The 72,089-nt window shown below is 39.4% G+C and overlaps 2 protein-coding genes and 3 pseudogenes across 2 annotated transcripts; 3 read left to right on the top strand and 2 right to left on the bottom strand.

Moving 5' to 3' along the window:
• Positions 1–3,642: 3,642 nt before the first annotated feature.
• LOC122754740 lies at positions 3,643–5,604 on the bottom strand (annotated as a pseudogene).
• A 7,407-nt stretch (positions 5,605–13,011) lies between these two features.
• On the bottom strand, positions 13,012–13,959 carry LOC122726431 (olfactory receptor 10T2-like). Its single transcript, XM_043964134.1, has one exon. It carries the CDS (start codon positions 13,954–13,956, stop codon positions 13,012–13,014), a length of 945 nt encoding a protein of 314 aa, XP_043820069.1. The 5' UTR covers positions 13,957–13,959.
• A 3,319-nt stretch (positions 13,960–17,278) lies between these two features.
• LOC122754739 lies at positions 17,279–17,903 on the top strand (annotated as a pseudogene).
• Positions 17,904–49,534: 31,631 nt separating this feature from the next.
• Positions 49,535–50,497, top strand: LOC122754738 (olfactory receptor 10K1-like). The gene has a single exon (XM_044003207.1). The coding sequence runs from the start codon at positions 49,535–49,537 to the stop codon at positions 50,495–50,497; it is 963 nt and encodes a 320-aa protein (XP_043859142.1).
• Positions 50,498–63,513: 13,016 nt separating this feature from the next.
• Positions 63,514–64,610, top strand: LOC122754737 (annotated as a pseudogene).
• Positions 64,611–72,089: the final 7,479 nt, after the last annotated feature.

Raw genomic sequence — 72,089 nt, 5'->3', positions numbered from 1 at the left:
AGTAAAGCAAAACAAGTTCCCACATTGACCCTGTCCAAAAATGTGTTGTCTTGTGCATTTTTAGTCCATTACTTCTCTGTGAAGAGGTGGATAGCATTCTGTATCACTCGTTCCCTGCAATATTGGTCATTGTGTTGATAAGAGTTCTTTGTCTATGATGCTCTTGTTATTGTAGAAATTGTTCTACTGATTCTATTCATTTCACCCTACGTCACTTCCTATGAATATTCCCAGGTTCCTGTTAAACCATTCCTTTCATCATTTATTACAGCATAATAGTATTAAATTATGTTCACATATGGAACTTTATTCTATCATTCCCCAATTGCTGTGAATCCCTTTAATTTCTAGTTTTTTGCCACTATAAAAAGAGATGCTATAAATATTTTTGTACATATAGGTCCTTTCCCCTCTTCTTTTGATTTCTTTGAGGTATAGACATGGCAGTAGTATCATTGAGTAAAAGGGCATGTACATTTTGGAAACAGTTTCAACTTGCTTTTCAGAATAATAGCTGGACCAATTCATAAGTGTACTGACAGTACATTTGAATGTGACTGTTTTCAGGTTTTGAGAGGTTAAAAGTCAAAAAGTGGTTAAATTAAGTAACTGTTTGGAGTCTTTTGAAAATTAAACAGGCACTTGGTTTTATAACTGACAGAATGATGAATTTCATGCATCTCATCTCATAAGGGAACAGAAAGTTACCTAACACCAGGATTTTCTGGTATGAGCAAATGCAATCTTCCATTACCACAAGTGTTTTATAAATAATTGAGAATGGGAAAACTGAATGCTTCTCTATTATTTGTGGTAATTATACATCTTGGTCAAGTATAGAGTAGTAAACTCTTCAATTTTTCTGGATAGCTATGGCATTTCAATGTCTTAACCAATTAATAAAAATTAGCTTTTACAAAGGGACATTTACTTTGAAGAAAAAGCAAAAACAGAACTTACAAACATATCCCTTCCATCACCTGGGGACACATTTTTCCCCTGTAACACTTTGGTTCCTGGGGAGAGTAAGCTCAGACTTAGCACACTTTCTATGTACCATTAACCCCACCAAGTTTGCTTCCAAATGCAGCATAGCTGGTGGATAGATGAATCAACTTTTCTGTCACTGCTGGGATAGGTCAGGCAAGTTGCTCAGGAATTTGCTCTTTACTGTCTGGCTTCTGGCAAATCTTGGCATGAACTCCAGCTCTGAGACTTCTTTTTCTTTGCTTTTCTGATCTTTCAAAGCTCCCAAGTTCATAGACATTTCAGACAGTCCTTAACTTAAAAGCATGAAAGAAGAGATACAACAGAGACAAAAACAACCACGGTGTATGCTCTTGTGGCTGCAGGATAGCTCCAAGTGAGAAAGCTTCTAAGGCCCCTTCCACATCTATCCTAGTGGGCTACAGAAACTCAACTTATTTCCTCAACAGTAATGAGATAAGAAAGACCTAGAACAAGCAACCTATGTGTGCTGATTAGTATCTTTTGAATGCACCCCAATTCTGGCTTCAGAGCCAACCAAAAATGCCCCTTTCCACCACTGTAGTTAGCAGATTGCAACCAGTTAACAGATTGTCTGTGCATACTCCAACGTCTACTTCTGACTGCACCAGCTGAGTAGGTTAAGCATGCTCAACCATCTCCTATTATATAGGAAATGAACAGAATTAATATGAAGAGAATAATTACACATAAAGACAGAGATGTTAAATATAAGGAAATTTGAAAATGAGGCTATCAGAAAATGCTTCATGTAGAAGGTAGTTCTTGAGCTGTGTGTTTTTTAAAATTTCCAATTAATTAATTTTAAGCTGTATCCTAAAGGAAATGAGAGATTCTTTGAACAAGGGAGGCATTCTAATAATGGGGAACAGTTAGTGTAAAGATGCAGAGATGGGAAATGGAATTTAGTGTATGAGGAAGAGAAAGAAGTCTGGTTTGGTTGTGTTGTAGAGTAAAGGAGCCTCAATGAGACTGGAACGACTGTTTGGGGTGAGGTTGTAAAGAGTTTTAAAATTGAAGTAGGGGAATTTATATTTTATTCCAGGGGCAATAGGAAGCCACTGGAGTTTATTGAGTAGGGGAGTGACCTGGTCAGATCTGTACCTAAGGAAAATTACTTTCTTGTTAGGGTAGAGAAGGAACTGAAGTGAGAAGAGACTTGAGGTAGGGAAACCAAATTGGAAGGCCATTGCAATTAACTGGTAAGAAGTGACGAGGGGGTTCAGCCAGGTGGCTCAGTGGATAAAGCACTGGCCCTGGATACAGGAGTACTTGAGTTCAAAGTCAATTTCAGACACTTACCAGCTATATGACCCTGGGCAAGTCACTTAACCCTCATTGCCCTGCAAAAATAAACAAACAAATAAACAGACAGACAGCGAAATAGAAAGTATATACATAGATGAATAAATACATGATGAATAAATAAATAAACACACAAACGAATGAATTAATGAATGAATAAATAAAAGAAGTGATGAGGGCTTGAAATAAGATGGTAAGTGAAAAAGTAGAGAGATGTAATTGAGTGTGGGAAATATTGTAGAGTCAGAAATAGCACAATTTGGCAAATGATTGACTATGTGGAGTTCTCTGAGGAATCTAGGAAGGTACCATAATTACAGATGTGAGAGACCTGAAGAATGGTGGTGATTTTGAGGGAAATAAGGAAGTTTGGAAGAGAAATAGGTTTGGGGGAAGAGATTTTTTTTTTGGAATATATGAAGTTTGAGATTCTCTGGGACATATAATTTGAAATGTCTACCAGATAATTGGTGATGTGGGCTTTAAGTTAAGGGGAGTAAGCAGGGCTGGATTTATAGACCTGTGTATCAGTGGCATAAAGATATCAACCAAACCCATGAGAGTTAATGAGATCACTAAGAGAGAGACTGTAGAGACAGAAGAGTAGGGGGTCTATGACAGAATCTTTCAGAAGGGCCACTATCAGGAGGCATGATCTGCAAATGAACAAGCAAAGGAAACTGAAATAGAGCTATTAGACATGTAGAAGAAGAAATAGGGGAGTTAAAAACACACAGAGGAGAGAAATCAATCAAGAGGGAAGGGTGGTCAATAAGGCCAAACAAAACAAGTAGATTGAGAAGCACGTGAACTGATAAAAGTCATTAAATTTGTCAATTAATATATCATTGGTAATTTGGGAGGGGAAAACAGTTTCAGTCAGGTGATAAGGTGGGAATTCAGATTATAAAGAGGTTATAAATGAGTAAAAGGAGAGGAAGTGGAAATGATGAATTTACAGCTTTTTCCTATCTATAGAAAAAGACTTGGAAAAGAAGCACAGAGAGAAAAATAGATGGAATAAATTATAGGTCTAATGAAAGATTTTTTTGAATCCTTTATCTTTATTCTCATGACCTAAAAATCATGTTTCTTTACTACAAGGAAAACATCTTTCACTAGAGAGAGGCAATTGCATGACTTCCATAGAAATTAATTCTGTTTTCTGCTCCTAAGATGGATAACACTCAGACAAAATTCCAGAAAGCTACAATGGATCATGTATTTTGACAGATCAGGAGATCACCAAATATTTCTAAATTACTTAAGACTAATCAGTAATCAGAAGCAAAAAAATGTGCTGGAAAGCCAGGTTCTTGCATTTAAAGATTAGATTCTAATCCAGTGTTTGATTAGCTGCTGTGCAATAGCTCTGCTTGGTGGCACAAAGAATGACTTCTGGATTCGTTTAGTGAGAACATCTATAAGCTGTTCTTTAGTAAACTAGCGAGCATCATCTATTTCATTTTTGTCATCTTGTCAACTGACAAAAGATATACTGAACACTGCCAACTTTGACTCCCACTTTCTTCTTCTACTTCTCTTCAAACAGCATCTTCTATTGTCTCCCCAGGTTTGACAAATCTAGCAAGGCATGTAAACATATGGGGGAATCTTTTCTGCCTGCCTAAAAGGCACTTGTTCCCATCAGGATGAAGAATTTGCATGATTACTACTGGATTAACTCTTGGGTAGGATGTATTATGAACTCCTTGAAGGCTGGGATGGTCTTCTTTTAAACATACTCTTTTATAGCCACCTTCTTCAATTTTATTTGCACTTCCACATGTTGGACAAAACTTATATCGGCTATGCCAGGCAAGAATAGATCTTGCTTGAGCTACTACCTCAGTTTCTTTTTTCTTTAAACTGTAGAAGAGCAGGCATTGGAGGATGAAGGAAGTAACAGTCTTCATGTCTTTGTTTAAACCCTTCAATAGAGATGGCATCATTACCAAGGGCAAACCAAGTAACCAACCCATCCTCATTTTCCTCTTTTGTGTCTTCCTCATTCATATTGTTAATTAATTCTTTTTTAATTCCAAGTTCTACCCCAAGAAAAACTAGGATGATATCATCAGGATTGGTTAAATAATCATTTATATGTATGTAGTTCAAGTGACAAAGCCTTACTTCTGGCTGTTGGCCAGTCAATGTAACCAATGGACTTAAATCTGAGAAAAGGATATAGACTGTGTCTGGATGGGATTGTTTAATTGATAGCAACATCAAATTTGTTCTTTTCTTGCTCTTCCTGTCTAGGATTGTCCTGCTAAAATAATTTTCATATTCCTCCATTTTGTTGAGCAGGAAAAATGGTTTCTGTATACCCATGGATTTAGACAATAAGGTAGCTACTGTGATGTTTAAAATCTAAATGAGTGGTCACCTTAAATGAGAAGTTTTAGCACCAGTCTTTGGGCATTAAGCATTTATTAAGGCATACTAGGTATTAGAAAAAAGAGAACATATAGAGTTAAGAAAAGGCCTATCTAGCCTAGAAGTCCAGCCTGGTCTAATTCTTCCTCAAGTTCTCTGCCATGAGCCTGCCTCAACCATGAACTCTCCTCAAACTGAGTGTGGAAGATTTTTATAGGTCTGGATCAGAGACAGTCCTTACACACTGCATCAAGTTGATTGGTTAGCATCATCCAAATCCATTGGTTCACTGGACTTGAAGGTGGTCTCAAGTTGGGTTCAAAGTCCTTAGCTTCTGAGAATAATACCTTCTTAAGGGCTAACCAGGTGTGGTTACAATCTAATTAACTTGAAGTAGGCTAATCAGCAGTCAATGACTCTCACTTAATTCAATCAGTTTAGATTAATCTCCAGGTGAGCCTTTGAATATCTGCCAAATCCCATTATTTTCTCACACTACATGCTTATAGCCCCAGCACTTAGCAATATCCAGTGAAGTCTGGTTTGATCTATTGACAATGGACCTGTCACACCCCTTTTCCAACAGAAACTGACAACAACCATGTGAATACCCCATTTCTTTACCGCATACATTAGAGTGGTCCAACCATTTTCAGAAGGTTTCATTATAAGAAATGGAAATCTGACTGAGGATTATTGGTAACTATTTATCTCCTTCAGCAGCTGAAGAGGCAAAATTTGGTAAAATCAGTCTTGTCCTGAGATTTCTTTTTAAAAGCACAGTCATTTTTCAGGCAGCTAGGTGTGTTTGCAGTGGATAAAACACTGGTCCTGGATTCAGGAAGGCCTTGAGTCAAATTCAGCCTCAGACCCTTGCACATTTATAGCTGTGTACCCCTCGCCGGCACCCATGTCACTCTAGCCCTCAATGCCTTGCAAAAAACCCAAACAAAATAAATAAAAATAAACACAAACCGCCATTCTCTCAGCAACTGCTTATTGACTGACCGGGGCACGTTTATCCAGAGGGTTGTTTCCTTTTTTTTTCCCCTTGGTGTCATCTTCAGATCCGGAAGGACTCCTGTTGTTTGTTTGTTTGTTGTGGTTTTATCCCCTGTTGCAAAGCCTCAGCAGTAACTGCCCCCAGGCCAAGCCCTCCCTCCACCTTTGGGGGGTGCCTCAGGCCTCTGGCCCTAATGAAAGATTTTTAAGGGATTGTATATTTGAGGACAATAAAAAAGGACCAGGATAATAGATAGGGAGAAATTGAAGGAGAGAGAGAGAGAGAGAGAGAGAGAGAGAGAGAGAGACTGAGGCTGTAATCTGATGGAGAATGTAGAAAGGGATGAGATCAAGGCACATATCCTTGCCTTGGCAAGAAGAAAAGTCATTTTATTTTCAGAGTCAGTAGGAAATGAGAAGAGAGTAGGGGGTGATATCAAGGCATTTTGAGATGGAGCGAGGAAGAGAGAGTACATGTTGAATGGCCTCAATTTTCTCAGTAAAATAAGAGGTGAAGTCTTTAGCTGAAAGCAAAGGATTAGCTGGAGGTGTGGAAATTATGAAGAGATGAGAGAAAGTTTGGAAAAGCTTTTGTGGGGAATGATATAGAGAAAGAATTATGGAAGAATAAAAGGATTGCCTCACTGCAGCGAGGCCCCAGTTGAAGTTGGGTTACTTGAATTTATAATCTACTCCAGCACCATTCTACAGCACATGAACAGGAGCAGAAGAAGGTTGTGGGAGCAATCCAGGGGTGAGTGTTGTAAAACAAGGAGGCATGGAATTGGAAGGTACAAGACAGTGTTGAATTGGGTAATTATAAGGGCAAGATTGAAAAAGGGAGGGAAGTGAAGTCAGAGTACACATGAAGGTGAAAGGGATGAAGGTGAATAATGTTTAGGAGAGGCAAAGCATAGGGAAAAATGGAAATGATAAAAGATTATGACCAGATAAAAGAATGAAAGTGTATAGTTAGGAAAATGAAACACGTGTGGATAATACTGTGTTCTGATCACTAATCCATATTTGGTTCCATGTATCACTAAAGGCTTAAAAAAACAATCTGTATTAAAACCATGTTCTAATCCTCCCTCCCCCTGCCCCACCATCCCATCCAGATGCAGATCCCAAGGTGGTTAAAAGAAGTTCAGAAAGATTAAAAACAAAGAAAAACTACTAGTAAGAGGACTAAAAGCAATTGTGAGGAGGTTTATTGGGGTCTCCAGAACTGTCCACCAAAGTCCTAAACATTTTACATTCTTCTTGCACAAAGGCCACAGCTAGGGTCCAAATCAATCCACCTGGGGCAAGGGAAAGGGCAGCAAGGTAACCAAAACTGCCCTAGATCTGTATCACAACTTCCTTGCTTGCAGGAATCTTGGCTGATACTGTTAACACTTGCCTTCCCAATATCCTGGCACACTAAATGCTAAGATGGAGTATGAGTATTATCATATCTATGTGTGGTTGAGGGCCCTTTTTAGGTAAATATTGAACTAGATATCCTCTGAATTCTCTTCCAACTTTGAGATTTTGTGTTTCCTTGACTTATAGAACATCACTGAGCTTATTAGTAACAGAGATGGGATTAGAAGTCAGATATGCTGATTCACATTACACGTATCTTTCTACTATGATTTACTGTCTCTTCTTGGGTAAATACAGTACTTAGATAAATAACTGCAACTCACTCTGGAACATTGTGGCACCATATGGTTATTTAACTGAATTTTTGCTTCAAAAATTCTCTACTGAAGTTAATTATGCTAGCTTATATGAATGTGGTCTGGGGAGGGGGTCATCTATGGCATGTAAGAAGAAGGAGACAAAGAAGAAAGATGTAACTACCCCTCTGCCTTTCTTTGGTGCTTGGAAATCTTGTCTGGCTCTTCTTTTTTACTGGAGGACTCATGAGGGAGGTATCTAGGTTGGAATGACAGAAGGCTTTAGGGAGTCTGTAGATGAAGAAGATGATGAGCCATTGCTTGAGGTCATGTCTACAACCAATTTGATGGAATCCGACTAAAACAGGTAAAATTCGTCAAAAAAGTTTTCATTTAACACATTTATTTCACAGCAATTTGTTTAGTATCTACTCTGCATGAAGCATTGTGTTTTGGTTCTGAGAAAGATAAATGAATTATATCCAGTCTTAGCTCTTTTTTTTTTTTTTTTTTTTTTTTTATCGAGGCAATTGGGGTTAAGTGACTTGCCCAGGGTCACACAGCTAGTAAGTGTTAAGTGTCTGAGGCCGAATTTGAACTCAGGTACTCCTGACTCCAGAGCCGGTGCTCTATCCACTGCGCCACCTAGCTGCCCCTAGTCTTAGCTCTTTTTAATGATCAGATAAAAATTATTATTATATCCCTATAAGCACTTTATACAATAGAATGCCAGTCACTCAACTAGGAAACTGATGAAGAAGATAGTATTTTGTTATCAGGTAACGAAAGACTTGAAAAACTCTAAATTGAATACAAGTAATATGAAAATTTTATAACAATATATAATTGACTGAGAAATAATGAATGTTTATAATTATCTAGTATTTTGAATGAACTAATATGGATCAGTCTTAGCTCTTAAGGAGCTTATGATCCAGTAGAGGAGATGAGATACCTACTCAAATAACTGTTATACAAAACTGAAAATTATAAATCCACAAGAGAAAGGCAACCTGGAATAATGATAGCGAGCCGGTCTCAATACCAGGAAGACCTAAATTCAAGTCCCACTTCTTGACAGACTGGATGTATGACTATGGGTAAGCTACTTAACCCCTTAATGTTCTAGGGAGGCATCTCTCTAAGATTAGAAATTTCAGAGAAGGGTGGAGAAACTGGCCTTGGTAGAGGGAGTTTCTTCTCCAATTAATTCCCCATACTACTGAAATCACACATTTAGTCTCTGTGCATCAGAGACATGAACCTAATGCTATGAAAATTCTAAGGTGGGAGAGATTATGTCTAGTAAGAAGAATCACAGAAGACTTCTTAGAGGGGGTAGCATTTGAACTTGGCACGGAATAATCAGTAAGCTTTGAATAAGTTGAGATGAGCATGGGTAGAAAGAATTCTATTTTTAGGAAACAGGATGAACAAACCCCTAGGAAAGAAGGATGTGCAAGTCATATAAATGGAGAAATGTAGTTTGAAATAAGGTTACACTAAATATTCTCTTTTTTCACAAATCCTAACCTCTGACAATTATTTCCAATTTTTCATATGTATATATATATATATATATATATATAGAGAGAGAGAGAGAGAGAGAGAGTGTGTATGTGTATGTGCATGTGTATGTGTGTATGTATGTGTGTGGATAGATAGATAAATAGGTAAATAGATAGGTAGGTAGATTGTGGTAATTGAGTGAAAGACTGACTCTATCTTGTGACTCAATTCTGAATCTAGATCAATTGCCTTTTTTATTCAAATATGCATCTAGTTCAATTTTTAGTGGGTGAGAAAACTTTATTCAATTATGGGAATTGTGAGAAAACTTTATTGTATTGCTTGAACTTAACCCTGTGTGACTGGGAAACTGGATCACCTTTACTTGTTTTCTAGAGACCCTTAATTAAGGACCTAGTTTATGCTGACCAGAAACCCATTCAGATCTGAAGATCAATGCAAGGAGTTTTCTCCCAATTATACACCTAAAGAATACCACATGTATTATCTGAAAACAGGCCTGTCCTGGCCAGTCAGTTACTATTGCCTTGTTCTTTTGATTGAATACAGATACCTGAAGGGGAGTGGGACACCTCTTTTTTCTGATATGAAGAAATTGTACCTGCTGCTCTCTCTCTCTCTTCAACTTGGAAACCCCCAATTCTCCAATTAGGAATCATATTATTTAATCTTGTATCCTGGTTTACTATCCTATTAATTATTTTAATTTACTACTCACAAATCTGTCTCCTAATTCAGGCTCTAGTGCCAAGCTGAGGAAATTCTAGTCCTGATTTGTGTTATGCAACTGCCATGTGCTGCTTAATAAATTGATATGTTCAGAAGCTCAAACTTTTGTTTCCTCATTTATTTCAGATTTTATCCATCACAATATCTTGTTTGTAAAAGGTTGTTTGCATGTTGTCTTTCCCATTAGACACTGGGATCCTTGATGTCAGGGAGTGTCTTTTACCTTCCTTTGTATCTCCAGTGCTTAGCACAATGTTTAGCACATAGTAGGCACTTAAATTCTTGCTGACTGAATAACCTGTAAGTATTAACATTACATTTAAGTGAGCAGACAGATATTAAACAATTTAGTCAACCAGTCATTTCGCATTATGTAGATGTATTTTGCTTTCCTTCCAAGTAAAAAAAAATGACTTGAAATATTCGCTTTTGCCTAGGTAGCAATATATCTTAAAACCCAAAGGTTTTTAATTCAGCCAAGTGAGTTATTTTTGAAACAGCCCGTTAGTAAAAAGTCGTTCAATGGGATTCTACCTTTCTGATCTCAAATAGGCTGGTATCTGCTGTTAGAGCTAAATCCTAAAGTCAGGTAAGTATTAATTGAAAGGAAATACAGGGGACAATAGGCAACTGTATTGACAGTGATGGTGCTAGTGAAGGAGGAAAGGATACAATGCTTGTTGTATTAGACTGAGTACAAAGATGAAGCCCAGGTTGATGCGGCTCTGCACATAGAATTCCTTCAGTGGCGCCTTTTGAAGTTGGCCTAGGCTGTGCCAAATCTATGGAAACGGGAAGAATTTAAGACCAAACAAGAGACAGAGGGTGTTATGAGATGTAAAAAGGAAAATTGTGATCTATATAAATTAAAAATGTTTTTTACACAAACAAAAATCAATGTAGCCAAGAATAGAAAGCAGAAAACTGAAAAAAAATTCAGCACGTAGTTTCTTGATAAAGGCCTCAGTTCTCAAAATATCTAGAGAACTGAGTTAAATTTGTGAGAATTACACATCATTTCCCAATTGATAAATAGTCAAATGACATTGAACAGCATTTTTCTGAAGGAAAAAAGTCAAAGCTATGAAAGTCTTTCAAAATCTATAAGTCAATAAAATGCTCTAATCACCATTGATTAGACAAATGTAAACTAAAACCACTCTGAGGTAGTACCTCATACCTACCACTTTGGCTAATATGACAGAAAAGAATGTCAAATGTTGGAGGGTATGTGGAAAAATTGGTACATAATGCACTATTGGTAAAATTGTGATCTGATTCAACCATTCTGGAGAACAATTTGGAACTATGCCCAAATAGTTATAAAACTGCACATACTCATTGACCTGGAAATATCACTCACTAGTAGGTCTGTGTCCCAAAGAGAGAAAAAATGAAAAGGAAAATGACTTATATGTACAAAAATATTTATAGCAGCTCTTTTTGTGGTGACAAAGAGTTGGAAATTGAAGGAATGCCCATTCATTAGGGAATGGCTAAACAAGTTGTGGTATATGGTTGTGATGGTAGATACTTTCAGAAAAAATAAAACCTGGAAAGACTTATATGAAGTGGTGCAAAGCAAAGGGAGCAGAACCAGGAGAACTGTATATACAGCAACAGCAATATTGTACAATGACCAACGATGTGTGACTTAGCTATTCTAAGTAATACAATGATACAAGACTATTTCAAAAGACATGATGAAAAGTGCTATCTATTTCCAGAGAAAGATCTGATAGAGTCTGAATGCAGATTGAAGTATACTTTTTTTTTTCAGGGCATTGGGGGTTAAGTGACTTGCCCATAGTCACACAGCTAGTAAGTGTCAAGTGTCTGAGGTTGGATTTGAACTCAGGTACTCCTGAATCCAGGGCTGGTACTTTATCCACTGTGCCACCTAGCTGCACCCTGGAGTATACTTTTAAAAACTTTCTTTCTTTTCTCTTTCTTTCTTTCTTTCTTTCCTTCTTTCTTTCTTTCTTTCTTTCTTTCTTTCTTTCTTTCTTTCTTTCTTTCTTTCTTTCTTTCTTTCTTTCTTTTTCTTATGTTTTCTTTCACATGACTAATATAGAAATATGTTTTATATGGCTGCAGATATATAACCTATATAAAATGCCTTGCCTTCTCAAGGGGAGGGGAAGGGGGAAGGAGGGAGAGAATTTGGAACTAAAAATTAAAAAAAATGAATGTTAAAATTGTTTTTACATGTAATTGAGAAAAATATAAAAATGTTCACATAAAAAAGAATTTGACCAGGCTACTAATGTTCAAGAAATTGGCCAGGGTATTGATGTTCAGTCTTGCTTCTTTAGTTCTCCTCTCCCACTAATTTGATAAGCACTTTCTTCTTTTCTTTCTTCCTTTTTCCTTTTCTTTTTCTTTTTTTTTTTGCAGGGCAATGAGGGTTAAGTGACTTGCCCAGGGTCACACAGCTAGTAAGTGTCAAGTGTCTGAGGTCAGATTTGAACTCAGGTCCTCCTGAATCCAGGGCCAGTGCTTTATCCACTGTGCCACCTAGCTGCCCCTTCTTTTCTTTACTCAGAAATGAATTGTAGCTTTTATGTCATATGGAATTCCAAACTAATTATGTGGAAATACTTGAATTATTTTGTATGTTAACATCCAAATATTCATAAATATTTCCACCAGATAACAACTCAAATTTATTTAGTATTTTAGGAGTTATATTTTCTACACACATTCTTCTGTTTGAGTCTGTTAGCCATCCTGTGGGACAAGGAATACAAGTATTGAAACAGAAGCACAGAAATGTTAAGTGACACATCCATGGTACCACAATAAGAATGTGACTTAGCAGTCCCCTGACTGCTGGCCTATTGCTCTTTCTAGATCATCTCTTGCAGCAGGGATGCCCTGGAAGTCAATAGGTCATTTGATCTATAACCTTGTAAAGAGTATAGACTCATAGAATCTTAGAGTTGTAAACAGCTTTAGAGATCATCTAGTCCAATCTTTTGCCTTATTAAAAATCTCTTCTTTAATATCCCTGAAATATTTAGCACTTGCTTTGGACAGTTAGGTAGTGCAAGGGCAGCTAGGTGGTACAGTGGATAGAGTGCTGGGCCTGGAGTCAGAAAGACTGATTTGAACTCAGGAAGACGAGTCTTTCTGACTCCAGGCCCAGCACTCTATCCACTGTACCACCTAGCTGCCCTTGCACTACCTAACTGTCCAAAGCAAGTGCTAAATATTTCAGGGATATTAAAGAAGAGATTGGACTAGATGATCTCTAAAGCTTCTGTTTCAATACTTGTATTCCTTGTCCCACAGGATGGCTAACAGACTCAAACAGAAGAATGTGTGTAGAAAATATAACTCCTAAAATACTAAATAAATTTGAGTTGTTATCTGGACTCTAAGTCCCCTCTATTTATATGCTTTTGGGAAATGAATATCTGCTTATGACCTTCGTTAGGGCTGTCTTTACTTCTTTGTTCCTCAGAGTATAGACGAGGGGGTTGAGCATTGGGGTTATCACAGTGTAGGTCACTGCCACCAGTCGGTCCTTGTCTGAGGAATAGAGGGATGTAGGGCGAAGGTAGATGAAAGAAGCGCAGCCATAATGGACGATGACCACAGTGAGGTGGGAGATGCAAGTGGCAAAGGCCTTTCGTTGCCCCTCAGCTGAGGAGATCTTAAGGATGGTGGAGACAATGAAAACATAGGAGATGAATATCAGCACAAAGGGGACCAATAACACCAAAATACTGAGAAAGAAGATGACCATCTCTTTCATGTTTGTGTCAGTGCAACCCAGCTTGATGACAGGAGAGATGTCACAGAAGAAGTGGTTGACCCGGTTTGAGGCACAGAAGGGCAGGCTGAACACGAGGATGTTGACTACCACAGAGATCATAAAGCCACAGAGGGCAGAAGCCAATACCAGCTGGATGCAAGTGGCTCGGCTGACAATGAGCATGTAGTTGAGAGGGTTGCAAATGGCCACATACCGATCATAACCCATCACAGCGATCAGAAAGCAATTGGTACAAGCCAAGCCTACAAAAAAGTAGAGCTGGGCTGCACAACCAGAGAAAGAAATGGTCTTGTCAGTAGAGAGCAAGTTTGTCAGCATCTTAGGGATGATGACTAAGGTGTAGCAGGTCTCAGAGCATGAAAGGATGAAGAGAAAGAAGTACATAGGGGTATGGAGGGTCCGGTCCAGCCGGATAACAGTCATGATAGTGACATTGGCCATTAAGGTGGTCAGGTAGACCAGCAGGAAGATGATGAAGAGCAGAATCTGCAGGTCTCCCAGACTTGAGAAGCCCACAAGGATGAATTCTGTGATCGCACTATGGTTCTGCCTCTTCATTGGTTACAGAAGAGAAGCTGGAACAACCTAGAAGTAGATAGAATTCAAATGAGTCAGTCAAGGCTTTTGTAAAAGGGACATGCCTCAAATAAATCAGATTCATATATTTGTCCCCAATCCAAACCCTTTGTGTATTTGCTCCTTCCTCTATTATCTGATTTAATAAAGTTGACCAAGAGTATAAGAAAGTGTAAATTGCTTTCTTATCCTTATTATTGACAACTACCAGAGCAAATTGTAGCAAGACTTATACAAAACTATGATTAATCTAAAACAAATTTATTTTTGTCTCTTGAAGATTTTTTCTTCTTATTTGTAAATATGTGACTTTTTTTGCATATAGGCCTAGGGAAGCTAGGTGGTGCAGTGGATAGAGTGTTAGGCCTGAAGTCAGGAAGACTCATCTTCTTGAATTCAAATTTGGTCTCAGACATTTACTAGCTGTGTGATGCAGAGAAAGTCACTTAACCTTGTTTGTCTTAGAGAAATGGCAAACCACTCTGGTATCTCTGCCAAGAAAATCCCAAATGAGGTCACAAAGAATTGGACATGACTGAAACAACTGAACAACTTTGAATATAGGTCGCTCTTAAATTTTGAAACAGAAAATAAGCATATGTGGTAAAATAGTATTAAGTACATGTTGTATTCATATTTTATATGACTAATATTAGAGAGGTAGGGAGAGTATATGCTGTATTTGGATAAATATTAGGTTCATAGTTTCAATTCAGATTAAAAAAAATTCCACATGCAGAAGATAGAAAGAACAGTTAGTGGAGTAAGAATACAAAGGAGTAGCAGACTTGTAAGAAGCTCAGAATGAATTGAGGTTATAATTAAATCTAAGAACAACAAAAATGTTTTTATAGCCATATTAGGGGCAAGAAAAGGACCAAATAAGCAAGGAAAGATATTGTTAGGAGTGGATTAAACAATGATAATGGACATAAGAAAGAAGGCCAAACTATTCAACTTTTACTTTGCTTGCAGGCAGGCTTTCTGCCATGGAAATAATCCCTGAAAAAACATTGGTAAAAAGTTGAAACTCAAGATACGTGAGGACATAACAAGAGAACACCTAGTCATTGTCAATGAGTTAAAGGCATCAGGCCTTGATGAACTAGGGTACTGAACCAGGATATTGAAGAAAAAAATTCAAGATGTGACTATGATGTCAATATCATGGATAATGGGAATGGTATTGCAGTATCAGAATAGAACAAATCTAAAAGGGGAAAAAAGTTGTTTCTTTAAACTATAGACTTGGAACTTTATTTCATTTCATAGCAAATAAGATTCATCACTACAAGAATAGTTTGCTGACACTTAGAAAGGGAAGTGGTGACCACTATAAACCAGCCTAGGGTTATCAAGAACAAATTATACCATTCTAACCTAATTTCCTTTTTTGACAAGGTTACTATATTGGTGGAGCAGGGGAATGATGGGCAGAGTTAAGCTGAATTCAGGAAGGCACTTGACAATATATTTATTGATATTATTGTGGACAACTTTGAAGTGGTATGTACTGAATTATGTCCATGATTAGGCAGAACTGGATTGAGCTGAAAGAGTGGTAATTAATAGATTGAGGTCAAATCCTGAGGAGTCACAAAGAAAATGCTCCCATGGTCTAGCCTTATTTCTTCTATTCATCCTCCTTATCAGTGATTTGAATGGGGGCAGAGGTAGAATGCTTATCAAATATATAGATGATATAAGCTAAAAGAAATAGACATGGCTAAATACTTTGGAGAACAGAAATGGGATCCTAAGAGATCTTGAGAGCTACAATTAAGTACTCAATTTGATAAGATAAAATTTAATAATTTTAAATATATAAGATATATCTAATGAAAAAACTATTTCAGTTGTTGTTCAGTCTTATCCAACTCTTTGTGATCTCATGTGGGTTTTCTTTTTGGCAAAGATACTGGAGAGAGCTGCTATATTTTTCTCCAGCTCATTTTACACATGAGGAAACTGAGGCAAACAGAGTTAAGTGACTTGCCCAGAGTCACACAGTTAGTATCTGAGTCCAGATTTGAACTCAGCTCTTCTTGATTGCAGATTAGGCAGTCTATATACCATGCTACCTAGCCCCCATGTGGGAGTCAGAGTCAGACAAAAGTCCATGTGAAAAATAGCTTAGAGGTTTTGTGGTTCATAAGATCAAAATGACTTGAAATTTTGACATGACAGCTTAAGAGAACTTGCTGAACAGAAGGCTCTAGCTGCAGAAAAGCTGTGTATAGAATGAAGACTAACAGAGTCCCTTGTACTCTGCCCAGGTCAGACAGATTCTGGAGCACTTTTTTCACTCGTAGGCATTATATTGTAGGAAAGTTTTTGGCAAGCAGTAGAAGTGATAAGAAGTCTAAAGGCATCTTGGCTTGACATCCAAATGGGCTGCATTATTCCAAGAGCATTCGCCAAAGAAACTGGCAGGAGGACAATTTATAAACATAAAATGGAACACATTCGTCAACATTTCTGGAGCAATCTGTACGGGGATCAAAGAGTGAGGAACCATTGCATTTGTACTTCAACACCTTAGTCCTGAAAGTCCTATGTGAAAAAAAGCAAAAATGATACTTAGGCATATGGACTTGAAATCAAATCCCATATGAAGGATAGAAACAGATGATACTTCAGAATATGAAATTGGGAAGGGTGGCTGAAAAAACAACAATGACAAATACACATTGAGCAAATAAAGGCTGGATTTGACACAATGTTTAAAGCATGGAAGGATTGCTTTTCACACTATCTCATGGAGGGGATGCCAAAAGAACGGAGAAATTATGGAAGATATTTGTAACCAAAAAAGGAGACCAAGAAAACATCAGTAACTACCAACTTCCCTGCCTACCTTTTCATCTTTATCAAGTTTTTATGGAAATGATATATTTACATATTCAGGGAACACTTGATGAAAATATGAGAAGGGGAACAGGTAGGTTTTTGCAAATCATTTTACATGGCAGACCACATAGTTAGATATACAAACGATTGAAAATGAAAACAAAAACAGATCCCACTGTGTTTGTTAGCTGATTTTTTAAAAGCACTCAAGGAGGCAGTGACTGCTGGGGTGAGGTTGTGGGCACCTGGGGCAGAGCACTGGAGGCAGTGTTGGTGGCAACAGCAGCAGCAGCAGCAGGCCAGGTAGCAGCCTGACCCCACTACCCAGGCTCTAGTCCTCCACATGGGGGTAACACTGATCAGTTATTTGGCTCTCTAGGAGCTGATGCTGAGCTCGGAATAGTACAGTGAGCCCTCTGTGCAGGCAATGCCTGTTGTGGGTAAAGCAGACATCATGGCTACTTATGTGGAGTCTCTGCCAGGAATGTTTGTCAGGCCTGATTCCACTGACATGACTATGTCCCTGTCCACCCATTGGGTCCAACCCGATGACACTGGGTAATAACTCCAACTTCTACCACAATGGGAAAGTCTACCTGAGCATTCTGGTACTTGTGGCCCTGCCTGGAGCCCAGCCCAGAGTATCCCCTCCATGCTTATCTCCACTGAGTAAAAACCCCTGCTCTGAGGAGCCTGGCTTTAAGCAGGAGACACACTCGGGAGAGAGCAGAAACTACAGTGAGTGTATCTGGCACAATACCATCAGAAGGGTGGCGTAGGACATGCTGCAGGGGAAATATTCCTCTCCTGAGCCCCTTAGGAGTGTGACAGAGAAGTCTTTTGTGGAGTATTATGAGTTCTAAGAGCTAATGTGCAGAGACCCACTATATTTCTAGGGTCAGACAATGCAGGACCCTTTTGGGGAGAAGTGAGGCAACTTTGATTACAATCTTTGCTGACACCTTGGGGAAATTCCTCTGAAAGTGTAGGAGAAACACTGGCAGGACAGTGCTAAAATAGACCCTGATAGCAGTTTATCTGAAATAGAGACAAACACCCAGGGGAACTCAAGGGACTAAGCCTGTCCATCCCACCCCTGGGATGGGGACCACTACATCTCCAGCAGGATCCTGCCTATGGACACTCAGACCCCAGGGTGGGAGAGGGCTGTTTGCAGCCTTCTTGGCATCCTAGTAGGGACCATTTTCATCCCATGCAGGGCCAGTCCCAAGGTACTGATACAGGAGAGCCTGGAGCATGGTTCTCTGGCATAAACTGAAAGACATTTCCACTGGGGCAGTTTATTGGGGATAGAGGCAAAGGCTGCAACTCCCACATGGGGTTGTACAGAAGAATCAATGGGGCTACCAGAAGGGAGAGCAGGGTCAAGGGAGTGTGGGTGGAGGAAAGACAGGGTGGTGTCACATGACCTGTGCAGGTGGTTGTCTGGGTGTCTCTCAGTCTTGAAGCTGGGCTTTCTGCTTAGCCCAGCCTAGCCTACTGCAACCTCCTGGACATCATTTCCTGTATGCCACCATAATTTTGTTTCCCCTAATTTATAGTCACTGCTCTAGACAGACCAAGGAAAAAGAACAGTGGTGGAATCTGGGCTACTGTTCAGAAAGCTTTAACTAGCACCTAAGCACCTTTCCCTCCTGCCTCTTTCTCACTCCCCTCTGCTGCCATTAGATAGAAATTTGATTGAGAACAATAATAGGTCTTTGCAAATCCGGCACAGATGCAATGGGAAATTAAAATACTGTTTGTTCCCACAAATTACTGATTCTCATGGAAAAACACATCCTCTGTCCATTTGGAGTTAGGAGCAGTGTAAGGGAATGGTTCCTTCTGAATTCTCATCCAAACAGGGATATTCTTCCTTTGGCATTTTTTTGAGGAGTGGATCGTCCAGCTACTTTTCTTGTTCTTTATACTCCAGTCTATGGCTCCCTCATAAGTTAACAGTACTTTGGGACCTAGAGGGAGCAGTGGTGGCCAGTAGAAGAGGAGAAACAGAACTAAGACTGAAGGGTTCTGTTCGAGGATGAGCACTCTGCCAAAAGTTGACTCTTGGTAGGACAACAATTGTGGGGAACTCATCCACTGGCTCAGTTGGATATTTACAGGGCTAGGTTTATTTAGCTTCAAGGATCCTTCTGGCTGGTTAACACAGAAAGATTGCTTTGGGCATTGTAGTACTGGGCTCCTACCCTCCTCCCTATGTTGGCTCTACCCCAAGCTCTCATAGACAGCAAAGTGGCACAGGTGATAGAATACCAGATCTGGAGTCAGAAAAACTCATTTTCCTGAGTTCCAATCTAGCCTCAGACACTTAATAGCTGTGAGACCCTGGACAAGTCATCTCACCTTGTTTACCTCAGTTTCCTCATCTTTAAAATGATTTGGAGAAGGAAATGATGAACTACTCCAGTATCTTTGCCAAGAAAACCCCAAATGTGGTCACAAAGTCAGACAAAACTAAAAAATGACTGAACAACAAGTCGCTTCCTGCTGTATTATGTTACTTACTAGGGGCATTGTCCACATAACTGCCTAGCTAACCCTAAGGCTTTGGTTAGCATCCTGACTGCCTGTGAGGGAGAATGACTAGATTCTGTGGAAAAGGGAGGTCAGAGTTTAAAGGGCCTCTCCTTTGTGAGTCAGATAGCATATACTTTAGTTCTGATGTTCCAGAATAACCTAGAACTCTATTTAACTTACACACTTACCATTGTGTGGATGGAGCTTATTAGGCAGCAGGGGGGAAATTCTTTGGAAGGGGAAACAAACAGGGTAAAATGGGTTTGTGGAGAAGGAAGAGAACAACAGATAATCATCGGTCAAGATTGGTTACTTCACTCAAAACAAGTTTCAGGGCTGCTAGTCTATGCAGATGTATAGGCCTGGGATAAGTACTAGACTCAACCCTCAAATCTCCTCAGTTGGAGCAGACACAGGGTTGTGAATGAGCACTCTTAATCTGTGGATGCGGTGTTGTTCTGCCATTTATGTGGTTCTACTTCTAAGCAACAATCTGCCTGATCCTGCCATAAGCAGAGTTGTTGTTGTTGTTGTTGTTGTTGCTGCTGCTGCTGCTGTTCACCCAATGACATCAGCAGTGTGGAGACCTGACTTGCAAGTGAATAGGGTTTAAGTAAGGCAGGGTCCTGAAGAGTCATCAGCTTCATCTCTCCTCTAGTCATCTGAGTCCAGTGGCAATATAGGTCAGAATGACTGGCTATGGCCCTGGATGCAATGGGAGACCTTGGCCTTTTTAAGCTAACGTCTTTCCCAAGTCTCAGACAGGAATTTTGTCTTGCCATTGGACTCTGATGACTCTGGAGGAGAGAGTGAGGCTGATGACTTTGCACAGCTTCCTGTTTCACTTAAATCCAACTCATAAGCAGAGCAGCTCTGGCCCAAATTTTATGCTTTAATCTTGAGTTCAGAAAATATATTCATGCAAATCACTTAAAGAGTCATCTTCCTATCTGACTATACGTAAATGATTGTTCATGCAATAAAGTTAGTTTTGGCAAAAAAAGAGCATTTGACTTTGTAGGATAACAAAACAAAACTTTAAAGCTCTCCTCCAGCAAGAAGCCTTTCATTTATATAAGATCATACAATATTCCTTAACAAATACAACCACAGAGACAATGATGGTCAATGATGCTCTATTTGTTAACATGATTCAAGCCATTAAAAATATGCGCTCACCAAAGGTGTTCTCCACAGGCCTAAGGAATGCTTTGTTTATGTCCAAATTGAAGAGGATTTCCCCATGGATTATGAGGTCTTCCTGAGCTATTATTTGTATGTAATATTATGCTGAATGCATTAAACCCAGAATGCAACAGTGAGATCCATGACCATTTGAAAGAGATTGACCTATAAATCAGGGAAAATTAGATCAATGAAAATGCAAAATATTTAGATGATGATGTGCAGTAGGATAGCCAGTCCATTGAGTAAGTGTAACATTACATTTGGGATAGGCATGTAAGATGAAGGGGATGAAGATGATGATGATGGCAATATGACATTTATATGGTGCTAGGTATTCCAAAACATTTCTCATGCTGTTTTTCTTTTTATTCTCACAGCAACCATGTAGGTAACACATGTTTTATCCCTATATTACAAACAAGGAAACTGAAACTCAGAGAGGTTAGATGATTTGCTCTTGGTCACAAAGCTAGTAAGCGTTAGAGGCAAGATTTGAAACTAGGTGTTTCCAAGTCCAAATCTAACACTCTCAGTATAAATAAACAATGGGTTTGGCATAAAAGTGAATGGGAGAGGGGGCAGCTAGGTGGCACAGTGGATAAAGCACTGGCCCTGGATTCAGGAGGACCTGAGTTCAAATCTTGCCTCAGACAGTTGACACTTACTAACTGTGTGACCCTGGGCAAGTCACCTAACCCTTATCGCCCTAAAAAAATAAAGTGAATGGGGGGAAGAAGCAGTATGAATTGCATTTCGGAAATTGCACAAGGCTCTTAACTACCCAAAGCTGCTCACCAGTACAAAGGTCCCTTTTTAAATAAAAAAATGTTCTCCCAGTGATGCTTTACAGTGGCAAATCTTAGAATACTACAGAATTGGGGGCAGCTAGGTGGTGCAGTGGATAAAACACCAGCCCTGGATTCAGGAGGACCTGAGTTCATATCCAGCCTCAGACACTTAAAAAAAACAGCTTCAGACACTTGATACTTACTAGCTGTGTGACCCTGGGCAAGCCACTTAACCCTCACTGACCTGCAAAAAAAAAAGAATATTATGGAATTGATGTTGTGAGTAACCCAAAAGGCAATGGAAAGACACAGGGTGGTCACCAGTGGGCTAAAGTATATTTTCAGAGATAACCTATGCTTAAGAAGACATGTAAAGAGTATCACTGAAGAAATGTATAATGGAAAGGGAGGTGGTCTGGTCATGGATTGAAAGATAGGTAGGGGTCAGCTAGGTCACACAATAGATAAATCACCAGCCCTGGATTCAGGAGGACCTGAGTTCAAATCCAGCCTCAGACACTTGACACTTACTAGCCGTGTGACCCGGGGCAAGTCACTTAACCCAAAATAAGAAAGATAGGTAGCCATTTGCCTCTTTGGCAACTTCAAAATGTAAAACAAACAAAGAACCAACAACAAAAAACCTAGAGAAAATCTTCCAGCATGTTGGGTTAATTATCTGTACAGCCAATTATGAAAGAACATGTTCAAGAACTAAACAGGTTAAGAAGGCATGGATAGATTTGGCTCCTCACTAATCCCACATCCACGTGATCACAGATCCATTGAAATATTTGAAACTAGAGCAGTGATTAGGATGACCAAGGAACTTACAACATTATCTTATTTCAGTAAGTTAAAGGAACTAGGAACATTAACATGGAAAGAGAAGACACAGAGGAGATATAACAGACATATTCATGTATTTGAAGTGCTGGTATGTAGGTGGTATTATCCCCATTTTTGCTGATTATGAAACTGAGATAAGCAGAGGTTAAGTGAAGTTAAATTGCCCAGGGTCATACATTTGAGGCTGGATTTGAACTCAGGACTTCCTGACTCCAGGTCTAGTATTTACCTACTGCACCATGTAGATACCTATTATAGAGGGGGTTCCTGCTGAGATATGGGGTAGACTAAATGGTTCTTGGGATCCCTTCTATTCATAAGAAGGTAATAGAATATTATTACTGAAAGGGTATTTAGAGATCATGTATTCCAAACTTCTCTTACCTCACACACTTATTAATTATGTGAGCCTGGGCAGGCCACTTAGCCTCTGCCTGTCTCAGTTTCCTCCTCCTCTGTTAAACAAGCTGGTGGGACTCAGTGGCATTTAAGGACCTGTATAGCTCTAAGTCTATGATCCTGTGATCAGTTAAATTTCAACCAAAGTATTGCAGTTCAAGTTATAGGTATTTTGGAAGCCCCCGGGATGCTCAGCATAGAACCAAACAATTTTTGTTCCATTAATTTTTCTCTAAGTCCTCTGTTCCCATGAAAACATGAGTAAGAACCAAATCCAAGCTGAAGGCACTGCCAAAATCAGATCATTTGCTTGGCACCCCAGCCATCCCAGCTCCCTGCACACTTCAGACCATCCCTGCACTGCCCTCAGCCCTGCTGCATCAAGGGAAGCCTGCTGTTTTGTTTGCCGACCTACAAATGAAATGCCAATGTGGTGCCGATGTGCTCCACATGCACCTTTCAACACTGAGGGAGGTTTGAGATTTATAGACTCATATTGACTTGGAGCTGGAAGGGACCTTAGAGATTATCTGGCCCAAGTGCTCACTTCATTTAATACTATCCCTGGTAGGTGGTCATCAAACCTTTACTTGAACACTCTCTAGGACATCAAAGGTTCTTATACGTGCTTGTTGATGGATCCAAGCAGCAGGAAGTTCCCAATTTTGTCAGCAAATATAAAACCACAATCATCTTCCCTTCTTCTCCCTTAGGTGTTCTCTTCTCACAGAATCTTAGAGTCAAAAGGGACTTCAGAAGTTGCCCTGTCTGAGCTGTACTGAACAGGAGTTACCTGTATAACATCATCAAACTTGAAGACAGAAATAGACACACACACACACACACACACACACACACACACACGACACAGATAGAGACAGAAAGTCAGAGAAAGATTGAGACAGAAAGAGAGAAACTGGAGAGGGAAAGAGACTTAGGTAGGGAAGAGAGAGGGAAAAAATGAGATGGGGGTGGGGGGAGAGAGAGAGAGAGAGAGAGAGAGAGAGAGAGAGAGAGAGAGAGAGAGAGAGAGAGAGAGAGAGAGAGGGAGAGAGAGAGAGAAGGGAGTGGGAAGGCAGAGATGGGTCAAGAGGGAGAGAGACAGAGAGAATCAATGATTCTTGTGGCTTTCATTGTTCTCCGTGTGCTCCTGTGCCCCATGCCCATAATGCACTCACCCCTCACCTGTTAGAACTCCTAGCTTCCTGCAAGGCTTAGTTCAAGGGTCATCTCCCAATAAGGCCTTTTTTTCCCCCTCCAGTTAATAGCGCCCTCCTACTCATCCCTGAATTACTTTGCAATTACTATTTTTATGATGACTAATTTGTATATATGTTATTCCTTCCTGAAGAATGCAAGCCCCTGAAAGGCAGGGATTATTTTGGTTTTGTCTTTTTCTCCCCAGTACATAGCATAGAGAGACCAAAACATAGTAGGTGCCTAAAAATAATGACTGAATAAGGAAATATGACACGATCTCCAGTATCCTCACCCACCTGTCTGCCTTCCTCTGTGCTTCTTTAATTTGTCCATGTCCTTAAATGTGACACTTAGAAGTGAGCGCAGTTCTTCAAATCAGGTCTGGCCAGAGTGGAGGACAGTGGGTCTCTCACCTTCCCTACTGTCTATGCTATTGATGCAATCCAAGATTACATTAATATTTTTGGTTCCGTTCCTCCCTAAAGGCTTTTCATCTCTACACATGTACTTTTCCTCTTAATAGAATGTGCTTTCCTTGGTTGTCCACCAATACATGTGTCTCTCTTATTTGATACTGAGCTTAAAACTCATTCCCTGACAGATCTTCTCAATTGCCCTCAAACTGACTCAGAATCCCCCTTTCACTCTGCTTCCATCTTGGTCTATATGTTATTTTCATCTGCACTTAGAACCACAGAATGGTAGAGATAGAAGGTCCTTATCAATTATTCAAGCTTCCTCATTTTTACATATGAGGATATGGGAGGATAGTGACTTATCCAAGTCATACAGAGAGTCAGTGGCCTAACCAAGACTAGAAGCCAAGTTTCCAGGTTCCCTTGAGCAATGTTCCTACTATCATGCTATTTCTCCTGTTATATAGAAAAGCTGAATTTTATAAGTTTCTTTTAGCCCAAATAATTCAGAAGAGTCACTGTTAAATAAAATAGAAAGGATGTTTCCCTTTAAGAATATATATTATAGAAAAAAATCTACATGGAATAAACAAAAAACCCAACAACAACCTGAATGAGCCAGTTTTGACTATCTTAACTGATCTGGTTATAAAGGCAAAAGTTTCTCTCATTTCTATAACATTTTAGGATTAATTACCCTCATTTTACACAGATGGCTACTGAGGATCAGAGAGGTTAAATCACTTACCCATGTTGAAAGGGCTAGTCAGCTTTGGAGGTAGAGTCCAGACCCATTACATCATTGCTTTCCACTTTGCTTGACCCCCTTTGCTCTTGACTCAAGCAAGAGTCTGCTCTTACCATGCAAACCTACTCCCTTGTCAGCTTTTCTCCCTCTTTTTGGCTTTTCTCCTACTCCTCCTATTGAGGACACTCTCCCTTTTCATGGCCTGTCTCTGTCACTTTCTTCCTTTCCAACCTAGATATGTACTCTTCTCTTCCAAAGGGCCTTACCTGCATGAAATTCTCATTCCTTGACTCCCAGGTCAGCTCCCATTAGACCCTTCTCGACACTTCATAGCTCCAACACACTGTTATCTGGGGGTCTATGCCATCAGATTATCTGTGTATGTCTATTTGTCTGGATTTTGGGGGGTGTGTCTCATTTCAAACCCCATCAAATAGGGAGCTTCCTGAAGGCAGGGATCTTGTCTCATCCTTCCTCTGGATTTCTCTGCAGTGTCCCAAACAAAGGTTTGCTCATGGAGAAAGGGGACTGGATTTGGAGAGAAGGAATTTATGACAGACTTGCCAACAGGGTGATACATTCCTTGATAGGTCATACTGATTGAGAAAAAAATGAAAATTGTCCCCCCCCCAAAAAAAAGAAAAAAAAAAGAAAGAAAATTGTCCTTGAAAACTATCTCAGATAATACTTACACTTGCTTTCAGGATCCAAGTACAGGTGTAATTTCCTTTTGTATCATTAAACCCAAGGCATCCTGAGGAAGAGAAAGAATGGAAATGGGTTTTGGGGGACTAGGAAACAGCATCTACCTTCCAGCTCTGACTTGGGAAACATCCAGGGTCCCTGGGTCTGAGGATGTATTAGAAACTTCCCTGGAGAGGATGAAGCTGCTGGATGGCTTTGAGGTTGGCAGCTGTGTAGTGGCCCTGAAACAAACATCTATGGTGTGGAGCCCAGAGCTGATATGGCTATAATGCCCCATAGGGATAAGGTCTTGAGGGAAACTTTGAACTTTGGAACTTGGGATGTAAAAAAGTCAGGCAGAAACTTGAATTATCAAGTAAGTGTGTCTAGGTTTGGGGAAAGACCTTAATTTAGAAAAACCAAGGTTGCCCACTGCATCCTGGGTCATTGCCAGTCATCCTGACCTTGGTTTAAGGGAAAGGGGAGGCAGTGTGAATTCATGAATGGATAGAGTGCTGAATTTGACTTGGGTTCAAAATTGACCTTTGACAATTTAATCTATAAAACTAGAGTTTATAGTAGCACCTGCCTCCCAGGGTTGTTGTGGGGATCAAATGAGATGATATTTGTAAAACACTTTCCAAACCTGAAAGTTCTATATAAGTGTTAGCTCTCATTATTAATAATTGCTATCCTATAGTGACCAAGTAATTGAGTGCCTCTTAATCTGAGGTAACTCTCCAAGGTTACTGGCTAAATTACAAATGGTTACAATGGAAGGACTATAGAAAGCTACATAAATGTGTTATCAATTAGGTATTTCATTGGACCAGTGTGGACAGGCAACACCTGAGCTATTAATCATGATTTTCTGTGTAGCTCAAATTATCTTTTAGTGGATCCCCTTTTCTGGAACTGTATGGATTCCCTGTCTTGAATGAGCAACTTTGTGGTTCACATAAACCAGGTAATTGCCTAATATCCACTTTACTGGTGATGTGTAGATACAGACATGGTAATATACAAATAATCAGGTTTTAAAAATGTATCTACTCCTTCCTCTCTTGGGTGACTTTTTTTTTTGGAGGTGGAGATGAATTATCTGGTTTGGCTTTAAAATAACATCATCCCCCCCAAAAAAGTTCCACCAAACTATTAAATTTCTTCCTCTCATATTCTATTCATTTTAGTCATGAAAAGGAGGGACACATTTCACTGCTGCTTAGACCCCCTACTCTTCAAGGTCCTCTATATCCTACTGAAACCTCCATTTTGAAAACATTTCTCAAGCTTTCTTGCCCCACATTTCTCCTTTTGCCACATCCCCCATTTTTCCTCCTCCGTACAACTTGTCCTACATTTTTCTTCCTTTTCCATCTCCCCATTTGCCTTATATCCTCCCCACTCTTTGGTATACCCTTAGATTATCCTCTTGCTTTTAATTCAAGGAAACAAATTTATTAAGTAGGTTATGAATTATTGTGCTGGACACTGGAAGATATGAAGATTAATAAGGGGGAAGCTAGGTGGCACAGTGGATAGAGCACTGGTCCTGGAGTTAGGAGGACCTGAGTTCAAATCTGACCTCAGACACTTACTAGTTGTGTGACCCTGGGCAAGTCACAACCCTGATTGACTTAAAAAAAAAGATCAATAAGGCATTGTAGCTGACCTCATAGAGCTTATAATCAAGAAGTGGACAAAATAGAACCACCAAAAACTCAAATATAAAATAAAATATGAAGGCAACATGTCATACTGTAATGGATATTGAATGAATATGTAATGAACTCTGGACAGTTGGAGGGCCTGGATTCAAAACCTACTTTGAGTATTGACAACCCATGTGACCTTGGACCTCAGTTTCCACATCTATAAAATGGAAGGGTTAGATTAAATGGTATCTGAGGTCTCTTTTTACTCTAGATCTATCATCCTATGATCACATATCTCAAGTGTACAGGAGAAACAAAAAGAAGAGAATCAAAAATCTCCAGGAGACTGGAAAGGGAGGAGGAGTTCCCTCCTTGGTGCTTTTGCTTGGGAGGCAGGGGAGTAGTGGGAAGAGCACTACATCTAGCATCAGACCTTGGTTCAAATCTTGACTTTGACACAAACTGTGACATTGGGAGATTTATTTAGCTTATCTGGGCCTCAGTTTTCTCATCTGTGAAATGAGGGAATTGAACTGGATGAATTCCATGTTTTTCCACAATTGAATTTAAAATTAAATTAAAAATAATTTAAAATTAAACTCCAAATTTTAAACCTCCTATCCAAGAACAACTAGCATTTAAATACCACCTCAATAGTTAAAAAAGTGCTTTATATATACTATCTCATCTGGTCCTCAGAAGTGTGATTAACACCCCCATTTTATTGATGAAGAAACTGAGGCTGAGAAAATTTAAGTGGTTTGCTCAAGGTGGGTCAATCAATAATCATTTATTAAAAGCTTTTTACGTGCCAGGTACTGTGTTAAATGCTAGGGATACAACATAGACAGAAAGATACTTTCTGCCCTCAAGGAGCTTAAAATCTAACAGAGATGATAACACAACAGTAAGCTGATAATATGTTTGTGGGGAGTTCACATAGTAAATATATAAGGTAGAATTTGAACCCAGTTCTTCCTGATTCTGAGGCCAGTATTCTCTCAACTAGCTTCCTATAATGGGGATCTACAACAATAGGGGAAGGACTAGCAGAGTGGGAGGACTCCAGAGGATATTGAGTCACTGGACTGGTGAGAAGGAAGAAAAGGAAGAGTTGCCATTTTCTGGAATCGGACTGAGAAACAGCAGCAGAAGGAAGATGCTCAATTGCATTCCCACATTCCCACATTCCCACATTCCCAACCTGGATCTAGCCATGCCAGTACCACCAGTAATTGGAAATCATCAGCTCTTGCAAGTGATGCCTCTCAAAATGCTCTCATCACCCTGTTAATCTTTCAGAGCTCAGAAAATCATCTTGCAGAAAGGCAAGGACTTGTTTGGAACTGCCCAAAATCTTTACACACACATACATACATATATATAAGCTGCCCAAAATCTTTACACACACACGCATACATACATACATATATATATATATATATATATATGTATATATGTTCCATTTCATATCCAAAGTCATTTAAGAAACTTTTCTTTATCAAGAAGCAAGGAGACAGGAAATAGTCACACTTGCACATGAGCTGAATTGGAGAGTGAGACTATATTACATCATCAATCAGTGAACAGTCAGTCACCAAGTATTTTTTTTTCTTTTTTCTTTTTCCTTTTTTTTGTGGGGCAATGAGGGTTAAAGTGACTTGCCCAGGGTCACACAGCTAGTAAGTGTCAAGTGTTTGAGGTCGGATTTGAACTCAGGTCTTCCTGAATCCAGGGCTCTTGCTTTATCCACTGTGCCACCTAGCTGCCCCTTAGTCAGCAAGTATTGATTAAGCTCCCACTATGTGCCAGGGCACATAGGGGTGCAATGAATAGAGCCTGGAATCAGGAAGTCTTCATCGTCTTGAGTTCAAATCCATCTTAAGATACTTATTAGCTCTAGGCAAGTCATTTAATGCTATTTGCCTCAGTTTCTCATAGGGAACTGGCAAACCACTCCAATATCTCTGCCAAGAAAACCTCAAGTGGGGTTACAAAGAGTTGGACATTACAGAAATGACCGAATAATAAAAATGTGACATCCACTATGCTAAGCATTGGGGATACAAAGAAAGGTTAAAGACAGTTGTTGCTCTCAAGAAGTTCACAGCATAATGGAGGAAATGATACAAAAACAACCATGTGCAAACAAGATACATACAGAATAAATCAGAGATCATCAACAAATAAAAGGTACTGGCATCAAAGGGGATGGATTAAGGGACTTTTTGTAGAGGGTGTGATTTCAGTTGGCACTGAAGAAAGTCAGGGAAGCCAGAAGGAAGAGATGAGTTAGAAGAGAATGCCAGGCATGGGGGACAGACAGTGAAAATGTCGGGAGTTGGGAGATGGCTTGTTCTGTGTGAGGAACAACAAGGAGGTCCATATCACTGGCTTTTAGGGTGCCTGGATGTGAGAAGGTATAAGAAGACTGGAAAAGTAGAAGGCTAGGCTATCAAGGGTTTTGAATGCAGAACAGATTTTATATTTGCTCCTAGAGGGAATAAGGAATCAGTGGTGTTTATGAATAGGTGCATTATATGGCCAGACCTGCTTTTTAGGAATATCAATTTGACAGCTGACTGGAGGATGGGCTGGAGTGGGAAGAGACTTGTAGCAGGGTAATTGACTAATCACAGGCTATTGCAATAATGAGAAGTGATAAAGGTCTACCCTGGGATGGTGGTAGTTACAGAGGAGAGAAAGGAGAATATGAGAAAGGTGCTGCAAAGGTAAAAATGGACAATACTTGCCAATAGATGGGGTATGGGGTTAGGAGTAGGGAATGACAGAGGATATAGGGTAGAGAAAGCTTCTTAAACTGTGGGTCATGTAACTGAATGTAGGGGGTGCAAAAGTTTTGGAAACGGTAAAATGTTATGTATATCTATTTTATATACCTGTATACCTGGGGTCACATAAAATTTTCTCAGGTGAAAAGGGGTTGTGAGTGGAAAAAGTTTAAGAAGCCCTGGGGTAGAGGATGACTTCTTGGTTGTGAACCTGGTAGACTGGGAGGATGGTGGTGCCTTGGACAATAATGGGGAATTTCAGAGTGGGGTATTCCAGAAGCAGGCTCCTTAAGCATTGACATAGTTTGGCACCAAATAGAAGAGACTGAACATACTTAAATAACTGGACTCCTATCAGACAACCCTTCATTACAGCAGGATGAAATGTAAACTCCTTCTCGTGGTGTTTAAAGACATCTACAGTATGTTTCCCCCTAAGACCTCACATTAATCTTCCTCACATACCAGATGCTGAAGCCAAATTCACTTGCTAACTTGTCCCTGAACATACAATTCCAGCCCTCACATCCTGCTCCTGGACAAGCTGTCCCAATAGGGCTGGAAGGCTCACCCTTGTGGTGTCACCTAGATTTGGAACAGGGGAGGTCCTCAGGAGTCAAGTGTTCCGTTTATCTTAGTTTACAGATGAGTAAAAGGATACCCCGGGAGGTCCTGTGTTTGCCCAAGGTCACAAGACAATAAATCTAATTGCTGATTTGGGGACTCCAGAGCTCTCTTCAAGGCTGAGCTCTAGTGCCACCTTTTTCCACTAGTCTTTCCCCAGCCCAAAAAACTTGTTAGTACCCTCCCTTACCCACTTGGATTTTGTGTTGACTTATCTGTGTAGTTGTCTATAGATTTAAAGCTAAAAGGGACGTTAAAGGGTTAGTGAGAATTAGGGATAGTGAGAAATTAGGGTTAGGGATCGATGTTTTCACCTGGTATAATGAGGAAAAAGACCAAAGGTACTGGTAAATGTTTAACAATTAGCTCTCTTTGTGGGGGAGGGAGGAAAGGGATTTATACATGACACATTTTTATTTATTGACATTTTATTAAATTATTAAAATATTTAGAATTATTGACATTTTCTTTATCATTTTTGGAAGTCTAGATAATCAACAACAAAAAAAATCAAGCCCCAATTTGTAAAGATTGTCAAATTCCAAGGTGTAAATAAATATTCACTGAAAATTTAACCATTGGGTCTCCAGAGCCCATAGGAATTTGCAACTGATCACTGGCAAAGTCTATTGCAATTTTGCTGTTATATCTACAATGCCTGGCATTAGTGCTTGTCACATAGTGTGAACTTCATAAATACATGTTGAACAAATGGATGAAAAAAATGGAATAATATTAATATTTTTTAACTCACAAGTTGTTTTAAAATCATTGTATGAAACTTAAAGCCTATAGTTATGCATAGTACATTTCATTAGGTCACACATCTAGGGTACTTGATTTTTTGGGGGTGCATTTTTATGGAATATTCAATCATAAAGTACATTATTTTTATTCAATAAAATTAAAGAAATTAAAAATTAATTAAAGTGGATTAAAAAATAACAAGTGGGGGCAGCTAGGTGGTGCAGGAGATAAAGCACTGGTCCTGGATTCAGGAGCACCTGAGTTCAAATCCAGCCTCAGACACATGACACTTACTAGCTGTGTGACCCATGACAAGTCACTTACCCCCCATTGCCCCGCAAAAACAACAACAACAACAACAACAACAACAACAACAACAACAACAACAAAACAAGAGGGGGCAGCTAGGTGGTGCAGTGAATAAAGCACTGGCCCTGGATTCAGGAGAACCTGAGTTCAAATCTGGCCTCAGACACTTGATACTTACTAGCTGTGTGACCCTGGGCAAGTCACTTAACCCTTATTGCCCCACCAAAAAAAAAAATAACAAGTGAACTTAAAAATAAACTTTAAAATTACAAAATAACAAAATGTTTTTTGAGATATTAAGGTGCACCCAAGCACACCTGGCATACCCTGGTCATACACCTAAATGAGCTCAATATAAATGAATTATTACTGACCAAAGAAACTCTGCCTAGTGGTATCACGGTAGACTGCCTGGCCTGCTGGGCAGAAGGTATTTCCTTTTGGATGTCTGAGGTTCCCAGGGGAACTGAAGAGGAAGACAGTTTGGACAATTGTTATTTTATTTGCTAGGTTGAGGAAGACCGTAGGGAGCTAATTTCTTTTTTCCAAGAGCAGAGCACCAAGCAAAGAATCTTAACTGGAGGACCCAACAAGGGGGCATAGGAGAGAGAGATTGAGAGAGATTTGAGAGATGGTAGAGGGAGATAGGGAGGGAGGAAGGGAAAGAGAGAGAGATAGAGGGAGACAGAAAGAGACAGAGAGGGAGAAAGTGGGGGGAGAGAGAGGAAGAAAGGGGGAGGGAGAGAGAGAAAGAGAAAGAAAGGGAGGGCTATTATCAATGATCTGAGCTCATAGAAACTTTTCTTAATACCTTGCTGTATTGGAATAGGTCCAGCCTGCTTTGAGGAGATTGCCTAGCCCTGTAAGAATAGAATCAATGGCTTTTGTGATTCCTAGTTTTTTTTTTTGTTTTTGTTTGTTTGTTTGTTTAGTGAGGGTCACATAGCTAGTAAGTGTTAAGTGTCTGAGGCTGGATTTGAACTCAGGTACTCCTGACTCCAGGGTTGGTGCTCTATCCACTGCACCACCTAGCTGCCCCATGATTCCTAGTTTTAATATTCAAATCCAATTTTATTAAGGTCATAGAATCGTTGACTTAGAATTGGAAAGGAACACAGAGGTTAACACCCTTATTTTAGATATGGGGGAACTGAAGCCCAGAGAATTTAAGTGATTTGCCTGAGGTCACTCAAGCAGTAAGGGCCAGAAGTGGGACCTCACCTTATTTATTCTGATGCCAGAGTCAGTGTTCTTTCCTGTAGAATCAGAAGGTACCATAGAAATCATGTAATCCAGTGATCTCATTGCACAAATGAGGAAACTGAGACCCAGGATAGGTAAAACAGCACTCCCATGGTCACATAGGCAACAGAATTGGCACTTAAGCCCGAGTGTCTGATTCCAAATGCAGAGGTCATCCATTATATCATCACGTTGCCACTCTTTGTTTATGTCTATGGTGTTCAACTGACTAGCTGGTTGTTTAGTGTCTTGATCTAGTTGTTTACATTCAACATGAATTGATTGTTTTAACACTTGTAGGGGGCAAATTTTAATTGGGGAGTGTTAGTTAGGCAGCAAGGAAGGAGATTAACAGCCTCTTTCAAAAACAGAACAGGGTTTATTTTAATTTAATTTAATTTTTTTTGGTGAGGCAATTGGGGTTAGGTGACTTGCCCAGGGTCACACAGCTAGTAAGTGTTGAATGTCTGAGGTCGGATTTGAACTCAGGTCCTCCTGAATCCAGGGCAGGTGCTCTATCCACTGCGCCACCTAGCTGCCCGAAGAACAGGGTTTATTAACAAGAACAAACTTAAAAACACAAGTAAGATTAGTAGAATTAAGGACAAGGGAAAAAGGGATGGGAAAAGGAAGCTTATAAGACCCGCTTTCCCTCCACTGCCTGGGGCTCAGCTGCATCCTGTCTCTTTCCAGCTCAAATGCCAGAAGGGAGAATCTCTTCCCTTCTCCTTACCAGCAACCCCCTCTCTCCCAGGAAACAGGGTGGACATACAAACAGCCCGAAGCTAATTGGCTGGCAGCCCTGATTGACAGAATTAACAGATGCTTATAGAACGGCTGGCCTCCTAGTTTCCGAATGCTGAAGGTCACCTGACTTCCCTCACCCTGTTTCCCATCTTTATAATTTGGCCAGGCCCACGTAGGCATTGGTGTGAGGTGGGTGGAGCACTGTGCCAGCGTGGAGGCATGGCACCTGAGCCCTGGCCTGGCATGAGCTGGGGCTTCTAAATCATGATTAATTCTTTACACACTTCAATCTGGGTCAGTTTTGAGCTTTAATTTTGAGCAAATAATTTCCTGAATGGATGGAAAACTCAGAATTCTAAAATCAGTTGGTTGCTACTGAAAAAAGTAAACAAACAAACAACAACTTCATCACTCCTCTGGGGAAGTGGAGGATCCCTCAGAATCTCAGGCTGGGAGAGGACACATAATCATTGACATAATCAATGAATGTGGAGTTAACTTGATTAAAAAAATGCTCTGGGCCCAAAGCTCCTTTACCCAAAGTCAGTCAGCCTAGGCATAGAGAGAGCTAAGGGAGGTTCTTGGCACTGGACTTAAAGATGTGTCTTTTGTGGAAGAGGAGGAGTTAGTAGCCTTTCCTCACATTGAGGGCTCTTGTATACAATCTCAGGTCCTAATCTGGCTGAGGGGAGGGCTCGAGACTCAAGGGGAAGCTGTGAGTTGAGAAAATGTGTTGAATGGACTCTACATACTTTGAGGCACTATATAGATGATGATGATAAGAGACTTTTTTCTTGCTTGTACCTAACCATAACCCTAATGTTCTATCTCCACCTTTAGAATATAAGCTCCTTGAGGGTAGGTGCTATTTTTATCTTTGTATCTCCAGAACATGCTTGGCACATAGTATATGGGTAATAAATACTTGTTGACTAACTTATTGACTGGAAAATGCTCTGCATACTCTAAGCACTGACATAAATGTTAGTGATGGTAAAGATGATGATGCTTGGCTTCCATCTCATTTCATTCTGTTCTGGAATAGCACATAGTAGGCACTAAATAAATGTTTATTGACTGACTTCCATTTTATTTAAATTCAATTCAATAAAATCTGGTAAGCATTTTATCGAATCACACAGTCTCTGGATTGGAAGGGACCCAGAGGCCATCTATTCCAACATCTACCTGAATAAAGCATTGTGTTAAATGCTGGGGGAGATATGACCAACAAAAAAATGCTACTATTTCTAACCTTGAGGAAATTGTGATCCAAATAGAATACGGGACCATCTTGAGAGAGGCAGAGGCAGAGGCAGAGGCAGAAGAAATCCCTCAAATGGCCCTGGGGAACAGGGAACGCACAGCCTAATTCATTGGTGGTGGAGGGAAAGACGAGAGATAGGGGCTCCATAAGGCAAGGCTTGTTTCCTGGAATTTAGCCCTAACCTCCTTCAACATTTTTGCCTCTGGCAAGGAAGGTCCTGAAAATAAAGCATGTCATTTGTGTATGGGATTTAGAGTTGGAGATCAGAAAACATCAATGACCTATTTCAACCTCCTCATTTTCTGTGTGTGGAAATTGAGGTCTCAAGAATTAACTTGGTCAAGTTCATGCTAATAAGAAAGAACTGTGGTTTGCATTCAGGACCCATTGACTCAAAACCCTATGCTCATGTCACTATGTCACAAAATCACAGAGTCTGACAGTGGGAAAGGACTTCAGTGGTCCCCTCCTCCTGAGTCCAATGGGTCCAAGGTGGGGGGGGGATCCTCACCAAGATCATAGCTGTAGAGCTGGAAGGACCTTAGAGGCTACTTAGTCCAACCCCCTCCTCTTACATATGAGGAAACTGAAGAATATGAATGTAATGGGATAAGCCTGTGCTGTAAGAAATAATGAATGGGATGAATACAGAGAATCATGGAAATATCTACATGAACTGATGCAGAATGAAGCAAAGAGAGCCAAGAAAACAATCTACAAAATGACTACAACAATGTAAATGGAAAGAACAAGAACACCAAAAAATATCAGAAGCAAATATAGACAAATTATAAAGATAAAGCATGACCTGAAAAAAAGAGATAAGAGGATATTCCCAATCTATTCATTTGTGGAAGTGAAAGATCCATAGGTACTGCACTTTGTTTTTGGACTTTATCAATGTGTTGATTGATTGTGTTGATTTTTCCTCTCTTTTTGCTTTGCTTTTATCTTTAGAAAGTATTATTTATACTATCGATATCATGTCTCTGGGAGGAACAGTAGGAGGAAAACTTGGGAAAACTATGGTGATGTAAAAGAAGACATCAATAAAAACTTATTTTAAAAAAAGAAAAAAAGGAGGAATGTGGAGACAGAATGATCTGACCGTGTACTTGGCCAGGGGAGGTTTGATATAATTGAAACATAACATTGAGCTTGGCACAAATAGTGTAGATTTAGGGTCAGAAAGCACAGAATCTTTTCCCAGCTCTGCCACTTAATAGCTGTTTTACCTTGGGCAAGACACTTAACATTTATGTGCCTCAGTTTCCTCAACCATAAAGTGGGTATGCATTGCCTACCTCACAGACACAATGTGAGGAGTAGTTGAGGTAATGATTATAAAGTGTTTTATAACATGTCAAGTACTATACAAATATGGATTGTAGTAATGATGTTGTTCATCTCCTCTGGGTCTCCAAGGGCCCCTAGGACTGAGACCACTTGTGAGAAAATGGTTACTATTTTCCATGAGAAACTTGGTTGCTAATTATCCCCTGTGAAACTTCTCCACAGTAGCAACTCCAGTGCTAGGAGACTAAAAAATTTATCTCTCAACATTAAGAACCCTAGTTTATGGTCACTGAGAACTTGAAGACTCACTTCTGTGGCCAGAGAGGAAGAAGAATACAATGGAGGGAGGAGGCACATTGCCCTGATAAAGGTCAGAGACTCTGACCCATTCCAAACCATTGCCTCATTGCTTCTCATGGAAAAAGATTCATTTCTTCTTCCTTATCACCCCTTGTTGACCTTTATAGCCAGCACTTGGGTTTCCTAACTGCTTTTGACTGACAACACTGGGGAGTCCATTTGTGACATATTTGGGGGGAAGCAGGCCGGTCAGTTGGAGCTTCTGCTTGGGCTGGAATATCTGTTACATTGCCACTTTGGAGGACTGGCAGTAAATGAGGACAATAGACCTCCCTTAAGGGAATCCTTATCATTGTAGCTTCCAGGTAAGAGAGGGTTATAGAGATCGTACCTACACCACACCAAGGGAGGGGCAACTGGTGAGGATCCAACCCAGTGCTACTACATCATTGCCAAACTTTGTCATTTTTATCCTGTGGTATCCAGATGGGCTTTCTACACAACCTAGATGAGCTAAATCATGGCCCAAGCTCTCCTTCTTTCTGTATATACAAGACATAAGGGTTATACTGAATAGGCTAATGTACAGTCCTCCGTTCTGATGGGATTTAGACAGTGATTTGAGGCCCATTTGAAGAATAAGAGACTGTGATGTATTGGCTTGAAGGTTCTTGGAGTAAGGAAGCAAGTCCTTCCTCTGATATGTACTAGCTATATGACAACAGGCAAATCACTTCTCTTTTCAACACCTTGGGCACTTCTCCAAGATTAGAATTTGCAAACAATTGTTAATGTGCATTGGTAGAGGAGTTTTCACATAGGAACCCCTATGCTGATGAAACCACCTGTCAAAACAAAAGAAATGCTCCCAATTCTATGCTGATTTATACTTTCAACCTATTTTCCACCCAAGGTCTCCTTTGATCCTCACAACAAAGGAAGAAGTATGTAGGGTGAGTCTTATTAATCCATTTGGCAGTTGAGAGAGTTGTGTGACTAAAAGCAGGTAAATTACTTTTCTTTTAAATTACTTTGGGCTGCTAGGTGGTGCAGTGAATAGAGCACTGGGTTTAGAATCAGGAAGATATCTTCATAAATTCAATCAGTCTGTGTGGCCCTGGGCAAGTCACTTAACCCTGTTTGTCTTAGTTTCTTATCTGTAAAATAAGGTGGAGAAGGAAATGGTGAGTCATTCCCATATTTTTGCCAAGGAAATGCCAAATGGGTCATGAAGAATCAGCTATGATTGAAACATGACACAACAACAAAGTTACTTTTGTAGCAAAAATGCCAAAATTGAAACCCATGTTTCTTTCCCTATGTGCTCATAGTTCTCTCTGTCTCTGTTCCTATCTGTTTCTCCCCCCCCCTTACTTCAGTACTTTCTACTTTAACACCCCAACACAGTTAAAAGGTTTATTTTCTTCCTGACTCTGGTCTAGATGTGATCATGCCCAGGCTTTCCTATAAGTATTGTTCTGGTGAAAGGTCATGAGGAAACCAGATAAGGTACTTGGGGAGAGAGCAGGTGAGGCTGTGAGGGTGACCTCTGTGGGGGTTCTGATCCATTGCCAATTCAGCCTACGGGTCTCTTTCTGGGAGCATGTCTGTTTCCTCCCTTCAACACCTCCTTACAAAACCAAACCAAACCAAACCAAACCCTGATGCTTCCCTTTACCCCCATTCCCCTCTCCTTCCTCCATGGTAGGATAGTAATGATGCCACAATCCAAGGGTGCCTACTTCCTTCTGAGAAGCTGAAACTGTCTCCTTCATGGTAGCAGCTAAGGATTTCCTTTTAGCAGGTGGGAATCCAGTAGAACTGAGAAGAGTCCCTTAAGCTCCAGGAGTGGGGGGGGCAGTTCACAAAGTAATAGAATCACAGAATCACTGTGTTGGACAAGAATATAAAGGCAATCTAGTCCAAGTACTTGTTAGATGCATGAATCCCTTCCACAACTTCACTATCAAATGGCCATTCACATATCTTTTGAATACCTCCAGTAACAGAGGACTCACTCTCTCTGGAAGGAATGAATTTTATTTTTGAAAATTTCTAATTATATAAAATCCATATGTTATGTCATGGGGAAAATAGGGTAGGGGGTTAGGGAAAGGGATAGGGGTTTGGGGTCCTTAGGAATTCCTCTTTAAAGAATTACACCCTCTTGCACATAAAACCAATAGAATAAGATAGTAGTTTATTTAGGGGCTGGGGAAGGGAAACCAAGAGAGAAATCATTGGACTTCTTCTCATGGGGAGAAAGGCATGGCATAGAGTGTGGCTCTGAGATAGATACCAATCTCTTCGAGCAGGGGACAGGCAGATACTTTTACAGAGGCCTGATGGTGGTCCGATGAGATGATTGTCTGACTGTAGAAAGTTCCCTTATTGAGGGAGGACCATCCCCCACTGGTGGTGGCTGAGGGAGTTGGGTGAGGGGTGGCTGTGGATCTCTCAAGCCATCTCTCTCTTCTTCCTGGCACAAAGGCAGCAGCCACACCCAAACTTATCTCCCCAGGGGTGGGGGAGACTGGAGTGAAGGGTGGGGGTCCCAGATCTAGCTCAGTCTGATCTGGTTCCACTTATCTCTTCAGGTGTGTCTGTTCTTTTGTTTAGTTTCTCAAGGAGGAGGTTCTTTGATGTACCCCAGAGAATTTCTGGGGTGCTCTGGGCCCATAACATATTGAATGAAAATACACATTTTGCCTATTTTTTTCTAATTCTGCTCTCTGGTGCCATACAGAACAATACCATCTCAGACATAGAGCACTTTAAGATTTACAAAGTACTGGATTTACAACATGTTTTTAAAGTAAGTAGTGTATTATTCTCATTTTGTAGATGAGAAAACTGAGCCCCCCAAAAGTCTTTTGCTTTGTTCATGGTCACACTCCTAGTTCATGTCACAGCTGAAATTGTCTACTGCTTTTTCTAGGGCCTTCCAAGTAGTTTAAATTGAGTGCACTGTGACTTAATAATAATGAAAAAAGAATGCCACTTATCTGAATTGACTTCCTCCTCAGGCCAAATCCCTTGGATAATCACTTAATTTTCCATTTGCATTTGGTGGATACAGATACTGTCTATGAGGTCCAGAAAGATGTGCTGGTTAGGTAACCATGCTGTTTGGATAATCGGATTTCTATGCCTGCCACAGGTTGAATCTGGTACACTGAAAGACTCTTAATGAAAATTTGTAAGATTCCTCTCTAGAGAGACTCAGTGGTCAAGCAGATGCAGTTAGAAGTTTAAGCATTAGGAAGTCTAGGATTCATTGGGCTAGAATAATGATACAGAATTCAGGAAACATGTACAAACATGGATCAGGTACAGAGTCAGACTGTGTTATTGATCTTCCTATCAAACTCAATTAACCATCCACAAGATCTTATGTTGAAACCAAGGAACAAATGACCCTAGATAGCTCAGGAAGCAGGACATAGACCAGAATATTAGTGTTCCTTACCATTCAGAACTTCTCTGGAAATTATATTCAGTTTTGGGAGCTAAAGTTTATTTTTCATTGGTTCTGCATTGCATGACGGATAGAACTGTGCCTTTATGACTTTAGGTGAGTCACATAACCTTTTTCTGCCTCAGTTTCCTCATCTGTATAATGGGACGATTGTCTAAATTTATGTTCATAATATTTGCCACTTATTCATTAATTCATTCATAAGCAGTACAATGTTCAGAGGAGGGCAGACAGGGTGGTGAAGGTTATTGAGTCCAAGCTACAAGAGGATGGATTGAAGCAATTAGAGGTATTTAGTCTGGAGAAGAGAAGCTCAGTGAAGGCATGGCAGTTCCCTTAAGCATCTTAAAAGATTTGGTGTATAAGAGGAATTAGACATCTCAGTGAGTCAGTGACTAGCACTTGTTTTGACTTTCTTTTTATTTCCAGAACTTAGCCCGGTTTCTGATATAAGGTAGGCATTTAATAAATCTACTATGTCTCAGCCACTGAGCTAAACTCAGGGGATGCAAAGAAAGATCGAAAGACAAAGAGTCCAATGTCTAATGTAAGAACTCACAGTCAAATGAACTTGTTCAGTTTGGCCCCCAAGAGCAGAATCAGAAGCTGTTATGGATGGAAGCTGCAAAGAATCAGATTTAGTCTTGATGTCAGGAAATGTGTAACAATTACAACTATCCCACCATAGAATGAGTTGCCTCTGGAGGCACATTTCCTCCTTCATTAGAAGTCTATAGGTAGAGAGTAGATGACAATCTTTGAGGTATGTTGCCATGGCATCCTTTTTCTGATTTGGGTTGGATTTCATTATCACTAAGGTCTTTTCTAATTCTAAAAATTCTCTGATTATGAGATATTACAAGTTCAGGCAACAGACCTAAGGCAAAAGTTTGGCTCAAGGGCTAGGCTAATCCAGGCATCATTCCAATGAACTAGGCAAATTAGACACAATAAATTTATTTTTAAACTTGAATTTCAATTTCTTGATGGGCCAAATGATCTGGGTAATTAATTACCCAATAACCATTTCCTTTGGTCCTGAATTGGAATGAAATTGAGACATGTATATGTTATAATTGTTCCTTTCAATTTTATAGCACATTGTAGTTTTCAAACCTCTTTCATGTACATTTGATCATATTTCTGAGGTGTCACAAACTTGACTTGGAAGAAACTTTAAGGGTCATCTGACATAACTATAACTCAAATAATCAGTTTTATTTACATCTCCAACAAGTGTTCATCTAGGTTGTCTCTGAAAACCTCTAATAATATGGAATTCACTCTACCTATCGTCCATTCCAACATAGGCCATTATTTTTTAGTAGCTAGAATCTGTATAACACTTTGAGGTTTGCAAAGTGATTTCCAAATATCTCATTTATTATTTTCATTATTGACAGCTAGAATTCTTGGGCAGTTTTTCCTGATGTTGAACATAAAATCTGCCTCTTAACTGGTCCAGGTCTTTAACCCCTCCCTCCCTTCCTCCTTCCCTTCCTTCCTTCCTTCCTTCCTTCCTTCCTTCCTTCCTTCCTTCCTTCCTTCCTTCCTTCCTTCTTTGCTTCCCCAGTCTGGATAAAGGTATTACCAGACACCTCCCCTTTTTCCCTACCCTTATTAGTAGTCTTAGAGTAACATTCATTTGCTACTCCATCTTCTAAAAAAGTAGCAATTTGATTCACCCTCTTTCTTGCTTTTTTCTCTTTCTAGGCTAATATAGCATAGAATATTCAGTGATAAGCTTTGTGCTATGTATTATTTCTTTGATCTTTCTATAGCTCATACAAGACAAGGACACTTTCCCTTATGTATGTCTATATTAGTGCATTTGTAGAACTTTCCCCTACCATAATTTTCTTTAAATTTTTTTGGGGAAGAATTCTCCTAAGCAGCCTTAACACAGAAATATTTATCCATAAAGGAAGCAACATGGGGGCTGGTGGTAATAGTGGTGGAAAAGACACTCTATATTTGATGTTGTGGGATTCAGTCCTACTCTATGACTTTTCATTCACCACTTGCCCAACCTAATCCAAGTCAAATCTTGTCTTTGGACCCTTGTATGCTTGTTCATCTGTCCTTCACACCAGATACTGCTGGAGTCCAGGTACTCTATACCTTGGGATGGCAGGTAGTTCTGTGAACTATAATACCTGCTCAGAGAAATGGGCTCTCAAAAGTTGCTGCTGCTATGAATGAAACCCATTGTATGGTCCCTCTCCTACACCCCATGATTGAGAATTAGGTCACGAAGCCCCAGGAACAATCTACCTCCATAGGCAGTATTGACTCCTTTTCCCCATTCTAGATATATGCTCCACTCCCAATACTATTCCCCTGTTCCTTTAAGACAAGTCTTCCCCTCCAGAACAGAGAAACTAAAAAATGAACAGTCCTTTTTGCTTCATGTGGGAGTCCATATTTGGATCCTGACATTCCTTACCCTTCCCACCCAAGCAACTTTCCTCTTTACTTTCTCATGTCCTCAAGTTTGATTCCTTTATAAGGGAATATGACTTTTAGTCTAATACACATTAATTCAATTTTTCCTTTCTTCCTCCTAATTCTTTTGACTCCCTAAGGTCTTTTGTCCCTTAGATTCTTTCCCTGTAAATGATGTTTTTTCCTGTTATTTCACTTGCCCTCAAATTATATCTATATTATAGATATATATTTAAATCTTTATCTTAGTACTGGAATCATTACAGGGATGATTTCATTGCTTTCCTCCCCACCCCCTTCCAATATGCTAATTTACCTTTCTTGTGTTTATTTTGATTAATATAATCCCTATTAAATTTCCTGCTTATCTCTTGTTTCTTTTGAGGGAATTATTCAAATTTTTGTTCAGATTATATTTTTTAAAAATTATTTTTGTTAATTTCATTATATATTTACCAATCACATGTAAAATTTTTAACAATAATTTAGGAAAAAAATGAGTTCCAAATTCACTCCATCCCTTCCATGACCTCTCCCCTCCTTGAGACCCCAATTTGATTTTACATTTCCCCCCCACTGATGATAAACCCCAGTTTTGTAAAATGTTATTTAGCAGTGCAAATCGATCTTTCCTTTTCAGAACATCATATTTCATTTACCACCTCTATTTCTTATAAATAAGGAAATATCTTGAAAGATTTATACTGATTCTCTAAAATCTGGAGGATTCTCTTCTGGGTACTGTGGAAATTTATTTTGATTTGGGGACCCTACCTTTGGGCTGAGATTAAAAAGCCTTAGGCCCTCAGGGTCTTTTCTGTATGAGGGGCTGGTGCCCCTTCCCCTCCTCTTCAGCTGAGCCAAAAAGCCCCGTGGGCTGAGACTCCAGGTCAGACAGCTGGGGGGAAAAGCCCCAGTTCCCTCTGCCCTGAGAGAATCTATCCCAGAGATCCCAGGCTCATCCAGGCCGGGATCTGGCATAGCCCGTGCCAAGGTCCCAGGCGTGCAGCAGGGGGCACAGGCCCCTGGAGCCCTGGGTATGGTACCCACGAGACACTTGAGCATCCCCCTACCCCCAGGCCGCAGTGTTAGGGCTGCCGGCGGATTAGCTTGGTGTGTGTATGTGGGGGGGGGGGCGGGGCGCAAAAAGCCCAGAGGTTTGAGTGGAGAGAAGGAAGATATATAAACTGGAGAGTTAGACAGCAAAGGGGGAGGCTGACAAGATTAAGGAGTGCTCCAGAGACTAGAGACCCTGAGATGAACAGAACAGAGAAGGACTCAGGAGATTAACAGGACTGCAGAAGGAGAAAAAGCTAAGAGCAAGAAGGGGTGGCAAAGGCGGCAGAGGGCAGACTGATGGAGCAGACAAACAGAACAGGAGGCAGCAGAGAGCACAGAAGTGGTCAGCACAGGGTACAGGTTGGAGAAAGTGAAGATTAAGAGAACAGAAGTGGGGGTGCGAAAAGCCCGGAGGTTTGAGTGGAGAGAAGGAAGGTATATAAACTGGAGAGTTAGACAGTGAAAAGTGGGGCTGACAAGATTAAGGGAATGGAGAAGGACGCAGGAGCAGGCTAAAGGACTAGAGCAAGAGGCAGATGTACAGAATTTGGGAGAGGCCAGAAGATTAAGAGAACAAAAGGACACTGGAGCACTAGGAGAATGGAAAGAGAGGTCAATGAGAGAGAAACACAAGGGTTCAGCCATGGCAGTACGGAGAGGATAGTTAGAGGCAGGGGGATTGACAAAGTGAAAGGGGCTTGGAGTTAGAAGAAAGGAGCTGAGCAGTGAAAGTAGAACATACCCTAAGGCAAGAGGTGGCAAGGGCCCTTATTTTATTAAAAGCAGACAGGTTGTATAATTTGCATTTCTTAAACCTTATCTCTTACATTCATTTTTATAAATAAACTCTGCTTTGATTATTTAGTTAAGAGGCTTCTTAATCTTTTGCTTATCAATTTTGGGAGTGGAGCAGTGTGGTGGAACTTTTTAAAAGGCCCATACTAAATTAATAGCAGTCAGATAGCCAAACAGTCAACAGTCCCAGATTAAGTACCCCAGTCAGATTAGGCCCCTTCAAATTAGGCCAATAAGTCAAATTATTACTACATTTGAATGGCAACCACAGCAGGACTTATGGACCAATTATAATTTTTCTAAATTTACAATTTTTCATGTAATCATAATTTTTCATAAATCCAATTATAAACATTTTCCAGATTAGATTAGTTAAAAATTATTTTTTTTCACAGTACTTAAGGTATGTTGATTTACATTTATATTCAGAAACTTTGCTACCAAATTTCTTTGTGAGTTAAACTTTGGTTTATTCCTTTCTTTTCCTTCTTCTGTTCTTTCTTTCTTCCTTTCTCTTTCTTTTTTTCTTTCTTTTGATGTCTCATGAATTGTAGTTTGTTGAATTGTAGTTTTCCCTGTATTTTAAAAACTTCTGGATGTTGTTTTGCAGGTGTGGTGAATATTATTCTTGGAAGTATTCTTATACCTCTTATTTCATCATGTTTTTCTGGAACACTTATGATCCTTGAATTTACTCTGTGAATTTTATAACCAAATTCAACAGCCCTAACTTGAAAAAAAAAGTCATATGTTCTTTCAAAGATATATTCTTTTAACTTTTTTTTGGTAATTTTCTTTTACTTCTGTATTTTTGAGCTCTAAATCTTCTATTCCTCTTTTATACTTTATTGGAAATTATCTTTGTCATAACTTCTAACTGCCAACATTCTTGATTTAAATTTTTTTGGAAAGTTTTGATTTTGACCTTTATTTCCATGTTTATTTGTTTTGATTTTAAATTTGATCTTTTGAATCATTCTGCATCCCCCCCATTATTCCATCATCATTTTTCTGGGTCCCCTATAATGAATTACTTTTATTTGGGATTTCCAAATTGCCTTCCTTCTTTCTGGCGATTTTATTTGTTCTATTGTGTCCTTTTCCGGGCTGTCTCCTCATTTCTCCCATTTTTTTTTGTTTTGATATTCTTTCATATTTTTATTTTTATATTTGTTGTTTTTCCTTTATTTTATTTGGCACTTTACTTGCTTCTTTGAAATGTGAGAAGAGTTGGGCTTAGATGTGTCCTTTCACTCAGCCACATTGCCTGAAATAATGCTCTATTGTCTTATTTTACTTCCTACTTTTTCCTTTTCTTTAATTTATTGATTGACTTTTTAGCTATTTGGGAGTTTAGCTATCTTGGGGCTTGATTTTTATTCAACCTTCTTCTCCACCTTTTTGTTAAATACCATTTCCCTTATGTTTCATAGTGTTGGATCAAGCCCTGTACTGCTGGACCTGTTTCTCATCCATGGTTATATTTTTTCTCCTTTCCAGATTACTAAGGGTGGGTAGAGTTAATCATATCCTCTATTAAGGAGCAGGGTGATGCTACTGTATCACTGCTGAAGAGAGTCTCTAAGAGGTAATTGGAGTATCTACCATTGCTGGGCTTATACTCAAACCAACACTTGACTTTATTTCTGGAAGACTTCTCTTCTGTTTCTCACAATGTTAAATGAAACTCCAAACTTCCAGATCTCTGCCATTTATAGATTCCATTTTCTTTTTTCCAGAGTACTGGAACTGGGTAAGTTCAATGGTCTGCCTTTCATGATATGTATGTGTGTGTGTGTGTGATGTCTGGCTAAGTCACTGATGAGGGAAAATTCTGAGAAGCAATGGCATATGCCATGACAACCATTTTGAGTTCTCTCAGTAGATCTGGTGAGGCAGACAAGGAGCAGTGGGCTCTGGACTAAATTTGATGTAATGGGTCAGTAATGCAGATTTGTGGATTCTCATTCCCCTCTTACCCTTAATAGGAATGGTCTTTTGGGGGAAATGTCTCCTTTCTTCTCTTCTTATTTTCATTACTTTATTCAACACATTTCTTGCTAGTTTGGAGTGGTTAGGGTTGGAATTAGGCTCAGATATAAGCTCTTCTTCTTTATCTAATCCTTTCACAATAGGTTGGCTATGGAAAGGTGCTATTAGATTTAGTTCCTAGTTGATGGATTGACCTAAAGATAATTTGACTTGTGTGACTTTTCTGTCTCTCCTTTCTTAGGTGATAGCTCAATGGCCATGACTATACCAGTTGGTGACTATACAGAATAAATGTGTTTGTTTATGTGTGTGTATGTGTATGTGTGTCCCTTGGATAGTCACAGTGCAATACCCATTATTTTACAGATATTCAAGGAATCACAGGGAAAGGGACAAACACCATCAAACAAAGAATAAGGTTCCAGAAAAACAGAAGGAAAATGTTGGGATATCCCTACATCCTCTGCCAGAAATTCCCAGAAAAGGCTCCATAATATCCTTGCTATATATGTAGAAGAGATACAGCTAGGTCACAATTACTATGGATAATGAAACCCCCTGAAGTAGTCATATTATTTGTATTCTCACTGCTTATTTCCATTAAACTGGAACCAATATTGATACCTCCAGGTAAGTTAAATAGCTCACATTTATACAGATATGCAAGGTTTATAAAACATTTTTCTGATGTTGGTAATAAGCATTAGAGTTTAATTTCCATTTTTTTCAGATGAGGAAATGCAGGCTTAGAGAAGTTAGAGTACTTAAGTTCACATAGCAAATATCTGGGGCAGGATTTGATCTTTTGAATCTAAGTTTGATACTCTTTGAGAAAGAAATGGCAAAACACTTCCATATCCTTGCCAAGAAAACCCCAAATGACTGATCACACCCACCCACCCACCCACACACACCCATACCCACAGAGAAATACATACATACATATAAACACATACATATATACACATACAAATGTGTATATGTACACACATATATATGTATACATATACATATATACATACACATATATAATACAGAAAGACAGAGAAACACACATACAGAGTTTCAATGAGAAGGAAAAAGTGTGTGTGTGTTGTTGAAAATTAAATATAGTCTTTATCTGCCTGTCTCCTTTAAAAACAATAAAAAGATCAGAGAAATTAATTTTATAATATCTCCTATTTGTTCCACAGAACAAAACCAGATCAGAGAACATAATGTCTCCTATAGGATAAACCATATCAGAGACAGACAGGAAAACATAATACCAATTTATTTTGTCCCCAAAAGAAATATAACATGATCATGCTGGAGACCCTTCCAAAGAAGGGAGCTCAAGGACTCCCCATTTCTAAGGGTTTTTAAGGTTTTTTGCTCATTGGTTACAAAATAACTTCATCAGCATGATACAAATCAACCCAAAGCAAATACTGCAAATGTAAATCAGTTAAACAATACAAATCAGTTTAACATCTCAACTTAAAGCACATGCTATTGTCAGATTATATGGAAACAGGAAGGGCATTATCAAAGAGTAGGAGGTCTTGATAGTTGATCAGGAAAATAATAAGATCTAATTATTTTTGGGGGAAATAAGATAGTGAATAAGAATTTCAAAGGGGCATTTATTTTTCTTTATTCTCTTGGGGAAAAGTAAATAGGGCCTGTCTGGCTTCAGTTTGAAGTCTTTGAGCAAAAGACATTTTGCTCCTATTAATCCAGGGTCTCATAAAATCCATTTGAATAATAAGGCAGCTCCATAAAATCTAGGTGATCCATACATTCATATTAACAGTGTGTGTGTGTGTGTGTGTGTGTGTGTGTGTGTGTGTGTGTGTGTAGTAGACCAACTGGAAAAAGGTGGTCCTACTTAAAGGAGGTATTATTGGAGCTGAATGTTGAAGGAAGCTATGGAAGCTGAGATGGAGTCAAATTATTCCAGTTGTAGGAAGATAGCCAGTCCAAAGGCATAGAGTTTGAAGATGGGATGTCAGTTCAGTAAAGTGAAAGCTGATTGGACAGATAGGAAGAAGGAAGGATATGAAGAGCTTCAGATATTAAACAAAGGACTTCATATTGAACCTGGGGATAAGAGGGAGTTTTCTGAGCAAGTTAGTGCTATAAAAAGTCTAAGATAGCTTAAACATTTAAGACACAATGGAGCCTAGCTGGAAAGACAATAACAAACCAATTCAAGAATCCATTGAGATAGCATAGTACAATGGAAAAAGCACTAACTTTTGAGTCAGAGGATCTGGGTTCAAGTCCTATCTCTGATGTCTACTGCCTACATTATATAGGCAAGAAACTTAACTTCAGTACAGCTTTCTTGCCTTATCTATAAAATCAGGTGACTTGGATTATATTAACTCCGAGTTTTCTTTTAACTCTACTGCTACAATTCTATGATTTTTCTGCTATGGGTTCTTTCACTGATTCAGGTTGCAGCCCTCCTCAACCTCAATGGATGGTTGCACAAGTTTCAGTGGCCCCAAATTTGGTTGCCACCCAGATGGTTGGTTAGTTTCTCAGTGATTAGCTAATGCTGTCAGCTAAGAGAAATAGCTTGTCAGTAGGACTGTCTGTAATGTGACAGATATTATTTTTGCTGCTATAGGCTTTGAGAACTCCATATCACTTCAGTTCCATGATAAGGCCCTTGAATGAACTAATGACAGGGGGAAGAAGTAGAATAAATGGATCTAAGATTAAGGATGAGGTAAGAATAGTAGAAAGTCAAAGGAGAGAAGAAGGATGGCAGGCATAAAAAGGAGAGCTGAAGAGTAGTTGTTGGAGGTTGAAGATACAAGTTGAAGATACAAGCAGAAAGGAAGACCACTGGGTAGAGTGCAGGGGTGGTTGAACTAAAGGACCAGGGCCCTGTAAGGAGGAACCTTAGCTAGGAGATCAAGGCAAGTAAGGAAGAATTAAATAGTCACAGGAATAAGGAATTAGGTAAATGAGAAAGCAAGGAAACAAATGTGGTGAAGGTTAGCCAGTTAGTGAGAAGAAATGCTCATATTTAGGCTCCTTTCCAATTCCATGAACAGAGATATTATAGAGGGGAAAAGAAGCTTAATATTTTGGATTGAAGTTCCTAGCCTTGGATGGCCTGTTTTTCCTTTACTCAACTTGAAGATCTTTCCTTTATGGAGAAGACCAATGAGACGGCTGTGAGTGAATTTGTCTTTCTTGGCTTCTCAGCACTGGCTGGATTTCAGCGGCTGCTGTTTGTGTTATTTCTTCTCCTCTACTTATTCACACTGGGCACCAATGCCGTGATCCTGTCCACCATCCTGTTGGAGCGATCCCTTCATTCTCCCATGTATTTCTTCCTTGGAGTACTGTCTTGTTTTGAGACCTGCTACACCTTTGTCATTGTGCCCAAGATGCTGGTAGATCTGTTGTCCCAGAAGAAGACCATCTCCTTTTTGGGCTGTGTTGTCCAGATGCTCACCTTCCTCTTCCTTGGCTGTTCTCACTCCTTCCTGCTGGCAGCCATGGGCTATGACCGCTATGTGGCCATCTGCAACCCTCTCCGCTACACAGTGTTGATGAGTCCTGGGACATGTCTGGGACTAGTGGCTGCAGCCTGTGCCTGTGGCTTTACTGTTGCTTTGATCATCACCACTCTTGTGTTTCACTTGCCTTTCCACTCCTCCAACCAGCTCCATCATTTCTTCTGTGACATTTCCCCTGTTCTCAAGCTGGCTTCCCACCATACCAGTCTCAGTCAGTTGATCATCTTCATGCTTAGTGTGTTGGTCCTAGTCATTCCTCTGCTGTTAATTCTGATCTCCTATATCCACATCATCTCTGCCATTCTAAAGATTCCTTCTACTGTGGGAAGGTACAAAGCCTTCTCTACCTGTGCCTCTCATCTTATAGTTGTCACTGTCCACTATGGTTGTGCCTCCTTTATCTATTTGAGGCCTAAGACCAACTATACCTCAAGTCAAGATGCTCTGATATCTGTATCCTATACCATTCTAACTCCATTATTCAACCCCATGATTTATAGTTTGAGAAACAAGGAATTCAAAGCGGCTCTTTGGAGAGCAATGGGCCAAAACTTGTGTTCTAAAATTACAGGGACCACACCCCTTTCTTAATTCTCTTGCCAGTCTTATCAGTAGAAGATCATTCATCAAAGACAACAATTTGAACCCAATGGACTATCTCAATGAGCCATTGTTAAGTGAATGAAAAGAAGATACTCTGAGTAACAGACCCTTTTTACATGTGAGGATGAAATCAATTTGGAAATGAATTTTGTCCTTTAGACAAAATGAAATGAACCAACAATAACACTAATTTCTTAATCTCTCTCCTTTAATTTATCATTGTAGAGTCTCACTTCCTACTCTTTTATAGCTCACACTCAACATTTTCATTGGGTCAGAAGTTTGGAATTTCTACCCATGTGGCAATGATCTCCACATCCCTTTTTACTCTCTGCTTCCTGAAAGCCCAGATTCTTCCCAATATCTGTAGATATGGAGATTGTTAACATGAAGAGCTGGAAAGGGCACTTAGAGATAATGTAGTTAAAGTCTCTCATTTTGGAGATGAGAAAAGTGAGGCCCCAGATAGGTGAAGTATCTTACCTTAAAGTCACAAAACTGGTTAATAAACAATTTAGGAATCCAATTCACATTTCCTGATTCCTAGTCCAGTTCTCATTCATTTATATCATGGTAACCTTCCTTAACCTACCATTTCCTGGTTCTGGGCTAACTGGAGAAATCAGTTTTGAGTGTGGATCCAGGACTATACTCAACTACTTAGTTTATTCTGGATCAATTGGGGCCATTTTGTGGGATTGGAATTATTTTGATGATTTCCTAGTGTAAACCAGCCTTTAATGACATATTGGTAATAAATTCCTTTTCCTTCACAATGAATGCAAATACATCATATTTGCATAAAGTTTTACATTCTTATTTTTAATTTGTGGGAAAAAGTAAGCATTTCCATCACATAGTATGATAAAAAAGATAATTGCACACGAAACTGCAAATCTATTATGTGCAACTTGCTATTCTTTTTAGATATATGATAAAGTTATCAGGTAAATTTCTTTTCCACCTCTTTTTCCTTCCCTTCCCTCCTCGCAGGTGGCTACCATTAGACACAAATATGTATATATCTATAAAAATCATTATATACATATTTCTATCTATCAATTCTTTCTCTGGATGAAGATAGTATCTTACTTCATATGTCCTTTGTAGTTAATTTGGGTATTTATAATGGTCAGAATGACTTATTTGCTCAAAGTTTTTCTTAAAAAAATATTGCCATTACTACATACAATGTTCTCTTTGTTCTGTTCATTTCACTCTTCATTATTTCATGCAAATCTATGTTTAAAAATTTTTTTGATTATAGCTCGTGCAAAAAGGAATGAAATGCAAAATATAATCAAAGAAGTGATTGAGAGGAAAAGGAAGTCATACAGTCATGTGATGAGAATAATTGATTTAAAAAATAGATAGCCAAATCATCCACTGGTACCCACAGAATATTAAAAGATGAAGTGCAGGGACTGGTAACCTGGGATTCACGGTCCTCTAAAGAGACTCTGGTTAGATTTCAAATTACAGCTTTATTTTTCTTAACCTTTAACTGAATTTTAACATTTCTTTCAATTATTTTAAAACATTCTTCTGAGAAGGGGTCCCTAGGCTTCACCTGACTGCTAAGAGTACAAGTAGGCCTTAACTAGCTCATACTGGCTCATGAAAGTCAATTATTAAATTTTCAGTGTGAGCATTTTTACCAAAGAAATTAGGAAACACTACAGATCAGGTTTTGATTTATTGCTTTTCGTTTGTTTAGAGTTCAGAAAGAGATAGAGAAATGTTAACAATGCAGATTAAACTTAAAAGTATGTAGACACCCCACCCCCCTCACACCCCCCACCCTGTGCCCCAAGGAGCTGGATGTTAAATACCAATCAGTGGACACTTGGCCAAAGAGATCCATGACACAAAGAAAGTTAAGATTCTCTGATCTAAAGGAACAACTCAAGAAAATTGGGTAGATTCTCTCTATATGGAGAATTTTTGGGAAAACATGGACAAGAATTGTACAAGATGAGAAAGTATGGAGAGGTTGCTGTCTTCCTCACTACAGGAAATACCCACATGGATGAGATTGCCACCCACAGACCCTTTGTTCTCACTTGATATAGGGAAGCAGTGTGAAATAATAGAAAGTGTGCTACATTTGGCATCTAAAGACCTCCTCCAAATCCCAGCTCTACCCACTTCTACCTTATGGCCTCAAGAAATTAACCTCTGAGAAATCTGGACAGCATACCAGGGCCATGCCAGGAAATGGAAATTCTTCCATTTTAATTGTCTTAGGAATATTCTGAATATCACCTGGCAAAATAAGGTACTAGACACTGAGGTCTCCTCTGGAGCCGAATTGCCAAGCATTCAAATTCTACTGCAGAGAGCACAATTGTACTTTTCTTTTCTTTTCTTTTCTTTTTAGGGCAATGGGGGTTAAGTGACTTGCCCAGGGTCACACAGCTAGTAAGTGTCAAGTGTCTGAGGCTGGATTTGAACTTAGGTACTCCTGATTCCAGGGCTGGTGCTCTATCCAGTGTGCCACCTAGCTGGCCCTGCACAATTCTACTGAAAAGAGAGCAAAATCAACCAATGGACTTGCAATGTTGTTCAGATGCCAAACATACATTTGCCTAAAAGATTATTTTACAGACATCTCACATAAGGCAAGTGCTCACATGGAACTCAGAAGGTGATATAAAGACACTTTAAAATATTTATTTATTTTAAACTTAAATACAAAACAAGAAAAAAAAGCCCCAAACCTCGCCATGTACACAGCAGAACATGAGAGGATTCAATATAAAACAATAAATTTTCATTTTGAAAAAACCCTACAAAATGAATACATTATTTTCCAAGCTACCCAGCTTTTCATTGCTTCCTTGTATGTTTTCTTTTGTTCTCTGCTGTGCACTTTTTACTATATCTTCATCCCCCCCAACAAGGCTGTGATTAAAAATAGATATACACATACATACACACATATACATAAATTTGTAAACATACATACATGTGTGTGTGTCTCTGGACCCTGATGGCTTTGGAGGAGAGAGTGAGGTTGGTAACTTTGCTATCCTCCCTCACTTAAAAATACAATTCCCTTGCAAGCCATGACATCACCCCAATGTCATAGTACTCTTTGAGAATGTAGGGTAAACAACAATAACTACAACTCAGCTATCAGACCCCTTTCTCCCCTCACCAACTCTGCCCCCCCCCCCAACTCTCCTTGCAAAGAAAGTTTCTAAAGCTGAGGCTCTGTCCCAATCCCAGCTGCACCCTGGGCTTGTTGTTTGTTGATTCTGAAGAGTTGGTCTGTGGGTGTTTGCACTTTACTTAGGCTGAACTTCTGCCCCAGGGATCTGGGTCTTTCCTGAAGGTTTTCTCAAAGTGATTGAGGAAGAAAACTACTTTATCCCAACTTTTGTTTATTTTGGCTTCCTTCAGAGACAACATTCTGTCTTTTTTTGGAGGAAATTTGGAGAGCTGAAAATTTTCTGACCTACTCTGCCATCTTCCCAGAATCCTTTCCCCAAGCACACTCTTAAAGTCTCTTTGAAGAACTTTGGAATTGATTGTAAGACATGGAAGACACTGGCACAGGACTACCTAGCATGTTGTGCCAGCATCAAAGAAAACCCTCTCTGCCTCATCGGGGTGGAGCCAAGATGGTGGAAGAGAGGCTGTGACTCCCACAAGCTCCAGATAAACCCATCCACTCATGCCCAAATATTGAGGTAAAAAAACAAAACCCAGAACAACCTAATGCACATAAGAACAGAGTGAGACTATTTCTCCACAAAAGAAGGCAATTCTGATCACCTATTGATCAGGCTGAACAGCTCAGCATGCAGTCCGAACCCAGCCAGGGACACTGCTTCCAGTGCATGTGAGAGTCTTCAGCACCAGCAGCTTCTGAGGCTCCAATCATGGACTGGTGAGGGGGTTCGGAGGTAGGCCGGGGTGAAGTGGAGGCAGTATCTACTGGAGTTGGGGCAAAGCGCCCTGGGTCTGAACCAGTGGGCTGAATCGAGTGGTGGTGGCCCAGTGGGGGAGGGGTAAAAGCACACCAAGCTTCCGACCATAGAGAATCAGAGTTCAAACAGACTTCTGTTTCCGGGTCAAAGAGAAAGCGGCTGTGATTACTCACAAACCAGGAAGGCTGAGAAGAAGCCCAATCACTCCCTGGGCCATGCTGTAGCATGAACAGTGTGTCCTGAAAGCAGCGATATACTTTAAGAAGGAGTAAAAAGCCAAGAAATCATAAGCCAGGATGAGTAGGCAGAGAAAGCAGAAGACCATTGAAAACTTCTTTGGGGGAAAGGTAGACCACAATACATCCTCAGAAGAAGATAATAACAGGGTCCAAGCTCCAACATCCAAAGCTTCCAAGAAAAATATGAACTGGTCTCAGGCCATGGAAGCTCTCAAAAGGGACTTTGAAGAGAAAGTAGGAGAGATAGAACAAAGATGTAGAGAACGAGAGGAAGGAATGGAAAGAGAAATGAGAGCAATGCAGGAGAGTCATAAGAAAAAACTCAACAGTTTGAAAAGCCAGATGGAAAAGGAGATTAAAAAACTGTCTGCTGAAAATAATTGCCTAAGAATTAGGATTGAACAAATGGAAGCTAATGACCTTATGAGAAACCAAGACACAGTAAAGCAAATCCAATTGAATGAAAAAATAGAGGGCAATGTGAAATATCTCCTTGGAAAAACAGCTGACCTAGAAAATAAATCTAGGAGAGATAATTTGAAAATCATTGGACTACCTGAAAACCATGACCAAAACAAGAACTTAGAGACCATCTTCCAAGAGATTTTGAGGGAAAATTTCCCTGATATTCTAGAAGCAGAAGCTAAAATAGAAATTGGAAGAATCCACTGATCACCTCCTGAAAGAGGTCCCAAAAGGAAAACCTCCAGGAATATTATAGCCAAATTCCAGAACTCCCAGGTCAAGGAGAAAATATTGCAAGCAGCTAGAAAAAAGGAATTCAAATACTGTGGAGCTCCAATAAGGATAGAGCAAGATCTAGCAGCTTCTACATTAAAGGAGTGGAGGGCATGGAATATGATATTCCAGAGGGCAAAGGAACTGGGACTACAGCCAAAAATCACATACCCAGCAAAACTAAACATCATCTTTCAGAGGAAAACATGGAATTTCAATGAGAAAGAAGATTTTCAGGCATTTGTTATGAAAAGACCTGAACTGAATAGAAAATTTGACTTTCAAATACAAGACCCTGGAGAAGCATAAAAAGATAAACAGGAAAAAGACTTCATGAGGGATATGAAAAGATCAAACTGTTTATATTCCTACATGGGAAGATAATACTTCAAATTCATAAGAACTATCTCAGTAAGGAATTAACAGAGGACACAAGTCTGAACTGAATATGAAGGGATGATATCTGTAAAGCATTTATGTTTTGTTCTTTGTGGGGTGTCTTATGTCTGGGGCCAGATTTGGGCTTGGGGCCTCCTGGGTCCAGGGCTGGTGCATTGTCCACTGTGCCACCTAACTAACCCATAATGACATCTTTAAAATAGGGTTGAGGTGTAGGAGAAATAGACTGGGGGGTGGGGAAGGGGAGAGATGGTCTGGGGAGAAGTTGTTCACATGAAGGAAACAAGAAAAAAGCTTATGGAGGGGAGAGGAAGATGGGCAAGGAATTGGGGAGTGAGTGAACCTTAATATCATCAGAATTGACTCAAAGAAGGACTAACATACATACTCAAGTGGGTATAGTAATATATTTTTGCCCTGAGGGAGAGGAGGGAGATAAGGAGGGGAGAGGGGAAGGAGGGAAGGGCAGATTGGGGGAGAGAGCAGTAAAAAGCAAAATACTTTCGAGGAAGGTAAAGATGTTCTGCATAACTGCACAAGTATGACATATTGAATTGCTTGATTTCATAGGGAGGGTGGAGGAGAGAGGGAGGAAGAAAATTTGGAACACAGAATTAGCTCAAAGACCTTAAACTCATCAGAGTTGGCTCATGGAGGGAATAACATTCACACCCAGTTGGGAGGAGTAATCTATTTAACCCTACAGGAAAGTATGAGGGGAAGAGGATAAGGAAGGAAGGGTGAAAAAAAAGGGAGTGAAGAGTAGGGGAGGGGACAGTCAGAAGTAAAACACTTTTGAGGAGGAATAGGTTAAAAGAAGATAGAAAATAGAGTAAATATCATGGGAAAGGAATAGGATGGAGGGAAATAGTTATGATGATTGAATATAATGGCAAAACGTATAGTACCTACTTTGCTGGGCTAATATGAAGAAAATTCTTCGTCCAGTTTAAGGTACTTTATTTAGGTTATGATGAACAGGATACTATCAGAAAAACCTGGAAAGACCTACATGAACTGAAGCAGAATGAAATGTATTGTATACAAAATAACAGCAAAAGTGTAAGATGATCTGCTGGGAAGCATGTGGTTATTTTCAGCAAGGCAATGATTCAATATAACCCTGGAGGACTTATAAAATAGCAACCCATCTACAGAGTGATAGTATCTGAAAATAGATGGAAACACATTTTTTTTTCTTTTTCTTTTTTCTTTTTTGGTGAGGCAGTTGAGGTTGAGTGACATGCCCAGGGTCACACAACTAGTGGGTGTTGAGTGTCTGAGGCCAGATTTGAGCTCAGGTGCTCCTGATTCCAGGGCCAGTGCTCTGTCCATTGCACCACCTAGCTGCCCCTGAAAACACATTTAAAAAAAATTTTTTTTCCTCTTTGACAATTCCTCAATCTGAAGTTTTGTGGTTTTTTTGACTGTTTTCTCTCACAACCTAGCTAATGTGGGAATGTTTTCCATGACTGCTCATGTATAACATTTTGAAATGCTTGAGTTCTAGTGGGTGGGGGGTGGGAATGGAGGAAGAAGAGAAGTTGGAACACAATTTTTTTTTAAAAAATTGATGTTAAAATTTGTTTTTACATATATTTTCGAAAATAAAATAAAATTCTATTCGATAAAAAAAGAAAACCCTCTGCTCTATGAGCAAAGCAGAATTGCAGTAGCTCAAAAGAAACATGAGATGTGTAAATTTAGAGACATCTATACTCCAAATGTTCATACAGACTATTTGTGCTCAACCTGTGGTAGAGTCTTCCATGCTGCTATTGGTCTGATTAGCCACAGTCAGACATATGGTACCTTGACCCCAACATAGTGATGTCATTTTGGTCCTCTTCAAAGTACAACAACCACCAAGCTCTCTGGGTTTTGGTTTCCTCATCAGTAAATTGAAGGGATTGGTTTAGATTAGATAACCATTCTTCAGGATCAGCTTCTGGCTCTCCCAACCTGCTTTCCAACTTCTACCTCAACTGCCTTTTCATACAGTAGGCACACTCTCTCCTTTCAACTTCCTGTATTTGGTGGGTTCCTCCTCTAACCCTCTGTTTGAAGAAGAGTCCCTGTGGATCGGTATTTTATTTTCCCAAATTACAGTTAAAGATAATTTTTAACATTCATTTTTGTAAGATTTTGAGTTCCAAATTTTTCTCCCTTCTTCCCTTCTCTCACCCCTCCTGAAGCCAGCAAGCAATCTGATAAAGGTCATTCATTACAATCATGGTAAACATATTTCCACATTAGTCATATTGTGAAAGAAGAATCAGAACAAAAGAAAAAACAAAAGAAAGAAGAAACAAACAAACAAAATACCCAGCAACAACAGAAGTGAAAATAGTATGCTTCCATCTGCATCCAGACTCCATTGTTCTTTTTCTGCATGTGGAGAACATTTTCTATCATGAGTCTTTTGGCATTGTCTTGGATCATTGTATTGCAGAGAAGAGCTAAATCTATCACAGTTGATCATCACACAATGTTGTTGTTACTGTGTACAATGTTCTTTTGGTGCTGCTCATTTCACTCAGCATCAATTCATGTATGTCTTTCTAGGTTTTTCTGAAATCTGTCTGCTGATCATCTCTTGTAGCACAATAGTATTCCATTACATTCATATACCACAAATTGTTTAGCTATTTCCATATTAATCTATGTCCTTTCTGTTTCCAACTCTTTGTCACTACAAAAAGAATAGCTATAAATATTTTCATATATGTAGGTCCTTTCCCCTTTTATGATCCCTTTGGGATATAGACCTAGTAGTGGTACTGCCACGTCAAAGAGTATGCAGGATTTTATAGCCTTTTGGGCATGGTTCCAAATTGCTCCTCACAATGTTTGGATCAGTTCACAGCACCATCAAGAGTACATTAGTGTTCCAATCCATTTTTTTTTTTTTGGTCACATTAGCCAGTTGAATAGGTGTGAGGTGTTACTTAAGAGTAGTTTTAATTTTCATTTATCTAATCAGTTGTGGGGCAGCTAGGTGGCGCAGTGGATAAAGTACTGGTCCTGGAATCAGGAATACCTGACTTCAAATCTCAGCTCAGACACTTACTAGCTGTGTGACCCTGGGCAAGTCACTTAACTCCAATTGCCTTAAACTTGTAGAGCCATCTCTAGTCACCCTGATATCTATTTCTATCTCTATCTCTATCTCCACATCTATATCTATATCTTTCCACTGGACCCAGATGGCTCTGGATGTGAGAGTGAAGTTGGTAACATTGCATAGCCCTCCCACACTTAAATCCAATTTAGTGCAATTCATGATATCATCCAGATGTCATGGTCCTCTTTGAGAATGAAGGACAAATAACAATAGTGATTGAGAACATTTTTTCATATTCCTACAGATAGCTTTAATTTCTTCATTTGAAAGCTGCCTCATCATATCCTTTGACCATTTCTCAATTAGAGAATGACTTGTATTCTTAAAAAATTCGATCCAGTTCTCTATATATTTTAGAAATCAGGCCTTTATCAGAAACACTGCTTATAAAAATTGTTTCCCAGCTTTCTGCTTTCCTTCTAATCTTTGTTCCATTGATTTTGTTTGTGCAAAATCTTTTTTTTAATTAAATGCAATTAAAATGATCAATTTTGCATTTTATAATGTTCTCTATCTCATCTTTGGTCATAAATTCTTCCCCTCTCCATAGATCTGACAAATAAACTATTCCTTTCTTTTCTAGTTTGCCTATGGAATCACCATTTATGTCTAGATCATGTACCCATTTTACCCATATAGACTATCTTACACCATTTATACAGTGTAAGATGTTGGTCTTTGGCAAGTTTCTGCCATACTATTTTTGAGTTGTCCCAGCAGTTTTTGTCAAATGGTGAGTTTTTATGCTGGAGGCTGGAATCTTTGGGTTTATCAAACAGGAAATTGCAATATTCATTTATTACTGTGCTTTGTGTGCTGTACCTATTTCACTGATCCTATTTCTTAGCCAATACCAAATGTTTTTGATGTTTGCTGCTTTATAATTCAGTTTTAGATCTGGCATGATTAGGTCACCCTTGCAATTTTTCATTAATTCCCTTGATATTCTTGACCATGAATTTTGTTATTATTTTTTTCTTGTACTATGAAATAGCTTTTGTAGTTTGATTGGTATGGCACAGAATAAGTAAATTAATTTAGATAGAATTGTAATTTTTATTACATTAGCTTGGTCTACCCATGAACAACTGATAGGTCCCCATTTGTTTAGATATGCTTTTATTTTATTTTATGCATGAAAAGTGTTTTGTAATTGTGTTCATATAGTTCCTGGGTTTGTCTTGGCAGGTAGACTCTCAAATATTTTATATTGTCTACAGTTATTTTAAATGGAATTTCTCTTTCTGTCTCTTGCTGCTGGACGTTTTTGGTAATATAAAGAAATGCTGATGATTTATGTGGGTTTATTTCATATCCTCAAACTTTGATAAAGTTAATTGTTTCAAGTAGTTTTTTAGTTGATTCTTTAGGATTCTCTAAGTATACCATTATATCATCTGCAAAGAGTGATAGTTTTGGTTTCTCCTTGCCTATTCAAGTTCCTTCAATTTCTTTTTCTTCTCCTATTACTAAAGCTAAAATTTCTAGTACAATATTGAATAATAGTGGTGATAATGGACATTTTTGTTTTGCCCCTGATGTTATTGGGAAGGCTTCTAACATCCCCATTACATGTAACACTTGCTAATGGTTTTAGATAAATACTGTTTATCATCTTAAGGTAGTTCTGTTTATTCCTATGCTCTCTAGTGTTTTTAATAGGGATGGTGCTGTATTTTTTCAAAAGCTTTCTCTGCATCTACTGAGATATTCATATAATTTTGGTGAGTTTTGTTATTGATATGATAGATTATGTTGATAGTTTTCCTAATATTGAACCAGCCCTGCATTCCTGGTATATTCCCACCTGGTCATAGTGTATTATCCTGGTGATAAATAGCTATAATCTCTTTACTAATATTATATTTAGAATTTTTGCATTGATATTCATTAGGGAAATTGGTCTATAATTTTCTTTCTCTGTTTTGCTCTTTCTGGTTTAGGTATCAGCACCACTTTTGTCTCATAAAAATCATTTGATAGGATGAAGAAGACCCCTGTTAGCCATGTTTACCTTAACCTTAAACTAGGTTAGCTTCTGACTACAGATTATGTATATTCCCATCGTTTTCCTGCTTTTCAGCTCCCTTTTATGTGCTGTCTTCTTTGTTGGAATGTAAGCTCCTGGAGGGCAGGGATTTTCTTTATGCTTATATTTATATTCCCTGAGTTTATCCCAGAGTTTGACACATATAGTAAGTGCTTAATAAATGATTTATCTAATCAATCTACTGAAATTTAAGGTCCCTTTTTAGTTCTAAATCTGTAATTCCTCCATCTTTACCTCAAGCCTGTGAAGTTAAGAAGGTAGATAATACTACCCAGCCTTTACAGTGGAGGGCACTTAAGCTCAGAGAGCTATATGACTTGTCCAAAGTCAGTAGTAGTAGAGATAAGGTAAGGATTCAGCATTAAGATTTTTTCCCCACTGCAATAATTAGTGCCTATGCAGCAAGTCTCTTGGGTTTTTCTTTAGTTTTCTCTTTCCATTTGATGCATGGGCTGCTGATGTTCATGGTCCCTGCTCCCCAGGTACTCAGGACTGAGCCCACTTATGAACAAATGGTGACTATTTTCCACGAGAAACTTGACTGTTAATTATCCCCTGTGAAACCTCTCCACAGAAGCCACTCCAGTGCCTTGAGACTAATAATTACAGCCAGCAATAAAGAACCATACTCCATGTTTGGTCAGTGCAACTGCTAGGATTTTTGTCTATGGCTAGTGACTGAAGAGCCTGATGGAGGGAGGAGGATGGTTACATTGAAGTTTGGGGTCAAAGGCCCCAAACTTCTGTCTCATTTCTTCTCAGGAGCATAGGAAAGTTCCCTCATCTCTTTATGTTCATCTTTTTGGTATGGATCCTGTTTTCCAGAGACACATCTGAACACATCATTGTTTCAGAGAAATGAGGAGAAAAATGGTAGGAAAGCTGGACTGAGGATAAGATTTTGTTTTGTGTTGAGGCTGAATGGTGGCCAGAATTCTACCCATGGGCAATTTAAGAGAAGGACTACTCTCTCAAATGAAGATCAGTATCAGTGACTCTCAGGTAAGCCAAAAGTTTGGAGGGGTGTGTGTAGAGATAGGGGCTATGTTAATACTATCCCAAGTGAAGGATGATTCATACAGGGATCTGACTTTTTCATTGGATATCAGTTTGTGTCCAAACCTGTATTTTATGAGTGGATCCCCCTCCCCTTTATGTTAGCTATATTGTCTCCTTAGACAACCTAGATCAACCAAATATTTTCCCTACTTCTATTTACTTCTGCAATGTAAATACTTTACCCACTTTTTCATTAGATTAAGGCTACATTTTAATGAAGGAAACTTCATGGTTTAGGAAGTAGCACCAGATTTGCTTAAGAAATTTCCTTCTAAGAGCCCAAAATAAAGAGAAAAATTTTTCTTTATCACCTGAGGCTGCATCTAAATGTTTTCAACAACCAGGTTGACTTCCTCCTTTTCTCCCTTCCTCTCCTTTCTTTCCCTCCATCCCTCCTTTCCCTTCCCTTCCCTTGCCTTCCCTTGCCTTCCCTTGCCTTCCCTTCCCTTCCCTTTCCTTCCCTTGCCTTGCCTTGCCTTCCCTTCCCTTCCCTTCCCTTGCCTTGCCTTGCCTTGCCTTGCCTTGCCTTGCCTTGCCTTGCCTTGCCTTGCCTTGCCTTGCCTTGCCTTGCCTTGCCTTGCCTTGCCTTGCCTTGCCTTGCCTTGCCTTCCCTCCTTCCTTCCTTCTTTTCCTTTTTATTATCTAAGCAGAGATTATGGAAAATTCAGAAAAAAGGGTGCTTGGGGAATAAGAAGTACTGGATCTGAGGGTGACATCCTTAAGATGTCTTAGTTTATGGTCCATGTGGAGCTTGCAGTACATAGAATGTTAGAGGCAGAAAGGATGCTGATATCACATCGCCCAATTGTCCATGTTTTTTTTCAGGATGGTTGCCTATTCTTTGCTTGAAAACCTGCAATGGCTGGGAGCTCCCTACTCCTCAAGGTGAGTTGAAGACCTTTATTTTACAAAGGAGGACACTGAAGGCTAAAGGAATTAAATAATCTTCAAAGTATTGCTGGGATTACTGATCTATGCATCCAGACTCTTCCCACTGCACCATAAAGGCTATGGATATTTTTGGCTGATGATATCATAGTTGTTTTACTTCTATGTACAAATCTTTAAAAGAAATTCAGATGCTTCCCTCTTTGCCACCCATCACCAACCTCAAATACAAATTTGAGAAACCTCAAATGGGAACATTTCTGAGGATGGCTATACCTGCCTGCCCTTGAGTAGGGCAATGGGGTTTGAGATAATATTCCTGTTTATTCTGATTAGACTGATTATGAAGGTTAATAGCCCATATAGAGGTGTTGAAGACCTCCTTTACTAAACCAAAACTCCCTTTACTTTCAGGATCTGATCAAGAGAATGGTCACACCACACAAATTGACCAGTTCAATTCCAGTCTTGAGATGAGATTTCCAGCAAAAACTTCCTGATTGCCAATGACTTGGTTTGTACTTTGTCTTGTATCATCATTAGACTCGTCTTCAGACTCTGGAGAAGGAATGCAGAAATTTGAATCAAACACTTGGGAACATCTGTCATATTTACCCTTAGCACCACATTTCAATGCCCTTTCTGAACTCCTTCCTATTGTCCTGCCTCTAGCCCTTTTCCTGAATCTTCCAAGAACTTGTTCTCTATGGAGAAGAACAATGAGACAAATGTGAGTGAATTTGTCTTTCTTGGATTCTCAACTCTGGCTGAATTTCAGCAGTTACTGTTTGTGGTGTTTCTTCTCCTCTACTTATTTACTCTAGGCACCAATGCTGTGATCCTGTCTACTATCTTGCTGGAGCGAGCCCTCCATACTCCCATGTACTTCTTCCTTGGAATTCTTTCCTCATTTGAGACATGCTACACTTTTATCATAGTGCCCAAGATGCTAGTGGACTTGCTGGCGCAAAAGAAAACTATCTCTTTTGTAGGTTGCGCTATTCAGATGTTCACCTTCCTCTTCCTTGGTTGCTCTCACTCATTTCTACTGGCAGCCATGGGCTATGACCGCTATGTAGCCATCTGCAATCCTCTTCGTTACACAGTGCTGATGGTCCATGGGACGTGTCTGGGACTGGTAGCTGCAGCCTGTGCCTGTGGCTTCACAGTTGCCTTGGTTACAACATCTCTTGTATTTCACTTGCCTTTCCATTCTTCCAACCAACTCCATCACTTCTTCTGTGACATTTCCCCTGTTCTCAAGCTGGCGTCCTACCATACTCGTCTTAGTCAGATGGTCATCTTCATGCTAGGTGTATTTGTCCTGGTCATCCCTTTATTGTTGATTCTGGCCTCCTATATTCGTATCATCTCTGCCATACTAAAGATCCCCTCCACTGTGGGGAGATACAAGGCATTCTCTACCTGTGCCTCCCACCTCATTGTTGTCACTGTCCACTATGGCTGTGCCTCCTTCATCTATTTGAGGCCTAAGACCAACTATACCTCAAGCCAAGATGCTCTGATATCTGTGTCTTATACTATTCTAACCCCATTATTCAATCCCATGATTTATAGTCTGAGAAATAAGGAGTTCAAGGCAGCTTTGTGGAGGGCAATGGGCCAGAACTTGTGTTCCAAACATTAAAGAACAGGTTCTTCTGCTTGATTTCTGTCTCTGATTCTGGTTCTCTAATTGTGGTAGGGAGGGAGACTGGCTAATTTCAGGAGGAAAAGAGTTAGAGATTGAGAGTGAAGAGAGAACTGGATTTGCTTCATGCCTTGTATAACAATTCTTACCCTCTTTGAGCCTTGATTTTTTCATCCCAAATGTCTAAAGCTATCCTCATGTCCAAAGTCCTCACATATTGCATTTGTGAACATTCATATGATAATATTTCTAGTACCTCATGGAGTTGTTTGAAGGATATAATGTGATAATCTACAAAAGGGATTTTCTTATTGCTTAAAAGTCTCCATCATGGCAGAATGGATAGAGAGCCAGTCACAGAATCAAGATGACTTGAGTTCACAGCCTAACTTTGATCCATACTGGCGACATTACTCTGGATAAGTCATCTATCCCTTCAGTTCCCCAGGAAAGACTCTAAGACTGCCAGTATCAGAGCAGGTACTGATCTGCATTGATAGATGGAGTTTCTCATTGGGAGGATCTTATAACAATGAAGTTCATGGGTCTGGCCTTAAAAATGTTAAATGTTAGCTGTCATATCTCTAACCATCAATGCCAGAAATACAGTCCTGACAGGGATGACAAATATCAAGCCTTTATGTTCTAGAATAATTTTTGCCATCTTCTCCTATTCTTTCATTGTTTATTCTTGGTTCCACTGGAGTTTTTGCTCAGCACAAGAGACGGCGGGATGAATAAGTGGCACCAATCCTTCTGATCCCTGGTTGCTCTGTTCCATGGGCACAGACTGCATTTTTACCTCTCCCTGGGCATTATACAAATACATCTCCCTTGATTTAAAGGGGAACAAAGTGAAAGTATGGGAATGGATAATTATGAGTTCATCCTCACTGTTGGAAGCACAACTCAAAACACAGTCCTACTGTTAATGGAACACTGGCATCATCTGTATAAGGAGAATGGCATTATTAATATTGATCTACTAAGGTAGTTAGTGAGGATTGTAAAGGCTGGTAACTTTTTTTCATTGAGTTTAAGTTAGTTTCCACAACTTTGGGGTGAAAGGTGGTCAAAGAATATAGATTGTGTTACTCAGTTGTCAGATGAATCAAAAATCACAAAAGCATTATTGGTAAATGGTAATAATGCACTGAAAAAAAAAACAAAAAAAGAAAACTAACCTCTTGTACTTCCTTAGTGGAAGAGTTCACATCCATTCTTTCATGGGAATGCAGTCATTATTTGCCGTACTGAAATGCCTTCCCTCTTATAAGAGAGTACAATTTCCAGTCTCCTTACATAGTCTAATGCACTGAGGACTCACCCTGGCAACCTGTAAAATGAAAAAGACTCATATAAATGTTAGTACATTTTATTATTAATATAATTTTTACAGTTCTCTTGGTTTATAAACTGGGTATGTACTGTCCCTTTAATGTTTGTTGCTGAACTGTCTGCTCAGAATTCTAAGAAAAACAATAGCTGAAATAGTTATTCTCAAATTTACTCTTTTGAGTTATGAAGGTAACAAACTATAGAAAAATTGGAAAATATGGATATAATAACTGTTGTATGATATATTATTTTGAGACTAATGTAATTTATGTGATTATAGAGGAAGAAAATTTGATTATTAATCATAAACTAAGGTGGAATATTTTAAAAGAGGATCCTGAAATGGAAACTTGAAAGAGAAGAGAAGAAAGTGAGAGATGGAAGGACAGATTTCACAACTTCATCAGCTAAGTTTGAAGTTTGAAGTGATATATACTACAGCTGCTATTGAGGATTAAGTCTAATTGATTACAGGAACAGATTGGTAACAGAGACTTAAGAAGTTACTGTGGAGGTCAACTAGTTTGGCTGAGACATTGTACTCAATTAGGTCATTCAAGCATAGCTTGTACCAACCCAGCTTGGTAATGAAAATATCTATTTAATACAGCAGCTACATTCAACAAAGAACTCATACGGAAAGTTCCTGAGAAAGAAATAGGACACCAAAGTTTATGGTTCCAGAGGTTTGGATTACCCTGAGCATTTGGGTTTTCCTCACTCATGTGCCTTGTTGTTAAATTCCTGTGTGTTCCTTTTCCTCCCACAGATACCTAGTTTGTGTATGACCCAGTTTTATGTGTGGATAGTGGTATATTTATTATTCATTCAATTGTTTTAATATGTGAGTACTGATGCTATTATTTCTTTTTTTGCTTAATTATTAAGTAAATGTTTATGTTTAAGATACAAAAATGTCATTATTATGAATGACTGTTTATATAAATAGGAATGCATCTGTGGGAGCTCAAGAGCTAGAGTGGTGAGTAAAGGGAATAAATTTTCCCTCCACAGGGTTATCTCTAGAACACTGAGAGAATTTTAGTGTTGCTATATAGTGTTGGTTCTTTTCTGAGAATTTACACCAACCAGTATGAGGGCAAGTTGGAATGAGCTATCTTGTCAAGAGACTAAGTGTCCATATACCTGGGTAAGAGGTGGAGGAGCCTATGTTGGGTGTTGTACCCAAAACACTAAGAGGAAGATATCAAACGAAAGGGACATCAGATAAACAGTTTCAGAGCTTTTAAAAAATATCACATTGGAGTTCATTGTGAGTCTTATTCACTCTCTTCCTCATCTTTGTCCTTCCCCTAACTCTTTTTTTATTTATCCTTCCTCTCTCCCCCACCAACTCTCTAATTTCCTACTCATATGAACTAAAAGTTCTTGTTTTGGTCATGGTTTTCAGGTAGTCCAATGATTTTCAAATTATCTCTCCTAGATTTATTTTCTAGGTCAGCTGTTTTTCCAAGGAGATATTTCACATTGCCCTCTATTTTTTCATTCAATTGGATTTGCTTTACTGTGTCTTGGTTTCTCATAAGGTCACTAGCTTCCATTTGTTCAATCCTAATTCTTAGGCAATTATTTTCAGCAGACAGTTTTTTAATCTCCTTTTCCATTTGGCTTTTCAAACTGTTGAGTTTTTTCTCATGACTCTCCTGCATTGCTCTCATTTCTCTTTCCATTCCTTCCTCTCGTTCTCTACATCTTTGTTCTATCTCTCCTACTTTCTCTTCAAAGTCCCTTTTGAGAGCTTCCATGGCCTGAGACCAGTTCATATTTTTCTTGGAAGCTTTGGATGTTGGAGCTTGGACCCTGTTATTATCTTCTTCTGAGGATGTATTGTGGTCTACCTTTCCCCCAAAGAAGTTTTCAATGGTCTTCTGCTTTCTCTGCCTACTCATCCTGGCTTACTGTTTCTTGTCTTTTTACTCCTTCTTAAAGTATATCTCTGCTTCCAGGACACACTGTTTGTGCTACAGCGTGGCCCAGGGGGTGATTGGGCTTCTTCTCAGCCTGCCTGGTTTGTGAGTAATCACAGCCACTTTCTCTTTGACCCGGAAACAGAAGTTTGATTGAACTCTGATTCTCTATGGTCTGAAGCTTGGTGTGCTTTTACCCCTCCCCCACTGGGCCACCACCACTCGATTCAGCCCACTGGTTCAGACCCAGGGCACTTTGCCCCAACTCCAGTAGATACTGCTTCCACTTTACCCCGGCCTACCGCCGAACCCCCTCACCAGTCTGTGATCAGAGCCTCAGAAGCTGCTGGTGCGGAAGACTCTGACATGCGCTGGAAGCAGTGTCCCTGGCTGAGTCCGGACCGCACGCTGAGCTGTTCAGTCTGATCAGTAGGTGATCAGAATTGCCCTCTTTTGCGGAGAAATAGTCTCACTCTGTTGTTATGTGCATTAGGCTGTTCTGGGTTTTGATTTTTACCGCATTATTTGGGCGTGAATGGACGGGTTTATCTGAAGCTTGTGGGAGTCACAGCCTCTCCGCCATCTTAGCTCTGCCGAACTAAAAGTTCTATAAGCTTTAGAGCCTGGAGTTTGAGGAAAATCTAGTGGGAATTCTATGTCACTTTTACTCTCCTCCATCCTATATTCTCCAAGCTTTGTGTGTTTCTTTGCTTTCATAGTTCACTTTTGGTATTGAGGGACCATACTATTTAATAGAGAAGCAAGAGAAAAAATCAATGGGGTTGAAAAAAACTGAAAAATTACTATATATAACTCACTTTAAATAAACCAAAGTGTTATAGTTTATTTCCAGTTGACTATAAATCCACAGTGTTATATGACAGAAGAAACAAAAAACACCACCCAAGCCCCAAAACAAAACAAAAGAATGAGAACTTGTGTCCAGAACAATTGAATGAGGTTCAATTCTTCCCCAAAATATCAGATTAGACAACAAGTTCACCTTTAGAGTGAATTTGTGTTCACTCTAATTTGTATTGACAGTTAACAAGGTATGTAATTCATAATTCTTTTTGTCCACTCTTTCACTAGACCAGATCAAAATTGACAAACTGGAATATGTCTCAAGGAGAGTGACTAGGGTGGTGAAATGACTGGAGAACATGCCATGCTTATATTGGTTGAGGGAACTGGGGATGTTTTGGTTGAAGGAGAAAAGATTTAGAGAGAATAAAATAACAGCTAAAACATGTTAAGTTGCCATGTGAATGAAGGGTTAGCTTTTTTCCTCTTGGTCCTTGAGGGCAGAGCAAGGAGTAATGATAGAAGCTGCAGAGGTTCAGATTTATGATAGAAGTCAAGAAAACCTTTTTTTTAAAAATAATTATTAGTGTTCGCATGTAAATGAACACATATATGTGTTCTTTAATGATGTGCCTTGGGAAGTTCTCACTCACCATGAGTCTTCAAACAGAGGCTGCTAGATTTCTACTTATTGTGGATGATATAAAATATTTGTATCGGTATAGATTGGATTAGATGAACTGTGAGGTCCAGCTTTTATATCCTATCAATGAATAAAATGAATGTCATTGCTCACTTCTGCCAGTTAACTGGTCTTTCATGTACCCCTTTATGACATCAAAAATCTCCTGCATCTAAGGTCACAGAATGGAGGGGTGGTATCAAAGGACACAAGTTAACCTGGATGCTTAATATTTAGTCCTAAAAGGGTAAGAGGAAGGACTTGTGGTGCCCAGCAATCTCTGACTCTCTAATAGACAGTTAAGATTCTTGAATAACTTCCTTTATTTTATCTATTTGGCCAGTGAGCCTTGGGGATACATTATCCCCACTGGAGCTGCCTTGCTAATTGGGGAAAGGAAGGACCTGTATCAAAACTAGTGTGGTAATGACTCCCAGGGCTATTGATTACATAGTTACAGATCAGGGTATTATCACTATAGCTGATAGAAATAAAAAAAAGACTGTTAAAGATGCTCATTGGCAAGGCAGCTTGGAAAAAGGCATGTGGGGATACTGTGTAAGAGAGTGAGATAGGGAAAGGAGAATGGAGGAGCAGCTAAAAGAAATGGGCTCCCCTTCACACAAGACATAGGACTGAGGAATATTCATTCAAATTAATTCAATTCAATAAAAATTTATCAGGTATACACTACATAGAAGGTACCTCCCTACTGTTATGGGGGAAATGGGGTACGGGGTTTAGGTTAGGGGTAGGGGTTCTTAGAAATTCCTCTTTAAAGAATTACACCTTCTTGCACACAAAAGTAGTTAGAATAAGATGGTAGTTTATTTAGTGGCAAGGGAAGGGAAGTGGGGGGAAGGGAAACCATGAAAGAAATCCTTGGACTTCTCATGGGGAGATAGGTATGGAACAAAGCACGTGGCTTTGAGGTACCAATCTCCTCGAGCAGGAGACTGGCAGGTACTTTTATAGGGGACTGATGGGGGTGTGACCATCTGCTTGTGGAAAGTTCCTTTAGTGAAGGAGGACCATGCCCCACTGGTGGTGGCTAGAGGAGTTGGATGAGGGGTGGCTATGAATCTCTCAAGCCATCTCTCTCTTCATGACACAAAGGCCACAACCACACTCAAAGTTATCTCCCCAGGGGTAAGGGAGACCAGAATGAAGGGTGAAGGTCTGGAAGCTAGCTCAGTCTGATTTGGTTCCGCTTATCTCACTAGGAGTATCTGTCCTCTGGTTTAGTTTCTCAAGGAGAAGATTCCTTGATGTGCCCCAGAGAAATTCTGGGGTGCTCTGCACCCTCAACACTAGGTACTGGAGTATGAGAGGGGTCCATGAACAGAGGGCAAATAAAGCTGGCTGTAGGGAATCAAACTTCAGAACTTATTGTAGAGAAATGGGAGAAATTGGGACATAGGACATCAAGATGCTATTGTATCTAATACTCACATTTAATATGGGAGGCAAGAGAGTTTTGCTTGGGAGATACAAAGTTCCTTTTATGGGAAGGCGGAAGAAGACATTGACGTAATAAGGAATTTAAGATCTTAATTAATATTAAATCCTTTTGGGTATTGGTATGAGGAGAATAGGAATCATGGTCAATAGGTGTTTCATTTATTTCATGAATGACCTAGACAGGACTCCATGCAGCTGTGTTCAGGCCTTATATAGTCACCTGGGGAAAAGAAGAAGGGAGAATATAAAAATAAGAGGCTGATGACATGGAGATGATAAGAGAGAAGGAGGGATGAGGAGATCAGGAAGAATGGAAGAAAGGAGGGGAATTTCTCATTCATTCATGAACCATGTTTAAATGCCTGTAGTGTGGAGAGTTCTTACTATATGTACTTACTCTGCTTCAGTTCGTGTAGGCCTTTCAAGGTTTTTCTGATAGTATCCTGTTCATCATAACTTTTATATAGTAACGTAAACTTGACAAAGAATTTTCTCCACAATAGCCCAGCAAAGTAGGTACCATACATTTTGCCATTATAATCAACCATCATAACTGTTTTCCTCCATCCTATTCCCTTCCCATGATATTTACTCTATTTTGGCTATAATATTCCTGGAGGTTTTCCTTTGGGATTTCTTTCAGGAGGTGATTGGTGGATTCTTTCAATTTCTATTTTAGCTTCTGCTTCTAGAATATCAGGGAAATTTTCCCTCACAATCTCTTGGAGGATGGTCTCTAATCTCTTGTTTTGGTCATGGTTTTCAGGTAGTCCAATGATTTTCAAATTATCTCTCCTGGATCTATTTTCCAGGTCAGCTGTTTTTCCAAGGAGATGTTTAATATTGCCCTCTATTTTTTCATTCATTTGGATTTGCTCTATTGTGTCTTGCTTTCTCATAAAGTCACTAGCTTCCATTTGCTCAATCCTAATTCTTAGGCAATTATTTCCTTCTGAGAGCTTTTGTATCTCCTTTTCCGTTTGGCTTTTCAAACTGTTGACTTTTTTCTCATGACTCTCCTGCATCGCTCTCATTTTTCTTTCCATTCTTTCCTCCACCTCTCTAAATGTTCCTTCTGTCTCTCCTACTTTCTCTTCAAAGTCCCTTTTGAGTGCTTCCATGGCCTAAGATCAATGCATGTTTTTCTTGGAAGCTTTGGATGTAGGGGCCCCAAGGTTGTTAGCCTCTTCTAAGAGTGTACCTCAATCTTGTCACTAAAGAAACTTTCTATAATTTTCAAGTTTCTTAGCTTGCTCATCTTGCAGTATTTTACTTCACTTTTAA

This window comes from Dromiciops gliroides, chromosome 4 (assembly GCF_019393635.1).
Source record: "Dromiciops gliroides isolate mDroGli1 chromosome 4, mDroGli1.pri, whole genome shotgun sequence".
NCBI classification, from domain to species: Eukaryota; Metazoa; Chordata; class Mammalia; order Microbiotheria; family Microbiotheriidae; genus Dromiciops; species Dromiciops gliroides.
This window is presented reverse-complemented; position numbering and strand designations above follow the sequence as displayed.

What these genes read in the sequence shown, in the direction of transcription:
- LOC122726431 (XM_043964134.1), bottom strand. Translation starts at nt 13,956, where the DNA reads ATGAAGAGGCAGAACCATAGTGCGATCACAGAATTCATCCTTGTGGGC.
- LOC122754738 (XM_044003207.1), top strand. Translation starts at nt 49,535, where the DNA reads ATGGAGAAGACCAATGAGACGGCTGTGAGTGAATTTGTCTTTCTTGGC.